This window comes from Punica granatum, chromosome 7, assembly GCF_007655135.1.
Source record: "Punica granatum isolate Tunisia-2019 chromosome 7, ASM765513v2, whole genome shotgun sequence".
Classification (NCBI taxonomy): Eukaryota; Viridiplantae; Streptophyta; class Magnoliopsida; order Myrtales; family Lythraceae; genus Punica; species Punica granatum.
Genome location: NC_045133.1, coordinates 21,338,476 through 21,399,231, shown reverse-complemented (window position 1 = coordinate 21,399,231; position 60,756 = coordinate 21,338,476). Strand labels below are relative to the sequence as shown.

General features: G+C 36.3%; 8 protein-coding genes and 2 long non-coding RNA genes across 22 annotated transcripts; 5 read left to right on the top strand and 5 right to left on the bottom strand.

Moving 5' to 3' along the window:
* Nucleotides 1–367: 367 nt before the first annotated feature.
* Nucleotides 368–1,748, top strand: LOC116212807. Of its 4 annotated transcripts, XM_031547516.1 has the most exons (5): nucleotides 371–677; nucleotides 776–861; nucleotides 979–1,014; nucleotides 1,338–1,466; nucleotides 1,593–1,748. In XM_031547516.1, the coding sequence occupies exons 1-5, from the start codon at nucleotides 602–604 to the stop codon at nucleotides 1,671–1,673; spliced, it is 408 nt and encodes a 135-aa protein (XP_031403376.1). In that variant the 5' UTR covers nucleotides 371–601; the 3' UTR covers nucleotides 1,674–1,748. The 4 variants fall into 4 exon arrangements, 1 of the variants encoding a protein (XP_031403376.1); XR_004157931.1 differs by lacking the exon at nucleotides 776–861 and having other exon boundaries at nucleotides 375–677; nucleotides 1,338–1,602; XR_004157932.1 differs by lacking the exon at nucleotides 776–861 and having other exon boundaries at nucleotides 368–572; nucleotides 979–1,602.
* Nucleotides 1,343–3,485, bottom strand: LOC116212808. The gene is made up of 2 exons (XR_004157933.1): nucleotides 2,070–3,485; nucleotides 1,343–1,841 (listed from the first exon to the last, which is right to left on the bottom strand). It is a non-coding gene; the product is annotated as an uncharacterized LOC116212808 (long non-coding RNA).
* Nucleotides 3,486–13,900: 10,415 nt separating this feature from the next.
* Nucleotides 13,901–15,297, top strand: LOC116212903. 4 transcript variants are annotated; one of them, XM_031547645.1, is made up of 5 exons: nucleotides 13,901–14,226; nucleotides 14,325–14,410; nucleotides 14,528–14,563; nucleotides 14,887–15,015; nucleotides 15,142–15,297. In XM_031547645.1, the coding sequence occupies exons 1-5, from the start codon at nucleotides 14,151–14,153 to the stop codon at nucleotides 15,220–15,222; spliced, it is 408 nt and encodes a 135-aa protein (XP_031403505.1). In that variant the 5' UTR covers nucleotides 13,901–14,150; the 3' UTR covers nucleotides 15,223–15,297. The 4 variants fall into 4 exon arrangements, 1 of the variants encoding a protein (XP_031403505.1); XR_004157960.1 differs by lacking the exon at nucleotides 14,325–14,410 and having other exon boundaries at nucleotides 13,902–14,226; nucleotides 14,887–15,151; XR_004157961.1 differs by lacking the exon at nucleotides 14,325–14,410 and having other exon boundaries at nucleotides 13,901–14,121; nucleotides 14,528–15,151.
* Nucleotides 14,892–15,872, bottom strand: LOC116212904. The gene is made up of 2 exons (XR_004157962.1): nucleotides 15,619–15,872; nucleotides 14,892–15,390 (listed from the first exon to the last, which is right to left on the bottom strand). It is a non-coding gene; the product is annotated as an uncharacterized LOC116212904 (long non-coding RNA).
* An 11,496-nt stretch (nucleotides 15,873–27,368) lies between these two features.
* LOC116212799 lies at nucleotides 27,369–28,765 on the top strand. Of its 4 annotated transcripts, XM_031547503.1 has the most exons (5): nucleotides 27,369–27,694; nucleotides 27,793–27,878; nucleotides 27,996–28,031; nucleotides 28,355–28,483; nucleotides 28,610–28,765. In XM_031547503.1, exons 1-5 carry the CDS (start codon nucleotides 27,619–27,621, stop codon nucleotides 28,688–28,690), a joined length of 408 nt encoding a protein of 135 aa, XP_031403363.1. In that variant the 5' UTR covers nucleotides 27,369–27,618; the 3' UTR covers nucleotides 28,691–28,765. The 4 variants fall into 4 exon arrangements, 1 of the variants encoding a protein (XP_031403363.1); XR_004157927.1 differs by lacking the exon at nucleotides 27,793–27,878 and having other exon boundaries at nucleotides 27,370–27,694; nucleotides 28,355–28,619; XR_004157928.1 differs by lacking the exon at nucleotides 27,793–27,878 and having other exon boundaries at nucleotides 27,369–27,589; nucleotides 27,996–28,619.
* Nucleotides 28,360–31,545, bottom strand: LOC116212798. The gene is made up of 2 exons (XM_031547502.1): nucleotides 29,087–31,545; nucleotides 28,360–28,858 (listed from the first exon to the last, which is right to left on the bottom strand). The coding sequence occupies exon 1, from the start codon at nucleotides 31,378–31,380 to the stop codon at nucleotides 30,829–30,831; it is 552 nt and encodes a 183-aa protein (XP_031403362.1). The 5' UTR covers nucleotides 31,381–31,545; the 3' UTR covers nucleotides 28,360–28,858; nucleotides 29,087–30,828.
* A 9,370-nt stretch (nucleotides 31,546–40,915) lies between these two features.
* LOC116212755 lies at nucleotides 40,916–42,305 on the top strand. 4 transcript variants are annotated; one of them, XM_031547435.1, is made up of 5 exons: nucleotides 40,916–41,234; nucleotides 41,333–41,418; nucleotides 41,536–41,571; nucleotides 41,895–42,023; nucleotides 42,150–42,305. In XM_031547435.1, the coding sequence occupies exons 1-5, from the start codon at nucleotides 41,159–41,161 to the stop codon at nucleotides 42,228–42,230; spliced, it is 408 nt and encodes a 135-aa protein (XP_031403295.1). In that variant the 5' UTR covers nucleotides 40,916–41,158; the 3' UTR covers nucleotides 42,231–42,305. The 4 variants fall into 4 exon arrangements, 1 of the variants encoding a protein (XP_031403295.1); XR_004157912.1 differs by lacking the exon at nucleotides 41,333–41,418 and having other exon boundaries at nucleotides 41,895–42,159; XR_004157913.1 differs by lacking the exon at nucleotides 41,333–41,418 and having other exon boundaries at nucleotides 40,916–41,129; nucleotides 41,536–42,159.
* On the bottom strand, nucleotides 41,900–45,151 carry LOC116212754. Its single transcript, XM_031547434.1, has 2 exons — nucleotides 42,627–45,151; nucleotides 41,900–42,398 (listed from the first exon to the last, which is right to left on the bottom strand). The coding sequence occupies exon 1, from the start codon at nucleotides 44,978–44,980 to the stop codon at nucleotides 44,429–44,431; it is 552 nt and encodes a 183-aa protein (XP_031403294.1). The 5' UTR covers nucleotides 44,981–45,151; the 3' UTR covers nucleotides 41,900–42,398; nucleotides 42,627–44,428.
* A 3,521-nt stretch (nucleotides 45,152–48,672) lies between these two features.
* On the top strand, nucleotides 48,673–50,607 carry LOC116215470. Its single transcript, XM_031551189.1, has 3 exons — nucleotides 48,673–48,872; nucleotides 49,720–50,256; nucleotides 50,341–50,607. Exons 2-3 carry the CDS (start codon nucleotides 49,723–49,725, stop codon nucleotides 50,398–50,400), a joined length of 594 nt encoding a protein of 197 aa, XP_031407049.1. The 5' UTR covers nucleotides 48,673–48,872; nucleotides 49,720–49,722; the 3' UTR covers nucleotides 50,401–50,607.
* A 6,743-nt stretch (nucleotides 50,608–57,350) lies between these two features.
* Nucleotides 57,351–59,092, bottom strand: LOC116212812 (B-box zinc finger protein 21-like). Its single transcript, XM_031547521.1, has 3 exons — nucleotides 58,649–59,092; nucleotides 58,009–58,485; nucleotides 57,351–57,894 (listed from the first exon to the last, which is right to left on the bottom strand). Exons 1-3 carry the CDS (start codon nucleotides 58,832–58,834, stop codon nucleotides 57,595–57,597), a joined length of 963 nt encoding a protein of 320 aa, XP_031403381.1. The 5' UTR covers nucleotides 58,835–59,092; the 3' UTR covers nucleotides 57,351–57,594.
* Between the last annotated feature and the right edge of the window lie 1,664 nt (nucleotides 59,093–60,756).

Below are 60,756 nucleotides of genomic sequence, written 5' to 3'. Positions count from 1 at the left end.
CCAATATTACGAGCTCCCCAAGTGCAAGGAACAGATTCCGATTGAAAGTTTTATATAACCAAATGTAAACTTTTACTCTTTTTTTTTTCCCTAAATATATGATCACAAATAATAAGTAACTACTATCAAGTATTTTCTCGTCAATAACAAGCTATATATATTAATGCTGGATTATTAGCCCTAAAGTAAACTAGTAAAAATATTGCAGGACTGGTAGTGTCACATGTAATTATAAGTTTCAAGTCAACTGTTATATATCACTAAACTAAAGGTAACTAAAACTTTGCTTATGGTGAATTTTCTCATTCGTCAAATTCAAATATGAGATTTTATATTTAAAAAATTCATACTTTAATTTCTTTACAGTAAATACATGATTGCTTTCTGTTTAAAAAAGGCATAGGGGCGGCCTCTACTCTGTCCCGTGCATCCCATCCCATCCCATCCCATCCCATCCCCCTCCAATCCAACCAGCCGCCCGCTTCCCGTCATCCGACTCCCTGCTAGTAAGTGTCAGGAGTGAGGCACCGACGAATCAATCAACAAAATCCCCATAGCAATTGTTACTACAGGTTGAAATATTGATCGCCGATTAATTTGCATGAGCTCTTCGTTTGGCCGCGGAAAGGCATCAAATGGGTTTGGGGGTTCTGCTGACCTTTTTGTTCCAATAAATTGTATGCCTTCATTTCCTAGAGTTGATTTGGAAGCCCGAGTGTTCGATAAAATGCCTGAAAGAATATTATCTTATTTCCAATTTATTTATATGTTGAAGCCGGACGGCACTTATTTATAGAGCTTGGACTTCATCTAATCCATACCTCATATTCTCGTACACAGTTCAGCAGTAAAATAGCAAAGGTTGTTATGACATTATGGTTTGATTGCCTATCACTACTCCTTGTCTCCTACTGATTGGAAGATCCAATTTTGGTGAACTCATAAAATTAAGAAATTCACTTCAACTATTCTTTTCAGGTTATGGACATGGTCGACATCGTAGGAGATGAATGCGTACCTTCCTTTACTTTCCCTTTTCCCTTCTCTGCCTCTTATTTATTTTCTTTGTTCCTCTTACCTGTTGAGCACGTATCGATTGGATGGATATAATAAAAAACGGGATGTCCTCGAGCTTAATTCAAGGCGGTTGCTATGCAATATCAATTCTCTAGAAGCTTCACTTAAAAGGGGTACCGGTGGTATTGACCTTTGTCATGTTTCTTGATCTTCCGTAAAAGTTGTATAGCAGTGTTGCAAGGAAGCATTCCGGTAACTTGTTGTGATTTTTATGAACTGATTGACTGCTGTTTTATAATTCGGTGCTCTTTATGTCTAAGTTTTCTTTTGCATGGGGACATGAAATCGGAGAGGCTTTTGCTTGGTCAGATCAAAATGGCTCACGTGAAGAAGTTCTATGGTCTTTCCAGTTCTCAAAAGGCTTCCTGGAAAACCGCATGTTGGATAAGGTTTGCATATAGATCTCATTCCACTTCTGTTCTGACTTATCAGTACCTCATTCTCTATCTTTAATTGACCATGTCTTTCCGAGAAGACGACGTACTAATCGCTCGATTGATATTGATTTATTCCAGATTAAAGTTACATTGACAAAATCAGTTAATATACATCCATCAGTGGGAGTTCGTATAGACAGTAAAAAATATTGCAGTTGACATGGTGATTACAATCTCCTTATTCCCTTGTACGATCTAACTAGTAAAGTTGAGAAGGAGATTATGCTTACATGCCGATAAACAGAGTTTGCGTTCACGGGATTCTTTCAGCAATATTCCAGCCGAAATGATGAGATCTGCAGGAATACAGAGCATTCCGAATGCACCCTGAAATGAGAGATCCTCATCAAGGAGCCAAAATGAATCAACAGAAGTGCGCAAAAATATATACACACACAAAGATATATATGTGTGTGTGTGCGTGTGCTTGTAAACAAACCGACTCTGTGCCTACATCCAACTCTTTAGTGAAGATACTTGCTGAAAACATCAAGATACCATAAAAGAAGCTAGGAAGAAGCAAAAAAGAATAGAATGCAAAGCGGAATTACGGACTCCCTTATATGAAGTACGGTTTGCTGGCCATTTGAAACTTTGAACTCTTTATTCAATGAGAACTTGTCTTCCATAAGATAAGCATGGCGAGAGTCGTCCACAAACGAATCCCGAACGACCTGCAAAAAGGGGAGATCGAGAGGGAATCTCGATTTCCCTCTCCGATGCTTAAATGAGAATTAAATTATAATTTGAGGGATAAATTATAATTTGAGGGAGAAATGAATGAGGGATTCGAAAATACCTGCATTTACTTGCATTATCTTCATTTCAGGGTATCATAATTTGTCGAAGAAATATTGATGAGATAATATTATATTATAAACATATTTAAAAGATAACATTGATTCCCATCCCTATCATATACCCCGAAACTCAGAATTTTGGCCAATTTCTTTTTAGGAAGAAAAAAGTGCAAGCTAATTGAGTCGCATTGATCCGATATAGCAAGAAGGACACATGTTCTCAAAGAGTTATATGTATTGCGATCTCGTGATTAAATTGATCCAATCATCATCGAGTTCAAAATTCAGTTCACTTGCACATCCAAATAATGTATACGGAAAGGGATCCCGTGCAGTGTGTGTGCATTTAATCTCCGAACCAGTCAAATGTATGCAGTCTCGATGAGTCCATGTAATTAATGCATCATTACTTAGCTCGTGATAATAAGATATTTGCTTGGTCTTTCCTCTCTCGGCGAATGCAGGCCAAAAAATCGAAATTTAGATCATAAGGACTTCTCTTTGAAATGAGGGTTTTTGAATCGGAAGGTCTTTGTATCTCTCCCACATAGGAGACGAGATCTAGGCACTACATGAAGCACTAGGCTTTGGTTTTGTCTTTAGATGCCTCAGGAAAAAGCAAACTTATACATATTCTTTTGATATCACGACACATAACTCCTTTTATTTCTTTTGGATATGCTTTTGGCCTAGGAGAAATGTGGAAAATTTAAATTAAGCCACTCAACCATCGATCATTCGACGACCATGCCTAGCTACTTATGCCCGTTATAAATGCTTTTCTTTCCACTTTCTGAATGATGCCCCATTACTTAATCATTGCCTTAATCATCTCTAAAGAAATATGCTGTCTGCATTTTTGCTTCGAGAGAAAATAAAAGCAAACTTTAAATGATACGACCTTGTAAATCCAATAAAAAAAAAACATAAACTTTCTCTTAACTAACATGCAAATAATGACTGGAGATTAAACGTGCTCATGGTGCTTGGGGATCCCTGACCTACCTAAGGTGGGGGATGCATGGCAAGAAAATCTTATCTTTACTCGATTCATGAATTTGTTATATCGATATCACACGAGAACCAGGACAATTGATTCAATCATCGAACATGGAATTATATGCCATTAGCAAGTCAGATCAACTCGACAAAAATAAGGCAACTATTTAAAAGAGCAAAAATATCAATGAATCCTATCCTATCCTATCCTAACTAAGGTAGCATCCTAACAAATTTCAAGCGGCAAAGTAAATCGAAAGAAGCAAATCTTAACCAGCATCAGTACCTAATATAAAAGAAAATCAAGCAGTAAAATCATCAAAAGCAAAAAAAATTCAAGCAGCCCAAAAACTACCTAATCTTTTTACTTTTTTTTTTGTTTTTTTTTTTACTTTTTTAGGATAAATTTCACTTATGGCAGACTAAAAAATATATATAACATAAAAAGAAAAGAAGGATCGAAAACTTTCCTGGAATTAAGCAAATCTCTATGTGTCCGTCTATGCATGCGCAGGTCGAATGCTCGGGTTCCGTCCCAATGGTTTCGGAGTAGTACCACCGACATTATTCTTGAGCCCGACTTGCTTTCTGGTGTACCCATCCGATGCAATCCTTTTATCTCTGCACTCGAGTGAACAGAATGCACGACCGCGACACATGTAGACGTCCTTTTCTGACTCGAACTCCTTCTTGCACGACGCACAGCTCTTGACCAAATCCCCAGACCCAATTGCCCGAATATCATCCCCTGCCTCTTTCTGCGGGAATCGAATGAATGATATGACTTTTTGCATGAGGGTCTTAGACTTTGGGCGGGCAGTAGCACTGCTGGTAGTGCCTCGAGAGGGCTTGACAGCACCGGCCCCGGGATTCACTGTGATCTTCTCCTCCAACTCCTTAGCCTTAAGATGCCGATTCTTGCCTGAGGACTTCGTGCCCATCGAGGCCGGTTTGTCTTGGTTGGGAAGCCTCTTCCTCAACCAAGCTGCAAGAGCACCTTCAGGCGGCATTGCAACGACGCCAATCTCTCCGCAGCAAGTCTGCCAATCCATGTCGTGGAGGCTTAAACTTTGCTTGAATGAGGTTGATCGATGAATGGTTTGGAAGAAAGAAACAGAGGGAAGACCTTTGCTTTGGTTTATATATAAGTATATATATCTAGAGATATAGATCTGATATGCATTACCGATATCATCATCGATATCCTGCAAATATCTAGAGCTCGAGTATCTCGAGATGTCGATGATTTTATATACAGATATTATTAATAATTAATAATACTGATTATTTAAATTCAAATGCTTTGACCTTAAATTTCAAATTTATGAAAATTTAAAACTAGATTGTTAATTATCTTTTGTAACTAATTAGATTTAGATAATATATTCCCGAAAGCTAGTGGTCAGACATGTTAATCATTCACCCAAACCTAAACAAATATAGACCAAAATTATTGGTTTCTATCATATTTTTAACAATATGTATATATATATATACACCCCAAAGCACAATATACTTAAATCACATGATATATTAACCCGAAAGGATTCAAGGGAGAAAATCCAGATCTATCTGTCATAGATATAGATACTCTTTTTATATGAATATATGTTATAGATACTCATTATCATTGTTCAAATTAAGCCTCAGCATAAGAATATCATTATCCAAATTAACGGTTTCGGTTGCTTTATGAACAATATACTTTCCGAAAATCACATGTTTTTAATTTTATGTTATTATGCTTTTGCCTGCCAAAATACGATTTCTGGGAGGAGATACATGTATATCAATATACGTAGATCTGAATGTTCTTTTTTTTTTTTTTGCGATCATTAGGTGTGATTGGGAAAGTTTTTAATTAGTATTGGTTAATAAAAATTTAATAAAATATTTATTACTTTTATTTATCTATCTATCAATCTACCTCTAATATATTATAGTAAAATTTTAAAAAATAATAAATCTTACTATAATTAGATAGATATAGATCTCGTGATATAGATCTGATTTCTTTTCGGTGAACATATTACATACAATATTACTATGACGAATTTTTTAAATGTTTTTTCATCTTAAATTTTAAAAAAATTTCGAATATATGAAATTTAAAAACTAGATAGTTAATTATTTTTTATTACTAAGTAAATTAAGATATTATATTACTGAAAGCTTGTGGTTAGATATGCTGATCACTTGTCCAAATCTAGAGGACTACTAATTGATATTATATTACTGAGCTCGTGGTTAGATGGATACATGGACAGTTTTATTTAGAGGACGACTAATTGATTTATTACTGATGTTATATATATCTATTACACCAAGCGCAAATTTTTCCCGATACTCTTTTTTGATGAATGTGTATTATTGATACTCTTTTTTGATTCGGAGGAGAAAACCCAGATCTATCTGTCTACATATGATCGATATTACCGATACTCTTTTTTGATGAATGTGTATTATTGATTCTCGTTATCATTATATCCAAATTAAGACTCACTAAGAACACATTTCTGGGAGATATAATGTATAAAAATTAAGATTCAACCTTAAAAAAATCATTATCCAAGTTAACTGTTTTGGACTTTCTGAACAATATATTCTCCGAAATCACCAACCTCCAGTGTTATGTTATTATGCTTTTACTTACCAAAATGCGGTTCTGGGAGGAATCAATATATTTAGGTGTGAAAGTTCCTTTCCTTTTTTTTTTCCTGGATCAATATGTGTGAAAGTTTTTTTTTTAATTACGAGTGATTACGGTGTTAATAATTAAATGAAACATTTATCACTCGTATTTATCTATTTATCATTCTATCTATCTATATCCATATCGATCTCCCTCTACTATATTAATAAATCGAGCGATTATGAGACAACATTCTAGAGTCATGCTCACTACTATGCTAGTGAGCAATAATATAATTTTGCATCGTATTGTACGGGAAGGATGTCTATATGGAATGGATATACCACGATGTTCGTGTATCACATCAATGGTTATTTCACACATAATTATATGTGATTATAAACCAGATTTTCTCCTCAATCAAATATATATATATATATATATATATATAACATATCCATAGATTTAATTAAATGCTTTTGTCCATAATTTTCAAATTCAAAAAATTAGAAACTAAATTGTTATCTTTAATAATGAAATAGAATTAGATATATATTCAGTGGAGTCGGCCGGATGGCCTCAGAATGATCGATTGTTTAATGAAATTTTCTCGACTATTCCTATTTGTATAAATTTTTAATTAAAAAGATTCTTTTAAATTTTCAATAGAAATCTTATATTGGCAAAGTGTGTGTGATTGACCCAGAGATAACGAATTAGCATTTGTTCTTTTTACCAGGATAACATAGAGAAAGGTCCTCCCAAGGGAAATCGACAAGACCAACAAAAAGGTTAGACATCAATGTTTGAATATTCAGTCGACATATATATATATATATATATATATATATATGCTTTGTGGACCCAAATTTAGTCTCATTAGGGCCCGAATGCATGCACGCTGATCGCATGGCTTGGGAGTATCCATCATCCTGGAGGACGCATAACGGACACGCGTGAGAATGAGTCGCCACTACCTGCTTATAACCCTGAGGTCGAGGGCTGGTGAGTTGCTCGGCTCTAGGAGTAATGTGTACACCCAGTTTGCTATGGCATAAGGTCCGCAGAACCGAGAATTCCAAGTTCGGGGGTTCAGTTACGTGTGAGCCTATATCCCTTACGCCCTATCGGTACTCTAATTTCTCTATGGTTTGCCATTATTAATTTATTTACCGCGTTGATTAGGTTTTGCTCAACTCGCCCGGTTTGAAATCGTAAATTCGTGGAAATGATTGATTCAATTTAAGGGACCGAAAGAGGAGCGGATCCTCGCGTTAGGGGATCAGTCCACCGTCCTCGCATCTCTAACCAGGCCATGATGGTCGATTCACCATGTGAACCAGGCTTGTGACTCGTGTGGTCTCGCTACGGACCCATGAACCGACTGGACCGGTTCCGACTCTCGGACCTCAAGATTGTCGATTGGGATCATTACATGAGTGAATGTACAAATAAATACCTCACAATGTGTTCTCAAATAATAATTACAAATTACAACAAATGGATTCCAGTTGGCTCACATTCAGTCAATATTCTACTCGTACTCACTGTGAGATTTGAAAGACCGAAACTTAAATTAATGTTACGCGGGCTCGTGAGAGTCGTGGGTCAGGTCCATTTGAACCAACAGATCCCAGGAGGATCAAATGGTCTTCTAGATAGTTGTAGGACCGGTCGAGCTCTGAGGAGATTCTCTAATCCCATTTCACGTATCTTGACCCGAGTCATCCTCCTCTTGGATACTACCAGGGTTAAAACGGTGACTCGAGACTAGATCTCATGTTGCACTCGGGTCGCGCGCACTCAATGTGTTTGGAGCGTTGGGCCCCGTGTCGATGGTTTGTGGCGTTGGATCCCGTGTGAACCGTATCCTATGGGTTTGGGCTCGAACCGTCACAAAACAGACAAAAACAAATAAAATCAGATAAAAACATTCAGAAAGAAACAAAAATAGATAAATAGACAAGTGGTGTGAATTAATTGCCATGTTTGCATGATTATCAGATTATGATTCGAGGTTGCTTGGCAAACATGTTTCTATCCTAAACAGATAAAAACAGAAAGCCCTGGAATGGCATGTAACATTCGACATTGCTGAAAGAAAGGGCTTAACAAACATAATGTATGTCGTCAAACTCTAAGTGTGTGGGTTTCTTTTAAATTCTTCTGTTTTCTAACACTGACAAATTAGCAATAATGACAAAAGAGTGTTTTGTCAGAATCTAAGCTTAGGGTTTTGCCCCGTCCGTTTTCTTGTGTTTATTGTGTCGAGTGTGTGATTAATCCGATTTTATGTTTTTTGACAGATAAACCATATCTAAGCACAAACTTAGGAAAGTGAGGACGCGAAACACCACAAGAGTGTCAAGGTCTCTACTCATGCCCTATGAAGGGCCGGACAACCTTTCACGGGTCGTCCCTGCTTAAAAGTTTTGGACATTCTGAACGATATACTTTTCGAAAATCACTAGCTTCTAGTGTTATGTTATTATGCTTTCGCTTATGAAAATGCGGTTCTGGGATGAATCAATATATTTAGGTGTGAAAGTTTCTTACCTTTTTTTTTTGGGTCGATAGCCGTGAAAGGTTTTTTTTATTAATTACGAGCGGTTGCGATGTTAATAATTAAATAAAAAATTTATCACTTGTATTTATCTATCTATCATTCTATCTATCTATATTCATATCGATCTCCCCTGCTATATTAATAAATCGAGTGATTACGAGACAACATTCTAAAGTCATACTCACTACTTTGATAGTATGCAAAAATATAATTTTGCATCGTATTTTACAGGAAGAAGTCTGTATGGAATGGATATACCACGATGTTCGTGTATCACATTAATTGTTATTTAACACATAAGTATAGGTGATCATACACTAGATTTTCTCCTCAATCAAATATATATATATATAACATATCCATAGATTTAATTAAATGCTTTTGTCCATAATTTTCAAATTCAAAAAAGTAGAAACTAAATTGTTATCTTTAATAATTAAATAGAATTAGATATATATTCAGTGGAGTCGGCCGGATGGCCTCAAAATGATCGATTGTTTAATGAAATTTTCTCGACTATTCCTATTTGTATAAATTTTTAATTAAAAAGATTCTTTTAAATTTTCAATAGAAATATTATATTGGTAAAGTGTGTGTGATTAATCCAGAGATAACGAATTAGCATTTGTTCTTTTTACCAGGATAACATAGATAAAGGTCCTCTCAAGGGAAATCCACAAGACTAACAAAAAGGTTAAACATCAATGTTTGAATATTCAATCGACATATATACATGTTGTGCGGACTCGAATGCATGCGCGCTGATCGCATGGCTTGGGAGTGTCCACCTTCCCGAATGACGCATAACGGACAGGTGTGAGAATGAGTCGCCACTACCTGTCTATAACCCTGAGGTCGAGGGCTGGTGAGTTACTCGGGTCTAGGGGTAATGTGTACACCTAGTTTTCTATGGCATAAGGTCTGCGGAACCGAGGGTTCCAAGTTCGGGGGTTCAATTATGTGCGAGCCTATATCCCGCATGCCCTACCGGTACTCTAGTTTATCTAAGGTTTGCCATTATTAATTTATGTACTTGTTGTAAGGACCCGAATGTGGATTCTCGTCGGGACCCGCATGCACACTTTTGGATCGCGCAGCTTGAGAGTGTTCACCTTCCCGGGGATGCGTGACGGATACGCGTGAGAAGGAGTCGCCAGTTATCATTTTACGACCCGAAGGTCGAGGGCCGATAAGTTACCCGTGTCTAAGGGTATGAAACGCATAGTTTTGCTAAGGCATTAGTCTGTGCGAAATCGGAAAGTCCGAGTTTGGGGGTTCACGTTACGTGCGGGCATATATCTGGCACGCCCTTTCGGTACTCTAGTTTGCTAGACTTGCATGTTTTAATCATTTACCGCTTGAATTAAGCTGCACTCGGCTTACCTGTTTTGACACAGAAAATTCGGTGAACCAAATGATATCGGTTGAAAAGCCGAGAGAGAAGCAGACCTGTATGTCAAGGAATCAGTTCACAATCTTGCGTTACAGTTCATCAAACAGTGATGGTTGAATTCCTGCGTGAACTGGAACCGGATATCTTGGGTTTACTCTTGTCTAGGCAAGTATTAGACCGATTCGATTAATTCGACACTCGGACCATTTGCTCACCGATTGAGATTCTTACAGAATGAATGTACAAAATAAATCCTTACAATGCTCTCAAAATTCAGAAAATTACAAATAAAAAATAGTCGAATCCCAATCAGTTTGCTTTCGGTTATTATTCCGCTCAGACTCGCCGTGAGTTCAGGGAAACACCGAAAAACTGAAATTTAACTGAACTCTCAGTGAATAGGGCGTTGGACCCTGTAATCGATGGTTTGGACCCTAAGTGCGATGCGTCCTATGGGTCGGGCTCAACTCGCATGGACAAACAATAGTAGAAAAATAACAAACAACATGCAAATTGCAGACAATATGTTTATTATTACCAAGTGTTCATGGATTAATAGATAATTAACACGGGGGTATTTTTTCAAGCAAATGCCATATGCTAAGCAAACAATGGTGCAAAACATTTTGCATTTGACTTTGCTTTGAGAACTTGACAAATAGAGTCAAATCTCGTGTGTGTGGATTGCTTTTAGATTTATTTTGTATTGTAATACTGAATTTTCACTGAATTAGTCAAACTCGTGTTTTGACTATAGATTTGGAACCTAGAGTTTTGCCTAACCATTATCTAGTGTTTGGTTAGGTCGAGTAAAAGGTTAATCAGTGTTTTGCATATTTTGCGACCGAGATAACCGTTCTAGTTACCCGAGTCTATGATAGGATAACAGAAACTTATAAGTGGATAAGAAAAGGCTTTGCAGATGAACCTGCACCTGAACAAGTAGCCTATTCTTATCCTGATACCGTAGTATTTTTGCCAAGCTAACCCTAAGGGTGTCGCTGAATTGTGAAAAGACGATTATGCCATTTATTTGAAAATTGCTTTTAGAAAAAGGAAACATCGCAGTGCAAGCCACCTCGGCCTATAGCCAGTGTCGACCAATTCCCTGGATCATCCAGGGATGTGCAAGAACCCCGAAAAAGCCAAAGAACCAATTGATCTAACCGGAAGTGATTTAGAAAGATCTTCTGTATCTTGACCTGAGTTACTTGAAATCAGGTAAAAACTCAAGTTGAGACACACAAGTCCTTTCTAGACGTCCATGCTACATCGGACTACGCATTTCGAGTTTTGAAATGGACAAGTTTTGAAAAGGGCATTAACGTTATTTAACAACTCATCCACGCGAGTTATCAGTTAATTACCAATTCATGTAAGAGTTGTCAGTGTGAAGTGGGTTTAATCATGTGAGCGTCTTGATTAACCCGTTTGTGAATTACAACTTAAAATTAAATGCCGAATGCAGCAAATGGGCGAGTTACAAACAATCAGACAAATCATGGATTGATCCACTGAATGGAGTTTGAATACCCTAAAAACTTATTTTAATGAAAACAATTCATGGCACGGCGATCAAGACGAGTCTAGGAAGTTCGAGGATAATTTGGTCAAAATGACCAAAATACCCTCGGAACCCAAATGGCCCCGAAAGAGTCACCGATACATGAATTCATGCATTTTTACTTTAAAAACAATGTTTTAAAGTTGTTAGCATGCAGGATTTGCAACGATATTGAAATTTGCAATTTACACAAAATCCGAGAAATGGATTTCATCGAGGTAAAGAGACTGTTTTTTACCCGAATAAGGTCAAAGAACTCTCGACTCTTTCCTCTTAAGAATAGCCGTGAGTTCCATTGAACCGTTTTGGGTTTCAAGCGTTCTCTTTAACCCAATTTCGACTATTTCTCGCATGCTGAAATGTTAAACGCGATAAATAACACGTATTTAACAAAAGCCGATATTGCCAAGAGTTTGGAAAACGCATTCAAGCATACAAACATGCACAAACACGTTATTTATAGAATCAATAAAACAATACCGGCTCCATGGCTACGGGAAAACATAAATATTCGGGAAACAACTCAAATCGAGGCAAGGAAACCAGTCTTGACCCGAAAAGGTCAAGAGTACCCTCGGTTACCTCTTCAAGAGGTTAATCCGAGAGGTGCCTTGTCTTTTCCGGGTCGATATGGTTTTCTCGACTTAGATTTAAACATTTCCTGACATGCCAGCACGTAATACGATGACAAACATGCATGATATAACAATGAAATTGCATAAAAATTAAAACTTGAAAGTGAAAACATGCAAATGAAAATCTTTTGAAACTATTTTTGGTTATAATATTCCATTTAACAATCGAAAATATCATAATTTTTTTTTATACTAGGTAATCTCCAAATGAAGGTAATATGAATTTTCTAAATCAAATTTTCTTGATTTTTTATTTTTCAGATTAAATTTAATAAAAATATTTTTTTAAAGTAATCTCATCATAAAATTCGATATCTTGATTTCTTTAATTTTTTGAATGTAAATAATAGAATGGACTCGAAATGAATGAGAAGATTTAATAATCTTGAATTTCAAAAATAAAAATTAATATTTCATACATAAATAATAACATCAAAGTAAGTATATATTAGTATATATTCATACATAATAAAAAATATATTAACATATGGATACATGGACAACTTTTATTGTGTATATATATATATATAGTAAGAAAAAGTATGTATGAATTATATGTTATTATAGAAATCTATTTTGAAAAATAGATTAGATAATATTTTATAGATAAATATAAATTATATTTTCTTTACATAAAACAAATCAGATTTGTTTACTGAAAAGGAAAGACATATCAAATCATATTTTATTTAGATTATATATGATAGTTATAAATATTAATTATCATATACATAAACATGGTCCTATTCAACTCTAAAGAATACGTCTACAACTAGAGGAAGCTCTCAAAACGTATGTCTATCCCTAAATGCAAGTGAGTTCGTTAGATTATTTTTGTCTATCTTTTTGCTTTTTTTTTCCTCATATTGTTTTCCAAAATTGGTGATGTGAGTTATATTTCTAGATGTAAGAAAGTCGATTAGATTTTTTCATTTTTTCATTTTTTTTGTCCATCTTTTTGCTTCTTCTTTTTTTCCTCATATTGTTTTTCAAAATTGGTAATGTGAGTTTTGTCTCTCGAATGGTACAGCTACCACTATACGTAAGCTCTCCGAAAGTAAATATCGTTTACTACTAAACTTGAAGTTATATGTTTATTTTATTCTTTCTATTTCACTTTTGATTCTCGAAGGAATTTTTTTGCTATTTTTATCTTCTTTTTTTTTAAAGATTGGTGATGTGGGTTTCGTCTATCGAAATGTATTGCTACCTCTATACGTAAGCTCTCATAAGGTAAGATTATCTCCTACTAAACTTGAATTTATTTGTTTATTTTATTCTTTTGGTTTTACTTTTGATTATGGAAAGAATTTTTCTTTCTCGCCATCTGTTGCAGCAGATGGAAAATTTACCCCTACCAATACCATCACTCCTAGTGTGAAATTGAGTAAACTAATAATTTGCCTCTCATGAGATCGATGTTACATCCAGTATGATCTTAAGAAAATTTTTACATCAATTTTGATCCTGACTTATTAAATATACATCATATTGCTCATTCCGTCTATCTACCGTTAAAAACTTGACAGAACCCTCTAATGGAATGGGCAATATGATATACATTTAATAGGTCAAGGTCAAAATTAGTGTAAAAAACGAAAAAGATGTTTTCGTCCACTATTGGACAGTAGGCAGATGGAATGGGTCAGTTAATGTACATTTAATCTATCAATATTCAATTTGATGTAAAAAATTTCTTGAGATCTGATTTGATGTAACATTAATCTTTCGAGAGGCAAATTATTAGTATACTCGTGTGAGGAAATTTAATTAAAAAATGCACGTGAGTTGCACATGACACGTGAAAAAATCAAAAGAAAATTTGAATTTATCTAAGGAAAAAGCATAGGGGCGGCCTCTACTCTGTCCCGTGCATCCCATCCCATCCCATCCCATCCCATCCCCCTCCAATCCAACCAGCCGCCCGCTTCCCGTCATCCGACTCCCTGCTAGTAAGTGTCAGGAGTGAGGCACCGACGAATCAATCAACAAAATCCCCATAGCAATTGTTACTACAGGTTGAAATATTGATCGCCGATTAATTTGCATGAGCTCTTCGTTTGGCCGCGGAAAGGCATCAAATGGGTTTGGGGGTTCTGCTGACCTTTTTGTTCCAATAAATTGTATGCCTTCATTTCCTAGAGTTGATTTGGAAGCCCGAGTGTTCGATAAAATGCCTGAAAGAATATTATCTTATTTCCAATTTATTTATATGTTGAAGCCGGACGGCACTTATTTATAGAGCTTGGACTTCATCTAATCCATACCTCATATTCTCGTACACAGTTCAGCAGTAAAATAGCAAAGGTTGTTATGACATTATGGTTTGATTGCCTATCACTACTCCTTGTCTCCTACTGATTGGAAGATCCAATTTTGGTGAACTCATAAAATTAAGAAATTCACTTCAACTATTCTTTTCAGGTTATGGACATGGTCGACATCGTAGGAGATGAATGCGTACCTTCCTTTACTTTCCCTTTTCCCTTCTCTGCCTCTTATTTATTTTCTTTGTTCCTCTTACCTGTTGAGCACGTATCGATTGGATGGATATAATAAAAAACGGGATGTCCTCGAGCTTAATTCAAGGCGGTTGCTATGCAATATCAATTCTCTAGAAGCTTCACTTAAAAGGGGTACCGGTGGTATTGACCTTTGTCATGTTTCTTGATCTTCCGTAAAAGTTGTATAGCAGTGTTGCAAGGAAGCATTCCGGTAACTTGTTGTGATTTTTATGAACTGATTGACTGCTGTTTTATAATTCGGTGCTCTTTATGTCTAAGTTTTCTTTTGCATGGGGACATGAAATCGGAGAGGCTTTTGCTTGGTCAGATCAAAATGGCTCACGTGAAGAAGTTCTATGGTCTTTCCAGTTCTCAAAAGGCTTCCTGGAAAACCGCATGTTGGATAAGGTTTGCATATAGATCTCATTCCACTTCTGTTCTGACTTATCAGTACCTCATTCTCTATCTTTAATTGACCATGTCTTTCCGAGAAGACGACGTACTAATCGCTCGATTGATATTGATTTATTCCAGATTAAAGTTACATTGACAAAATCAGTTAATATACATCCATCAGTGGGAGTTCGTATAGACAGTAAAAAATATTGCAGTTGACATGGTGATTACAATCTCCTTATTCCCTTGTACGATCTAACTAGTAAAGTTGAGAAGGAGATTATGCTTACATGCCGATAAACAGAGTTTGCGTTCACGGGATTCTTTCAGCAATATTCCAGCCGAAATGATGAGATCTGCAGGAATACAGAGCATTCCGAATGCACCCTGAAATGAGAGATCCTCATCAAGGAGCCAAAATGAATCAACAGAAGTGCGCAAAAATATATACACACACAAAGATATATATGTGTGTGTGTGCGTGTGCTTGTAAACAAACCGACTCTGTGCCTACATCCAACTCTTTAGTGAAGATACTTGCTGAAAACATCAAGATACCATAAAAGAAGCTAGGAAGAAGCAAAAAAGAATAGAATGCAAAGCGGAATTACGGACTCCCTTATATGAAGTACGGTTTGCTGGCCATTTGAAACTTTGAACTCTTTATTCAATGAGAACTTGTCTTCCATAAGATAAGCATGGCGAGAGTCGTCCACAAACGAATCCCGAACGACCTGCAAAAAGGGGAGATCGAGAGGGAATCTCGATTTCCCTCTCCGATGCTTAAATGAGAATTAAATTATAATTTGAGGGATAAATTATAATTTGAGGGAGAAATGAATGAGGGATTCGAAAATACCTGCATTTACTTGCATTATCTTCATTTCGGTATCATAATTTGTCGAAGAAATATTGATGAGATAATATTATATTATAAACATATTTAAAAGATAACATTGATTCCCATCCCTATCATATACCCCGAAACTCAGAATTTTGGCCAATTTCTTTTTAGGAAGAAAAAAGTGCAAGCTAATTGAGTCGCATTGATCCGATATAGCAAGAAGGACACATGTTCTCAAAGAGTTATATGTATTGCGATCTCGTGATTAAATTGATCCAATCATCATCGAGTTCAAAATTCAGTTCACTTGCACATCCAAATAATGTATACGGAAAGGGATCCCGTGCAGTGTGTGTGCATTTAATCTCCGAACCAGTCAAATGTATGCAGTCTCGATGAGTCCATGTAATTAATGCATCATTACTTAGCTCGTGATAATAAGATATTTGCTTGGTCTTTCCTCTCTCGGCGAATGCAGGCCAAAAAATCGAAATTTAGATCATAAGGACTTCTCTTTGAAATGAGGGTTTTTGAATCGGAAGGTCTTTGTATCTCTCCCACATAGGAGACGAGATCTAGGCACTACATGAAGCACTAGGCTTTGGTTTTGTCTTTAGATGCCTCAGGAAAAAGCAAACTTATACATATTCTTTTGATATCACGACACATAACTCCTTTTATTTCTTTTGGATATGCTTTTGGCCTAGGAGAAATGTGGAAAATTTAAATTAAGCCACTCAACCATCGATCATTCGACGACCATGCCTAGCTACTTATGCCCGTTATAAATGCTTTTCTTTCCACTTTCTGAATGATGCCCCATTACTTAATCATTGCCTTAATCATCTCTAAAGAAATATGCTGTCTGCATTTTTGCTTCGAGAGAAAATAAAAGCAAACTTTAAATGATACGACCTTGTAAATCCAATAAAAAAAAACATAAACTTTCTCTTAACTAACATGCAAATAATGACTGGAGATTAAACATAGTGCTTGGGGATCCCTGACCTACCTAAGGTGGGGGATGCATGGCAAGAAAATCTTATCTTTACTCGATTCATGAATTTGTTATATCGATATCACACGAGAACCAGGACAATTGATTCAATCATCGAACATGGAATTATATGCCATTAGCAAGTCAGATCAACTCGACAAAAATAAGGCAACCATCTAAAAGAGCAAAAATATCAATGAAAAGAAGCAAATCTTAACCAGCATCAGTACCTAATATAAAAGAAAATCAAGCAGTAAAATCATCAAAAGCAAAAAAAATTCAAGCAGCCCAAAAACTACCTAATCTTTTTACTTTTTTTTTTTGTTTTTTTTTTTTTACTTTTTTAGGATAAATTTTACTTATGGCAGACTAAAAAATATATATAACATAAAAAGAAAAGAAGGATCGAAAACTTTCCTGGAATTAAGCAAATCTCTATGTGTCCGTCTATGCATGCGCAGGTCGAATGCTCGGGTTCCGTCCCAATGGTTTCGGAGTAGTACCACCGACATTATTCTTGAGCCCGACTTGCTTTCTGGTGTACCCATCCGATGCAATCCTTTTATCTCTGCACTCGAGTGAACAGAATGCACGACCGCGACACATGTAGACGTCCTTTTCTGACTCGAACTCCTTCTTGCACGACGCACAGCTCTTGACCAAATCCCCAGACCCAATTGCCCGAATATCATCCCCTGCCTCTTTCTGCGGGAATCGAATGAATGATATGACTTTTTGCATGAGGGTCTTAGACTTTGGGCGGGCAGTAGCACTGCTGGTAGTGCCTCGAGAGGGCTTGACAGCACCGGCCCCGGGATTCACTGTGATCTTCTCCTCCAACTCCTTAGCCTTAAGATGCCGATTCTTGCCTGAGGACTTCGTGCCCATCGAGGCCGGTTTGTCTTGGTTGGGAAGCCTCTTCCTCAACCAAGCTGCAAGAGCACCTTCAGGCGGCATTGCAACGACGCCAATCTCTCCGCAGCAAGTCTGCCAATCCATGTCGTGGAGGCTTAAACTTTGCTTGAATGAGGTTGATCGATGAATGGTTTGGAAGAAAGAAACAGAGGGAAGACCTTTGCTTTGGTTTATATATAAGTATATATATCTAGAGATATAGATCTGATATGCATTACCGATATCATCATCGATATCCTGCAAATATCTAGAGCTCGAGTATCTCGAGATGTCGATGATTTTATATACAGATATTATTAATAATTAATAATACTGATTATTTAAATTCAAATGCTTTGACCTTAAATTTCAAATTTATGAAAATTTAAAACTAGATTGTTAATTATCTTTTGTAACTAATTAGATTTAGATAATATATTCCCGAAAGCTAGTGGTCAGACATGTTAATCATTCACCCAAACCTAAACAAATATAGACCAAAATTATTGGTTTCTATCATATTTTTAACAATATGTATATATATATATACACCCCAAAGCACAATATACTTAAATCACATGATATATTAACCCGAAAGGATTCAAGGGAGAAAATCCAGATCTATCTGTCATAGATATAGATACTCTTTTTATATGAATATATGTTATAGATACTCATTATCATTGTTCAAATTAAGCCTCAGCATAAGAATATCATTATCCAAATTAACGGTTTCGGTTGCTTTATGAACAATATACTTTCCGAAAATCACATGTTTTTAATTTTATGTTATTATGCTTTTGCCTGCCAAAATACGATTTCTGGGAGGAGATACATGTATATCAATATACGTAGATCTGAATGTTCTTTTTTTTTTTTTTTTGCGATCATTAGGTGTGATTGGGAAAGTTTTTAATTAGTATTGGTTAATAAAAATTTAATAAAATATTTATTACTTTTATTTATCTATCTATCAATCTACCTCTAATATATTATAGTAAAATTTTAAAAAATAATAAATCTTACTATAATTAGATAGATATAGATCTCGTGATATAGATCTGATTTCTTTTCGGTGAACATATTACATACAATATTACTATGACGAATTTTTTAAATGTTTTTTCATCTTAAATTTTAAAAAAATTTCGAATATATGAAATTTAAAAACTAGATAGTTAATTATTTTTTATTACTAAGTAAATTAAGATATTATATTACTGAAAGCTTGTGGTTAGATATGCTGATCACTTGTCCAAATCTAGAGGACTACTAATTGATATTATATTACTGAGCTCGTGGTTAGATGGATACATGGACAGTTTTATTTAGAGGACGACTAATTGATTTATTACTGATGTTATATATATCTATTACACCAAGCGCAAATTTTTCCCGATACTCTTTTTTGATGAATGTGTATTATTGATACTCTTTTTTGATTCGGAGGAGAAAACCCAGATCTATCTGTCTACATATGATCGATATTACCGATACTCTTTTTTGATGAATGTGTATTATTGATTCTCGTTATCATTATATCCAAATTAAGACTCACTAAGAACACATTTCTGGGAGATATAATGTATAAAAATTAAGATTCAACCTTAAAAAAATCATTATCCAAGTTAACTGTTTTGGACTTTCTGAACAATATATTCTCCGAAATCACCAACCTCCAGTGTTATGTTATTATGCTTTTACTTACCAAAATGCGGTTCTGGGAGGAATCCATATATTTAGGTGTGAAAGTTCCTTTCCTTTTTTTTTTCCTGGATCAATATGTGTGAAAGTTTTTTTTTTAATTACGAGTGATTACGGTGTTAATAATTAAATGAAACATTTATCACTCGTATTTATCTATTTATCATTCTATCTATCTATATCCATATCGATCTCCCTCTACTATATTAATAAATCGAGCGATTATGAGACAACATTCTAGAGTCATGCTCACTACTATGGTAGTGAGCAATAATATAATTTTGCATCGTATTGTACGGGAAGGATGTCTATATGGAATGGATATACCACGATGTTCGTGTATCACATCAATGGTTATTTCACACATAATTATATGTGATTATAAACCAGATTTTCTCCTCAATCAAATATATATATATATATAACATATCCATAGATTTAATTAAATGCTTTTGTCCATAATTTTCAAATTCAAAAAAGTAGAAACTAAATTGTTATCTTTAATAATGAAATAGAATTAGATATATATTCAGTGGAGTCGGCCGGATGGCCTCAGAATGATCGATTGTTTAATGAAATTTTCTCGACTATTCCTATTTGTATAAATTTTTAATTAAAAAGATTCTTTTAAATTTTCAATAGAAATCTTATATTGGCAAAGTGTGTGTGATTGACCCAGAGATAACGAATTAGCATTTGTTCTTTTTACCAGGATAACATAGAGAAAGGTCCTCCCAAGGGAAATCGACAAGACCAACAAAAAGGTTAGACATCAATGTTTGAATATTCAGTCGACATATATATATATATATATATATATATGCTTTGTGGACCCAAATTTAGTCTCATTAGGGCCCGAATGCATGCACGCTGATCGCATGGCTTGGGAGTATCCATCATCCTGGAGGACGCATAACGGACACGCGTGAGAATGAGTCGCCACTACCTGCTTATAACCCTGAGGTCGAGGGCTGGTGAGTTGCTCGGCTCTAGGAGTAATGTGTACACCCAGTTTGCTATGGCATAAGGTCTGCAGAACCGAGAATTCCAAGTTCGGGGGTTCAGTTACGTGTGAGCCTATATCCCTTACGCCCTATCGGTACTCTAATTTCTCTATGGTTTGCCATTATTAATTTATTTACCGCGTTGATTAGGTTTTGCTCAACTCGCCCGGTTTGAAATCGTAAATTCGTGGAAATGATTGATTCAATTTAAGGGACCGAAAGAGGAGCGGATCCTCGCGTTAGGGGATCAGTCCACCGTCCTCGCATCTCTAACCAGGCCATGATGGTCGATTCACCATGTGAACCAGGCTTGTGACTCGTGTGGTCTCGCTAGTCTCGGGGACCCATGAACCGACTGGACCGGTTCCGACTCTCGGACCTCAAGATTGTCGATTGGGATCATTACATGAGTGAATGTACAAATAAATACCTCACGATGTGTTCTCAAATAATAATTACAAATTACAACAAATGGATTCCAGTTGGCTCACATTCAGTCAATATTCTACTCGTACTCACTGTGAGATTTGAAAGACCGAAACTTAAATTAATGTTACGCGGGCTCGTGAGAGTCGTGGGTCAGGTCCATTTGAACCAACAGATCCCAGGAGGATCAAATGGTCTTCTAGATAGTTGTAGGACCGGTCGAGCTCTGAGGAGATTCTCTAATCCCATTTCACGTATCTTGACCCGAGTCATCCTCCTCTTGGATACTACCAGGGTTAAAACGGTGACTCGAGACTAGATCTCATGTTGCACTCGGGTCGCGCGCACTCAATGTGTTTGGAGCGTTGGGCCCCGTGTCGATGGTTTGTGGCGTTGGATCCCGTGTGAACCGTATCCTATGGGTTTGGGCTCGAACCGTCACAAAACAGACAAAAACAAATAAAATCAGATAAAAACATTCAAAAGAAACAAAAATAGATAAATAGACAAGTGGTGTGAATTAATTGCCATGTTTGCATGATTATCAGATTATGATTCGAGGTTGCTTGGCAAACATGTTTCTATCCTAAACAGATAAAAACAGAAAGCCCTGGAATGGCATGTAACATTCGACATTGCTGAAAGAAAGGGCTTAACAAACATAATGTATGTCGTCAAACTCTAAGTGTGTGGGTTTCTTTTAAATTCTTCTGTTTTCTAACACTGACAAATTAGCAATAATGACAAAAGAGTGTTTTGTCAGAATCTAAGCTTAGGGTTTTGCCCCGTCCGTTTTCTTGTGTTTATTGTGTCGAGTGTGTGATTAATCCGATTTTATGTTTTTTGACAGATAAACCATATCTAAGCACAAACTTAGGAAAGTGAGGACGCGAAACACCACAAGAGTGTCAAGGTCTCTACTCATGCCCTATGAAGGGCCGGACAACCTTTCACGGGTCGTCCCTGCTTAAAAGTTTTGGACATTCTGAACGATATACTTTTCGAAAATCACTAGCTTCTAGTGTTATGTTATTATGCTTTCGCTTATGAAAATGCGGTTCTGGGATGAATCAATATATTTAGGTGTGAAAGTTTCTTACCTTTTTTTTTTGGGTCGATAGCCGTGAAAGGTTTTTTTTATTAATTACGAGCGGTTGCGATGTTAATAATTAAATAAAAAATTTATCACTTGTATTTATCTATCTATCATTCTATCTATCTATATTCATATCGATCTCCCCTGCTATATTAATAAATCGAGTGATTACGAGACAACATTCTAAAGTCATACTCACTACTTTGATAGTATGCAAAAATATAATTTTGCATCGTATTTTACAGGAAGAAGTCTGTATGGAATGGATATACCACGATGTTCGTGTATCACATTAATTGTTATTTAACACATAAGTATAGGTGATCATACACTAGATTTTCTCCTCAATCAAATATATATATATATAACATATCCATAGATTTAATTAAATGCTTTTGTCCATAATTTTCAAATTCAAAAAAGTAGAAACTAAATTGTTATCTTTAATAATTAAATAGAATTAGATATATATTCAGTGGAGTCGGCCGGATGGCCTCAAAATGATCGATTGTTTAATGAAATTTTCTCGACTATTCCTATTTGTATAAATTTTTAATTAAAAAGATTCTTTTAAATTTTCAATAGAAATATTATATTGGTAAAGTGTGTGTGATTAATCCAGAGATAACGAATTAGCATTTGTTCTTTTTACCAGGATAACATAGATAAAGGTCCTCTCAAGGGAAATCCACAAGACTAACAAAAAGGTTAAACATCAATGTTTGAATATTCAATCGACATATATACATGTTGTGCGGACTCGAATGCATGCGCGCTGATCGCATGGCTTGGGAGTGTCCACCTTCCCGAATGACGCATAACGGACAGGTGTGAGAATGAGTCGCCACTACCTGTCTATAACCCTGAGGTCGAGGGCTGGTGAGTTACTCGGGTCTAGGGGTAATGTGTACACCTAGTTTTCTATGGCATAAGGTCTGCGGAACCGAGGGTTCCAAGTTCGGGGGTTCAATTATGTGCGAGCCTATATCCCGCATGCCCTACCGGTACTCTAGTTTATCTAAGGTTTGCCATTATTAATTTATGTACTTGTTGTAAGGACCCGAATGTGGATTCTCGTCGGGACCCGCATGCACACTTTTGGATCGCGCAGCTTGAGAGTGTTCACCTTCCCGGGGATGCGTGACGGATACGCGTGAGAAGGAGTCGCCAGTTATCATTTTACGACCCGAAGGTCGAGGGCCGATAAGTTACCGTGTCTAAGGGTATGAAACGCATAGTTTTGCTAAGGCATTAGTCTGTGCGAAATCGGAAAGTCCGAGTTTGGGGGTTCACGTTACGTGCGGGCATATATCTGGCACGCCCTTTCGGTACTCTAGTTTGCTAGACTTGCATGTTTTAATCATTTACCGCTTGAATTAAGCTGCACTCGGCTTACCTGTTTTGACACAGAAAATTCGGTGAACCAAATGATATCGGTTGAAAAGCCGAGAGAGAAGCAGACCTGTATGTCAAGGAATCAGTTCACAATCTTGCGTTACAGTTCATCAAACAGTGATGGTTGAATTCCTGCGTGAACTGGAACCGGATATCTTGGGTTTACTCTTGTCTAGGCAAGTATTAGACCGATTCGATTAATTCGACACTCGGACCATTTGCTCACCGATTGAGATTCTTACAGAATGAATGTACAAAATAAATCCTTACAATGCTCTCAAAATTCAGAAAATTACAAATAAAAAATAGTCGAATCCCAATCAGTTTGCTTTCGGTTATTATTCCGCTCAGACTCGCCGTGAGTTCAGGGAAACACCGAAAAACTGAAATTTAACTGCGCTCTCAGTGAATAGGGCGTTGGACCCTGTAATCGATGGTTTGGACCCTAAGTGCGATGCGTCCTATGGGTCGGGCTCAACTCGCATGGACAAACAATAGTAGAAAAATAACAAACAACATGCAAATTGCAGACAATATGTTTATTATTACCAAGTGTTCATGGATTAATAGATAATTAACACGGGGGTATTTTTTCAAGCAAATGCCATATGCTAAGCAAACAATGGTGCAAAACATTTTGCATTTGACTTTGCTTTGAGAACTTGACAAATAGAGTCAAATCTCGTGTGTGTGGATTGCTTTTAGATTTATTTTGTATTGTAATACTGAATTTTCACTGAATTAGTCAAACTCGTGTTTTGACTATAGATTTGGAACCTAGAGTTTTGCCTAACCATTATCTAGTGTTTGGTTAGGTCGAGTAAAAGGTTAATCAGTGTTTTGCATATTTTGCGACCGAGATAACCGTTCTAGTTACCCGAGTCTATGATAGGATAACAGAAACTTATAAGTGGATAAGAAAAGGCTTTGCAGATGAACCTGCACCTGAACAAGTAGCCTATTCTTATCCTGATACCGTAGTATTTTTGCCAAGCTAACCCTAAGGGTGTCGCTGAATTGTGAAAAGACGATTATGCCATTTATTTGAAAATTGCTTTTAGAAAAAGGAAACATCGCAGTGCAAGCCACCTCGGCCTATAGCCAGTGTCGACCAATTCCCTGGATCATCCAGGGATGTGCAAGAACCCCGAAAAAGCCAAAGAACCAATTGATCTAACCGGAAGTGATTTAGAAAGATCTTCTGTATCTTGACCTGAGTTACTTGAAATCAGGTAAAAACTCAAGTTGAGACACACAAGTCCTTTCTAGACGTCCATGCTACATCGGACTACGCATTTCGAGTTTTGAAATGGACAAGTTTTGAAAAGGGCATTAACGTTATTTAACAACTCATCCACGCGAGTTATCAGTTAATTACCAATTCATGTAAGAGTTGTCAGTGTGAAGTGGGTTTAATCATGTGAGCGTCTTGATTAACCCGTTTGTGAATTACAACTTAAAATTAAATGCCGAATGCAGCAAATGGGCGAGTTACAAACAATCAGACAAATCATGGATTGATCCACTGAATGGAGTTTGAATACCCTAAAAACTTATTTTAATGAAAACAATTCATGGCACGGCGATCAAGACGAGTCTAGGAAGTTCGAGGATAATTTGGTCAAAATGACCAAAATACCCTCGGAACCCAAATGGCCCCGAAAGAGTCACCGATACATGAATTCATGCATTTTTACTTTAAAAACAATGTTTTAAAGTTGTTAGCATGCAGGATTTGCAACGATATTGAAATTTGCAATTTACACAAAATCCGAGAAATGGATTTCATCGAGGTAAAGAGACTGTTTTTTACCCGAATAAGGTCAAAGAACTCTCGACTCTTTCCTCTTAAGAATAGCCGTGAGTTCCATTGAACCGTTTTGGGTTTCAAGCGTTCTCTTTAACCCAATTTCGACTATTTCTCGCATGCTGAAATGTTAAACGCGATAAATAACACGTATTTAACAAAAGCCGATATTGCCAAGAGTTTGGAAAACGCATTCAAGCATACAAACATGCACAAACACGTTATTTATAGAATCAATAAAACAATACCGGCTCCATGGCTACGGGAAAACATAAATATTCGGGAAACAACTCAAATCGAGGCAAGGAAACCAGTCTTGACCCGAAAAGGTCAAGAGTACCCTCGGTTACCTCTTCAAGAGGTTAATCCGAGAGGTGCCTTGTCTTTTCCGGGTCGATATGGTTTTCTCGACTTAGATTTAAACATTTCCTGACATGCCAGCACGTAATACGATGACAAACATGCATGATATAACAATGAAATTGCATAAAAATTAAAACTTGAAAGTGAAAACATGCAAATGAAAATCTTTTGAAACTATTTTTGGTTATAATATTCCATTTAACAATCGAAAATATCATAATTTTTTTTATACTAGGTAATCTCCAAATGAAGGTAATATGAATTTTCTAAATCAAATTTTCTTGATTTTTTATTTTTCAGATTAAATTTAATAAAAATATTTTTTTAAAGTAATCTCATCATAAAATTCGATATCTTGATTTCTTTAATTTTTTGAATGTAAATAATAGAATGGACTCGAAATGAATGAGAAGATTTAATAATCTTGAATTTCAAAAATAAAAATTAATATTTCATACATAAATAATAACATCAAAGTAAGTATATATTAGTATATATTCATACATAATAAAAAATATATTAACATATGGATACATGGACAACTTTTATTGTGTATATATATATATATAGTAAGAAAAAGTATGTATGAATTATATGTTATTATAGAAATCTATTTTGAAAAATAGATTAGATAATATTTTATAGATAAATATAAATTATATTTTCTTTACATAAAACAAATCAGATTTGTTTACTGAAAAGGAAAGACATATCAAATCATATTTTATTTAGATTATATATGATAGTTATAAATATTAATTATCATATACATAAACATGGTCCTATTCAACTCTAAAGAATACGTCTACAACTAGAGGAAGCTCTCAAAACGTATGTCTATCCCTAAATGCAAGTGAGTTCGTTAGATTATTTTTGTCTATCTTTTTGCTTTTTTTTTCCTCATATTGTTTTCCAAAATTGGTGATGTGAGTTATATTTCTAGATGTAAGAAAGTCGATTAGATTTTTTCATTTTTTCATTTTTTTTGTCCATCTTTTTGCTTCTTCTTTTTTTCCTCATATTGTTTTTCAAAATTGGTAATGTGAGTTTTGTCTCTCGAATGGTACAGCTACCACTATACGTAAGCTCTCCGAAAGTAAATATCGTTTACTACTAAACTTGAAGTTATATGTTTATTTTATTCTTTCTATTTCACTTTTGATTCTCGAAGGAATTTTTTTGCTATTTTTATCTTCTTTTTTTTAAAGATTGGTGATGTGGGTTTCGTCTATCGAAATGTATTGCTACCTCTATACGTAAGCTCTCATAAGGTAAGATTATCTCCTACTAAACTTGAATTTATTTGTTTATTTTATTCTTTTGGTTTTACTTTTGATTATGGAAAGAATTTTTCTTTCTCGCCATCTGTTGCAGCAGATGGAAAATTTACCCCTACCAATACCATCACTCCTAGTGTGAAATTGAGTAAACTAATAATTTGCCTCTCATGAGATCGATGTTACATCCAGTATGATCTTAAGAAAATTTTTACATCAATTTTGATCCTGACTTATTAAATATACATCATATTGCTCATTCCGTCTATCTACCGTTAAAAACTTGACAGAACCCTCTAATGGAATGGGCAATATGATATACATTTAATAGGTCAAGGTCAAAATTAGTGTAAAAAACGAAAAAGATGTTTTCGTCCACTATTGGACAGTAGGCAGATGGAATGGGTCAGTTAATGTACATTTAATCTATCAATATTCAATTTGATGTAAAAAATTTCTTGAGATCTGATTTGATGTAACATTAATCTTTCGAGAGGCAAATTATTAGTATACTCGTGTGAGGAAATTTAATTAAAAAATGCACGTGAGTTGCACATGACACGTGAAAAAATCAAAAGAAAATTTGAATTTATCTAAGGAAAAAGCATAGGGGCGGCCTCTACTCTGTCCCGTGCATCCCATCCCATCCCATCCCATCCCATCCCCCTCCAATCCAACCAGCCGCCCGCTTCCCGTCATCCGACTCCCTGCTAGTAAGTGTCAGGAGTGAGGCACCGACGAATCAATCAACAAAATCCCCATAGCAATTGTTACTACAGGTTGAAATATTGATCGCCGATTAATTTGCATGAGCTCTTCGTTTGGCCGCGGAAAGGCATCAAATGGGTTTGGGGGTTCTGCTGACCTTTTTGTTCCAATAAATTGTATGCCTTCATTTCCTAGAGTTGATTTGGAAGCCCGAGTGTTCGATAAAATGCCTGAAAGAATATTATCTTATTTCCAATTTATTTATATGTTGAAGCCGGACGGCACTTATTTATAGAGCTTGGACTTCATCTAATCCATACCTCATATTCTCGTACACAGTTCAGCAGTAAAATAGCAAAGGTTGTTATGACATTATGGTTTGATTGCCTATCACTACTCCTTGTCTCCTACTGATTGGAAGATCCAATTTTGGTGAACTCATAAAATTAAGAAATTCACTTCAACTATTCTTTTCAGGTTATGGACATGGTCGACATCGTAGGAGATGAATGCGTACCTTCCTTTACTTTCCCTTTTCCCTTCTCTGCCTCTTATTTATTTTCTTTGTTCCTCTTACCTGTTGAGCACGTATCGATTGGATGGATATAATAAAAAACGGGATGTCCTCGAGCTTAATTCAAGGCGGTTGCTATGCAATATCAATTCTCTAGAAGCTTCACTTAAAAGGGGTACCGGTGGTATTGACCTTTGTCATGTTTCTTGATCTTCCGTAAAAGTTGTATAGCAGTGTTGCAAGGAAGCATTCCGGTAACTTGTTGTGATTTTTATGAACTGATTGACTGCTGTTTTATAATTCGGTGCTCTTTATGTCTAAGTTTTCTTTTGCATGGGGACATGAAATCGGAGAGGCTTTTGCTTGGTCAGATCAAAATGGCTCACGTGAAGAAGTTCTATGGTCTTTCCAGTTCTCAAAAGGCTTCCTGGAAAACCGCATGTTGGATAAGGTTTGCATATAGATCTCATTCCACTTCTGTTCTGACTTATCAGTACCTCATTCTCTATCTTTAATTGACCATGTCTTTCCGAGAAGACGACGTACTAATCGCTCGATTGATATTGATTTATTCCAGATTAAAGTTACATTGACAAAATCAGTTAATATACATCCATCAGTGGGAGTTCGTATAGACAGTAAAAAATATTGCAGTTGACATGGTGATTACAATCTCCTTATTCCCTTGTACGATCTAACTAGTAAAGTTGAGAAGGAGATTATGCTTACATGCCGATAAACAGAGTTTGCGTTCACGGGATTCTTTCAGCAATATTCCAGCCGAAATGATGAGATCTGCAGGAATACAGAGCATTCCGAATGCACCCTGAAATGAGAGATCCTCATCAAGGAGCCAAAATGAATCAACAGAAGTGCGCAAAAATATATACACACACAAAGATATATATGTGTGTGTGTGCGTGTGCTTGTAAACAAACCGACTCTGTGCCTACATCCAACTCTTTAGTGAAGATACTTGCTGAAAACATCAAGATACCATAAAAGAAGCTAGGAAGAAGCAAAAAAGAATAGAATGCAAAGCGGAATTACGGACTCCCTTATATGAAGTACGGTTTGCTGGCCATTTGAAACTTTGAACTCTTTATTCAATGAGAACTTGTCTTCCATAAGATAAGCATGGCGAGAGTCGTCCACAAACGAATCCCGAACGACCTGCAAAAAGGGGAGATCGAGAGGGAATCTCGATTTCCCTCTCCGATGCTTAAATGAGAATTAAATTATAATTTGAGGGATAAATTATAATTTGAGGGAGAAATGAATGAGGGATTCGAAAATACCTGCATTTACTTGCATTATCTTCATTTCAGGGTATCATAATTTGTCGAAGAAATATTGATGAGATAATATTATATTATAAACATATTTAAAAGATAACATTGATTCCCATCCCTATCATATACCCCGAAACTCAGAATTTTGGCCAATTTCTTTTTAGGAAGAAAAAAGTGCAAGCTAATTGAGTCGCATTGATCCGATATAGCAAGAAGGACACATGTTCTCAAAGAGTTATATGTATTGCGATCTCGTGATTAAATTGATCCAATCATCATCGAGTTCAAAATTCAGTTCACTTGCACATCCAAATAATGTATACGGAAAGGGATCCCGTGCAGTGTGTGTGCATTTAATCTCCGAACCAGTCAAATGTATGCAGTCTCGATGAGTCCATGTAATTAATGCATCATTACTTAGCTCGTGATAATAAGATATTTGCTTGGTCTTTCCTCTCTCGGCGAATGCAGGCCAAAAAATCGAAATTTAGATCATAAGGACTTCTCTTTGAAATGAGGGTTTTTGAATCGGAAGGTCTTTGTATCTCTCCCACATAGGAGACGAGATCTAGGCACTACATGAAGCACTAGGCTTTGGTTTTGTCTTTAGATGCCTCAGGAAAAAGCAAACTTATACATATTCTTTTGATATCACGACACATAACTCCTTTTATTTCTTTTGGATATGCTTTTGGCCTAGGAGAAATGTGGAAAATTTAAATTAAGCCACTCAACCATCGATCATTCGACGACCATGCCTAGCTACTTATGCCCGTTATAAATGCTTTTCTTTCCACTTTCTGAATGATGCCCCATTACTTAATCATTGCCTTAATCATCTCTAAAGAAATATGCTGTCTGCATTTTTGCTTCGAGAGAAAATAAAAGCAAACTTTAAATGATACGACCTTGTAAATCCAATAAAAAAAAACATAAACTTTCTCTTAACTAACATGCAAATAATGACTGGAGATTAAACGTGCTCATGGTGCTTGGGGATCCCTGACCTACCTAAGGTGGGGGATGCATGGCAAGAAAATCTTATCTTTACTCGATTCATGAATTTGTTATATCGATATCACACGAGAACCAGGACAATTGATTCAATCATCGAACATGGAATTATATGCCATTAGCAAGTCAGATCAACTCGACAAAAATAAGGCAACCATTTAAAAGAGCAAAAATATCAATGAATCCTATCCTATCCTATCCTAACTAAGGTAGCATCCTAACAAATTTCAAGCGGCAAAGTAAATCGAAAGAAGCAAATCTTAACCAGCATCAGTACCTAATATAAAAGAAAATCAAGCAGTAAAATCATCAAAAGCAAAAAAAATTCAAGCAGCCCAAAAACTACCTAATCTTTTTACTTTTTTTTTTGTTTTTTTTTTACTTTTTTAGGATAAATTTCACTTATGGCAGACTAAAAAATATATATAACATAAAAAGAAAAGAAGGATCGAAAACTTTCCTGGAATTAAGCAAATCTCTATGTGTCCGTCTATGCATGCGCAGGTCGAATGCTCGGGTTCCGTCCCAATGGTTTCGGAGTAGTACCACCGACATTATTCTTGAGCCCGACTTGCTTTCTGGTGTACCCATCCGATGCAATCCTTTTATCTCTGCACTCGAGTGAACAGAATGCACGACCGCGACACATGTAGACGTCCTTTTCTGACTCGAACTCCTTCTTGCACGACGCACAGCTCTTGACCAAATCCCCAGACCCAATTGCCCGAATATCATCCCCTGCCTCTTTCTGCGGGAATCGAATGAATGATATGACTTTTTGCATGAGGGTCTTAGACTTTGGGCGGGCAGTAGCACTGCTGGTAGTGCCTCGAGAGGGCTTGACAGCACCGGCCCCGGGATTCACTGTGATCTTCTCCTCCAACTCCTTAGCCTTAAGATGCCGATTCTTGCCTGAGGACTTCGTGCCCATCGAGGCCGGTTTGTCTTGGTTGGGAAGCCTCTTCCTCAACCAAGCTGCAAGAGCACCTTCAGGCGGCATTGCAACGACGCCAATCTCTCCGCAGCAAGTCTGCCAATCCATGTCGTGGAGGCTTAAACTTTGCTTGAATGAGGTTGATCGATGAATGGTTTGGAAGAAAGAAACAGAGGGAAGACCTTTGCTTTGGTTTATATATAAGTATATATATCTAGAGATATAGATCTGATATGCATTACCGATATCATCATCGATATCCTGCAAATATCTAGAGCTCGAGTATCTCGAGATGTCGATGATTTTATATACAGATATTATTAATAATTAATAATACTGATTATTTAAATTCAAATGCTTTGACCTTAAATTTCAAATTTATGAAAATTTAAAACTAGATTGTTAATTATCTTTTGTAACTAATTAGATTTAGATAATATATTCCCGAAAGCTAGTGGTCAGACATGTTAATCATTCACCCAAACCTAAACAAATATAGACCAAAATTATTGGTTTCTATCATATTTTTAACAATATGTATATATATATATATACACCCCAAAGCACAATATACTTAAATCACATGATATATTAACCCGAAAGGATTCAAGGGAGAAAATCCAGATCTATCTGTCATAGATATAGATACTCTTTTTATATGAATATATGTTATAGATACTCATTATCATTGTTCAAATTAAGCCTCAGCATAAGAATATCATTATCCAAATTAACGGTTTCGGTTGCTTTATGAACAATATACTTTCCGAAAATCACATGTTTTTAATTTTATGTTATTATGCTTTTGCCTGCCAAAATACGATTTCTGGGAGGAGATACATGTATATCAATATACGTAGATCTGAATGTTCTTTTTTTTTTTTTTTGCGATCATTAGGTGTGATTGGGAAAGTTTTTAATTAGTATTGGTTAATAAAAATTTAATAAAATATTTATTACTTTTATTTATCTATCTATCAATCTACCTCTAATATATTATAGTAAAATTTTAAAAAATAATAAATCTTACTATAATTAGATAGATATAGATCTCGTGATATAGATCTGATTTCTTTTCGGTGAACATATTACATACAATATTACTATGACGAATTTTTTAAATGTTTTTTCATCTTAAATTTTAAAAAAATTTCGAATATATGAAATTTAAAAACTAGATAGTTAATTATTTTTTATTACTAAGTAAATTAAGATATTATATTACTGAAAGCTTGTGGTTAGATATGCTGATCACTTGTCCAAATCTAGAGGACTACTAATTGATATTATATTACTGAGCTCGTGGTTAGATGGATACATGGACAGTTTTATTTAGAGGACGACTAATTGATTTATTACTGATGTTATATATATCAATTACACCAAGCGCAAATTTTTCCCGATACTCTTTTTTGATGAATGTGTATTATTGATACTCTTTTTTGATTCGGAGGAGAAAACCCAGATCTATCTGTCTACATATGATCGATATTACCGATACTCTTTTTTGATGAATGTGTATTATTGATTCTCGTTATCATTATATCCAAATTAAGACTCACTAAGAACACATTTCTGGGAGATATAATGTATAAAAATTAAGATTCAACCTTAAAAAAATCATTATCCAAGTTAACTGTTTTGGACTTTCTGAACAATATATTCTCCGAAATCACCAACCTCCAGTGTTATGTTATTATGCTTTTACTTACCAAAATGCGGTTCTGGGAGGAATCCATATATTTAGGTGTGAAAGTTCCTTTCCTTTTTTTTTTCCTGGATCAATATGTGTGAAAGTTTTTTTTTTAATTACGAGTGATTACGGTGTTAATAATTAAATGAAACATTTATCACTCGTATTTATCTATTTATCATTCTATCTATCTATATCCATATCGATCTCCCTCTACTATATTAATAAATCGAGCGATTATGAGACAACATTCTAGAGTCATGCTCACTACTATGGTAGTGAGCAATAATATAATTTTGCATCGTATTGTACGGGAAGGATGTCTATATGGAATGGATATACCACGATGTTCGTGTATCACATCAATGGTTATTTCACACATAATTATATGTGATTATAAACCAGATTTTCTCCTCAATCAAATATATATATATATATAACATATCCATAGATTTAATTAAATGCTTTTGTCCATAATTTTCAAATTCAAAAAAGTAGAAACTAAATTGTTATCTTTAATAATGAAATAGAATTAGATATATATTCAGTGGAGTCGGCCGGATGGCCTCAGAATGATCGATTGTTTAATGAAATTTTCTCGACTATTCCTATTTGTATAAATTTTTAATTAAAAAGATTCTTTTAAATTTTCAATAGAAATCTTATATTGGCAAAGTGTGTGTGATTGACCCAGAGATAACGAATTAGCATTTGTTCTTTTTACCAGGATAACATAGAGAAAGGTCCTCCCAAGGGAAATCGACAAGACCAACAAAAAGGTTAGACATCAATGTTTGAATATTCAGTCGACATATATATATATATATATATATATGCTTTGTGGACCCAAATTTAGTCTCATTAGGGCCCGAATGCATGCACGCTGATCGCATGGCTTGGGAGTATCCATCATCCTGGAGGACGCATAACGGACACGCGTGAGAATGAGTCGCCACTACCTGCTTATAACCCTGAGGTCGAGGGCTGGTGAGTTGCTCGGCTCTAGGAGTAATGTGTACACCCAGTTTGCTATGGCATAAGGTCTGCAGAACCGAGAATTCCAAGTTCGGGGGTTCAGTTACGTGTGAGCCTATATCCCTTACGCCCTATCGGTACTCTAATTTCTCTATGGTTTGCCATTATTAATTTATTTACCGCGTTGATTAGGTTTTGCTCAACTCGCCCGGTTTGAAATCGTAAATTCGTGGAAATGATTGATTCAATTTAAGGGACCGAAAGAGGAGCGGATCCTCGCGTTAGGGGATCAGTCCACCGTCCTCGCATCTCTAACCAGGCCATGATGGTCGATTCACCATGTGAACCAGGCTTGTGACTCGTGTGGTCTCGCTAGTCTCGGGGACCCATGAACCGACTGGACCGGTTCCGACTCTCGGACCTCAAGATTGTCGATTGGGATCATTACATGAGTGAATGTACAAATAAATACCTCACGATGTGTTCTCAAATAATAATTACAAATTACAACAAATGGATTCCAGTTGGCTCACATTCAGTCAATATTCTACTCGTACTCACTGTGAGATTTGAAAGACCGAAACTTAAATTAATGTTACGCGGGCTCGTGAGAGTCGTGGGTCAGGTCCATTTGAACCAACAGATCCCAGGAGGATCAAATGGTCTTCTAGATAGTTGTAGGACCGGTCGAGCTCTGAGGAGATTCTCTAATCCCATTTCACGTATCTTGACCCGAGTCATCCTCCTCTTGGATACTACCAGGGTTAAAACGGTGACTCGAGACTAGATCTCATGTTGCACTCGGGTCGCGCGCACTCAATGTGTTTGGAGCGTTGGGCCCCGTGTCGATGGTTTGTGGCGTTGGATCCCGTGTGAACCGTATCCTATGGGTTTGGGCTCGAACCGTCACAAAACAGACAAAAACAAATAAAATCAGATAAAAACATTCAAAAAGAAACAAAAATAGATAAATAGACAAGTGGTGTGAATTAATTGCCATGTTTGCATGATTATCAGATTATGATTCGAGGTTGCTTGGCAAACATGTTTCTATCCTAAACAGATAAAAACAGAAAGCCCTGGAATGGCATGTAACATTCGACATTGCTGAAAGAAAGGGCTTAACAAACATAATGTATGTCGTCAAACTCTAAGTGTGTGGGTTTCTTTTAAATTCTTCTGTTTTCTAACACTGACAAATTAGCAATAATGACAAAAGAGTGTTTTGTCAGAATCTAAGCTTAGGGTTTTGCCCCGTCCGTTTTCTTGTGTTTATTGTGTCGAGTGTGTGATTAATCCGATTTTATGTTTTTTGACAGATAAACCATATCTAAGCACAAACTTAGGAAAGTGAGGACGCGAAACACCACAAGAGTGTCAAGGTCTCTACTCATGCCCTATGAAGGGCCGGACAACCTTTCACGGGTCGTCCCTGCTTAAAAGTTTTGGACATTCTGAACGATATACTTTTCGAAAATCACTAGCTTCTAGTGTTATGTTATTATGCTTTCGCTTATGAAAATGCGGTTCTGGGATGAATCAATATATTTAGGTGTGAAAGTTTCTTACCTTTTTTTTTTGGGTCGATATCCGTGAAAGGTTTTTTTTATTAATTACGAGCGGTTGCGATGTTAATAATTAAATAAAAAATTTATCACTTGTATTTATCTATCTATCATTCTATCTATCTATATTCATATCGATCTCCCCTGCTATATTAATAAATCGAGTGATTACGAGACAACATTCTAAAGTCATACTCACTACTTTGATAGTATGCAAAAATATAATTTTGCATCGTATTTTACAGGAAGAAGTCTGTATGGAATGGATATACCACGATGTTCGTGTATCACATTAATTGTTATTTAACACATAAGTATAGGTGATCATACACTAGATTTTCTCCTCAATCAAATATATATATATATAACATATCCATAGATTTAATTAAATGCTTTTGTCCATAATTTTCAAATTCAAAAAAGTAGAAACTAAATTGTTATCTTTAATAATTAAATAGAATTAGATATATATTCAGTGGAGTCGGCCGGATGGCCTCAAAATGATCGATTGTTTAATGAAATTTTCTCGACTATTCCTATTTGTATAAATTTTTAATTAAAAAGATTCTTTTAAATTTTCAATAGAAATATTATATTGGTAAAGTGTGTGTGATTAATCCAGAGATAACGAATTAGCATTTGTTCTTTTTACCAGGATAACATATATAAAGGTCCTCTCAAGGGAAATCCACAAGACTAACAAAAAGGTTAAACATCAATGTTTGAATATTCAATCGACATATATACATGTTGTGCGGACTCGAATGCATGCGCGCTGATCGCATGGCTTGGGAGTGTCCACCTTCCCGAATGACGCATAACGGACATGTGTGAGAATGAGTCGCCACTACCTGTCTATAACCCTGAGGTCGAGGGCTGGTGAGTTACTCGGGTCTAGGGGTAATGTGTACACCTAGTTTTCTATGGCATAAGGTCTGCGGAACCGAGGGTTCCAAGTTCGGGGGTTCAATTATGTGCGAGCCTATATCCCGCATGCCCTACCGGTACTCTAGTTTATCTAAGGTTTGCCATTATTAATTTATGTACTTGTTGTAAGGACCCGAATGTGGATTCTCGTCGGGACCCGCATGCACACTTTTGGATCGCGCAGCTTGAGAGTGTTCACCTTCCCGGGGATGCGTGACGGATACGCGTGAGAAGGAGTCGCCAGTTATCATTTTACGACCCGAAGGTCGAGGGCCGATAAGTTACCTGTGTCTAAGGGTATGAAACGCATAGTTTTGCTAAGGCATTAGTCTGTGCGAAATCGGAAAGTCCGAGTTTGGGGGTTCACGTTACGTGCGGGCATATATCTGGCACGCCCTTTCGGTACTCTAGTTTGCTAGACTTGCATGTTTTAATCATTTACCGCTTGAATTAAGCTGCACTCGGCTTACCTGTTTTGACACAGAAAATTCGGTGAACCAAATGATATCGGTTGAAAAGCCGAGAGATAAGCAGACCTGTATGTCAAGGAATCAGTTCACAATCTTGCGTTACAGTTCATCAAACAGTGATGGTTGAATTCCTGCGTGAACTGGAACCGGATATCTTGGGTTTACTCTTGTCTAGGCAAGTATTAGACCGATTCGATTAATTCGACACTCGGACCATTTGCTCACCGATTGAGATTCTTACAGAATGAATGTACAAAATAAATCCTTACAATGCTCTCAAAATTCAGAAAATTACAAATAAAAAATAGTCGAATCCCAATCAGTTTGCTTTCGGTTATTATTCCGCTCAGACTCGCCGTGAGTTCAGGGAAACACCGAAAAACTGAAATTTAACTGCGCTCTCAGTGAATAGGGCGTTGGACCCTGTAATCGATGGTTTGGACCCTAAGTGCGATGCGTCCTATGGGTCGGGCTCAACTCGCATGGACAAACAATAGTAGAAAAATAACAAACAACATGCAAATTGCAGACAATATGTTTATTATTACCAAGTGTTCATGGATTAATAGATAATTAACACGGGGGTATTTTTTCAAGCAAATGCCATATGCTAAGCAAACAATGGTGCAAAACATTTTGCATTTGACTTTGCTTTGAGAACTTGACAAATAGAGTCAAATCTCGTGTGTGTGGATTGCTTTTAGATTTATTTTGTATTGTAATACTGAATTTTCACTGAATTAGTCAAACTCGTGTTTTGACTATAGATTTGGAACCTAGAGTTTTGCCTAACCATTATCTAGTGTTTGGTTAGGTCGAGTAAAAGGTTAATCAGTGTTTTGCATATTTTGCGACCGAGATAACCGTTCTAGTTACCCGAGTCTATGATAGGATAACAGAAACTTATAAGTGGATAAGAAAAGGCTTTGCAGATGAACCTGCACCTGAACAAGTAGCCTATTCTTATCCTGATACCGTAGTATTTTTGCCAAGCTAACCCTAAGGGTGTCGCTGAATTGTGAAAAGACGATTATGCCATTTATTTGAAAATTGCTTTTAGAAAAAGGAAACATCGCAGTGCAAGCCACCTCGGCCTATAGCCAGTGTCGACCAATTCCCTGGATCATCCAGGGATGTGCAAGAACCCCGAAAAAGCCAAAGAACCAATTGATCTAACCGGAAGTGATTTAGAAAGATCTTCTGTATCTTGACCTGAGTTACTTGAAATCAGGTAAAAACTCAAGTTGAGACACACAAGTCCTTTCTAGACGTCCATGCTACATCGGACTACGCATTTCGAGTTTTGAAATGGACAAGTTTTGAAAAGGGCATTAACGTTATTTAACAACTCATCCACGCGAGTTATCAGTTAATTACCAATTCATGTAAGAGTTGTCAGTGTGAAGTGGGTTTAATCATGTGAGCGTCTTGATTAACCCGTTTGTGAATTACAACTTAAAATTAAATGCCGAATGCAGCAAATGGGCGAGTTACAAACAATCAGACAAATCATGGATTGATCCACTGAATGGAGTTTGAATACCCTAAAAACTTATTTTAATGAAAACAATTCATGGCACGGCGATCAAGACGAGTCTAGGAAGTTCGAGGATAATTTGGTCAAAATGACCAAAATACCCTCGGAACCCAAATGGCCCCGAAAGAGTCACCGATACATGAATTCATGCATTTTTACTTTAAAAACAATGTTTTAAAGTTGTTAGCATGCAGGATTTGCAACGATATTGAAATTTGCAATTTACACAAAATCCGAGAAATGGATTTCATCGAGGTAAAGAGACTGTTTTTTACCCGAATAAGGTCAAAGAACTCTCGACTCTTTCCTCTTAAGAATAGCCGTGAGTTCCATTGAACCGTTTTGGGTTTCAAGCGTTCTCTTTAACCCAATTTCGACTATTTCTCGCATGCTGAAATGTTAAACGCGATAAATAACACGTATTTAACAAAAGCCGATATTGCCAAGAGTTTGGAAAACGCATTCAAGCATACAAACATGCACAAACACGTTATTTATAGAATCAATAAAACAATACCGGCTCCATGGCTACGGGAAAACATAAATATTCGGGAAACAACTCAAATCGAGGCAAGGAAACCAGTCTTGACCCGAAAAGGTCAAGAGTACCCTCGGTTACCTCTTCAAGAGGTTAATCCGAGAGGTGCCTTGTCTTTTCCGGGTCGATATGGTTTTCTCGACTTAGATTTAAACATTTCCTGACATGCCAGCACGTAATACGATGACAAACATGCATGATATAACAATGAAATTGCATAAAAATTAAAACTTGAAAGTGAAAACATGCAAATGAAAATCTTTTGAAACTATTTTTGGTTATAATATTCCATTTAACAATCGAAAATATCATAATTTTTTTTTATTCTAGGTAATCTCCAAATGAAGGTAATATGAATTTTCTAAATCAAATTTTCTTGATTTTTTATTTTTCAGATTAAATTTAATAAAAATATTTTTTTAAAGTAATCTCATCATAAAATTCGATATCTTGATTTCTTTAATTTTTTGAATGTAAATAATAGAATGGACTCGAAATGAATGAGAAGATTTAATAATCTTGAATTTCAAAAATAAAAATTAATATTTCATACATAAATAATAACATCAAAGTAAGTATATATTAGTATATATTCATACATAATAAAAAATATATTAACATATGGATACATGGACAACTTTTATTGTGTATATATATATATATAGTAAGAAAAAGTATGTATGAATTATATGTTATTATAGAAATCTATTTTGAAAAATAGATTAGATAATATTTTATAGATAAATATAAATTATATTTTCTTTACATAAAACAAATCAGATTTGTTTACTGAAAAGGAAAGACATATCAAATCATATTTTATTTAGATTATATATGATAGTTATAAATATTAATTATCATATACATAAACATGGTCCTATTCAACTCTAAAGAATACGTCTACAACTAGAGGAAGCTCTCAAAACGTATGTCTATCCCTAAATGCAAGTGAGTTCGTTAGATTATTTTTGTCTATCTTTTTGCTTTTTTTTTCCTCATATTGTTTTCCAAAATTGGTGATGTGAGTTATATTTCTAGATGTAAGAAAGTCGATTAGATTTTTTCATTTTTTCATTTTTTTTGTCCATCTTTTTGCTTCTTCTTTTTTTCCTCATATTGTTTTTCAAAATTGGTAATGTGAGTTTTGTCTCTCGAATGGTACAGCTACCACTATACGTAAGCTCTCCGAAAGTAAATATCGTTTACTACTAAACTTGAAGTTATATGTTTATTTTATTCTTTCTATTTCACTTTTGACTCTCGAAGGAATTTTTTTGCTATTTTTATCTTCTTTTTTTTTAAAGATTGGTGATGTCGGTTTCGTCTATCGAAATGTATTGCTACCTCTATACGTAAGCTCTCATAAGGTAAGATTATCTCCTACTAAACTTGAATTTATTTGTTTATTTTATTCTTTTGGTTTTACTTTTGATTATGGAAAGAATTTTTCTTTCTCGCCATCTGTTGCAGCAGATGGAAAATTTACCCCTACCAATACCATCACTCCTAGTGTGAAATTGAGTAAACTAATAATTTGCCTCTCATGAGATCGATGTTACATCCAGTATGATCTTAAGAAAATTTTTACATCAATTTTGATCCTGACTTATTAAATATACATCATATTGCTCATTCCGTCTATCTACCGTTAAAAACTTGACAGAACCCTCTAATGGAATGGGCAATATGATATACATTTAATAGGTCAAGGTCAAAATTAGTGTAAAAAACGAAAAAGATGTTTTCGTCCACTATTGGACAGTAGGCAGGTGGAATGGGTCAGTTAATGTACATTTAATCTATCAATATTCAATTTGATGTAAAAAATTTCTTGAGATCTGATTTGATGTAACATTAATCTTTCGAGAGGCAAATTATTAGTATACTCGTGTGAGGAAATTTAATAAAAAAATGCACGTGAGTTGCACATGACACGTGAAAAAATCAAAAGAAAATTTGAATTTATCTAAGGAAAAAGCATAGGGGCGGCCTCTACTCTGTCCCGTGCATCCCATCCCATCCCATCCCATCCCATCCCCCTCCAATCCAACCAGCCGCCCGCTTCCCGTCATCCGACTCCCTGCTAGTAAGTGTCAGGAGTGAGGCACCGACGAATCAATCAACAAAATCCCCATAGCAATTGTTACTACAGGTTGAAATATTGATCGCCGATTAATTTGCATGAGCTCTTCGTTTGGCCGCGGAAAGGCATCAAATGGGTTTGGGGGTTCTGCTGACCTTTTTGTTCCAATAAATTGTATGCCTTCATTTCCTAGAGTTGATTTGGAAGCCCGAGTGTTCGATAAAATGCCTGAAAGAATATTATCTTATTTCCAATTTATTTATATGTTGAAGCCGGACGGCACTTATTTATAGAGCTTGGACTTCATCTAATCCATACCTCATATTCTCGTACACAGTTCAGCAGTAAAATAGCAAAGGTTGTTATGACATTATGGTTTGATTGCCTATCACTACTCCTTGTCTCCTACTGATTGGAAGATCCAATTTTGGTGAACTCATAAAATTAAGAAATTCACTTCAACTATTCTTTTCAGGTTATGGACATGGTCGACATCGTAGGAGATGAATGCGTACCTTCCTTTACTTTCCCTTTTCCCTTCTCTGCCTCTTATTTATTTTCTTTGTTCCTCTTACCTGTTGAGCACGTATCGATTGGATGGATATAATAAAAAACGGGATGTCCTCGAGCTTAATTCAAGGCGGTTGCTATGCAATATCAATTCTCTAGAAGCTTCACTTAAAAGGGGTACCGGTGGTATTGACCTTTGTCATGTTTCTTGATCTTCCGTAAAAGTTGTATAGCAGTGTTGCAAGGAAGCATTCCGGTAACTTGTTGTGATTTTTATGAACTGATTGACTGCTGTTTTATAATTCGGTGCTCTTTATGTCTAAGTTTTCTTTTGCATGGGGACATGAAATCGGAGAGGCTTTTGCTTGGTCAGATCAAAATGGCTCACGTGAAGAAGTTCTATGGTCTTTCCAGTTCTCAAAAGGCTTCCTGGAAAACCGCATGTTGGATAAGGTTTGCATATAGATCTCATTCCACTTCTGTTCTGACTTATCAGTACCTCATTCTCTATCTTTAATTGACCATGTCTTTCCGAGAAGACGACGTACTAATCGCTCGATTGATATTGATTTATTCCAGATTAAAGTTACATTGACAAAATCAGTTAATATACATCCATCAGTGGGAGTTCGTATAGACAGTAAAAAATATTGCAGTTGACATGGTGATTACAATCTCCTTATTCCCTTGTACGATCTAACTAGTAAAGTTGAGAAGGAGATTATGCTTACATGCCGATAAACAGAGTTTGCGTTCACGGGATTCTTTCAGCAATATTCCAGCCGAAATGATGAGATCTGCAGGAATACAGAGCATTCCGAATGCACCCTGAAATGAGAGATCCTCATCAAGGAGCCAAAATGAATCAACAGAAGTGCGCAAAAATATATACACACACAAAGATATATATGTGTGTGTGTGCGTGTGCTTGTAAACAAACCGACTCTGTGCCTACATCCAACTCTTTAGTGAAGATACTTGCTGAAAACATCAAGATACCATAAAAGAAGCTAGGAAGAAGCAAAAAAGAATAGAATGCAAAGCGGAATTACGGACTCCCTTATATGAAGTACGGTTTGCTGGCCATTTGAAACTTTGAACTCTTTATTCAATGAGAACTTGTCTTCCATAAGATAAGCATGGCGAGAGTCGTCCACAAACGAATCCCGAACGACCTGCAAAAAGGGGAGATCGAGAGGGAATCTCGATTTCCCTCTCCGATACTTAAATGAGAATTAAATTATAATTTGAGGGATAAATTATAATTTGAGGGAGAAATGAATGAGGGATTCGAAAATACCTGCATTTTCTTGCATTATCTTCATTTCCCGGTATCATAATATGTCGAAGAAATATTGATCAGATAATATTATATTATAAGCATATTTAAAAGATAACATTGATTCCCATCCCTATCATATACCCCAAAACTCAGAATTTTGGCCAATTTCTTTTTAGGATGAAAAAAGTGTAAGCTAATTGAGTCGCATTGATCCGATATAGCAAGAAGGACACATGTTCTCAAAGAGTTATATGTATTGTGATCTCGTGATTAAATTGATCCAATCATCATCGAGTTCAAAATTCAGTTCACTTGCACATCCAAATAATGTATACGGAAAGGGATCCCGTGCAGTGTGTGTGCATTTAATCTCCGAACCAGTCAAATGTATGCAGTCTCGATGAGTCCATGTAATTAATGCATCATTACTTAGCTCGTGATAATAAGATATTTGCTTTGTCTTTCCTCTCTCGGCGAATGCAGGCAAAAAAATCAAAATTTAGATCATAAGGACTTCTCTTTGAAATGAGGGTTTTTGAATCGGAAGGTCTTTGTATCTCTCCCACATAGGAGACGAGATCTAGGCACTACATGAAGCACTAGGCTTTGGTTTTGTCTTTAGATGCCTCAGGAAAAAGCAAACTTATACATATTCTTTTGATATCACGACACATAACTCCTTTTATTTCTTTTGGATATGCTTTTGGCCTAGGAGAAATATGGAAATTTTAAATTAAGCCACTCAACCATCGATCATCCGACGAACATGCCTAGCTACTTATGCCCGTTATAAATGCTTTTCTTTCCACTTTCTGAATGATGCCCCATTACTTAATCATTGCCTTAATCATCTCTAAAGAAATATGTTGTCTGCATTTTTGCTTCGAGAGAAAATAAAAGCAAACTTTAAATGATACGACCTTGTAAATCCAATAAAAAAAACATAAACTTTCTCTTAACTAACATGCAAATAATGACTGGAGATTAAACATAGTGCTTGGGGATCCCTGACCTACCTAGGGGGGGGGATGCATGGCAAGAAAATCTTATCTTTACTCGATTCATGAATTTGTTATATCGATATCACACGAGAACCAGGACAATTGATTCAATCATCGAACATGGAATTATATGCCATTAGCAAGTCAGATCAACTCGACAAAAATAAGGCAACCATTTAAAAGAGCAAAAATATCAATGAATCCTATCCTATCCTATCCTAACTAAGGTAGCATCCTAACAAATTTCAAGCGGCAAAGTAAATCGAAAGAAGCAAATCTCAACCAGCATCAATACCTAATATAACGTTCACCCATCGCAGTAGATATTAGACTCGTTGACCTAATAAAACAACTATAAAAGAAAATCAAGCAGTAAAATCATCAAAAGCAAACAAATTTCAAGAAGCCCTAAAACTACCTAATCTTTTTACTCTTTTTTTTTTTTTTTTTTTATTTTTTTTTACTTTTTTTTGGATAAATTTCACTTATGGCAGACTAATATATATATATATAACATAAAAAGAAAATAAGGATCGAAAACTTTCCTGGAATTAAGCAGATCTCTACGTGTCCGTCTATGCATGCGCAGGTCGAATGCTCGGATTCTTTCCCAATGGCTTGGGAGTAGTACCACCGACATTATTCTTGAGGCCGACTTGCTTTCTGGTGTACCCATCCGATGCAATCCTTTTATCTCTGCACTCGAGTGAACAGAATGCGCTCGCGCGATACATGTAGACGTCCTTTTCCGACTCGAACTCCTTCTTGCACGACGCACAGCTCTTGACCAAATCCCCAAACCCGATTGCCCGACTATCATCCCCTGCCTCTTTCTGCGGGAATCCAATGAAAAATATGCTTTGTTTCATGTGGTTCTTGGACTTTGGGCAGGCAGTAGCACTGCTGGTAGTGCCTCGAGAGGGCCTGACAGCACCGGCCCCGGGATTCACAGTGATCTTCTCCTCCAACTCCTTAGCCTTTAGATGCTGATTATTGCCTGAGGACTTCGTGCCAATCGTGGCCGGTTTGTCTTGGTTGGGAAACCTCTTCCTGAACCAAGCTGCAAGAGCATCTTCAGGCGACATAGCAACGACGCCAATCTCTCCGCAGCCAGTCGTCCCGTCCATGTCTTGGAGGCTTAAACTTTGCTTGAATGAGTATGATTCGATGAATGGTTTGGAAGAAAGAAACAGAGCAAAGACCTTTGCTTTGGTTTATATATAAGGATATATATCTAGAGATATAGATCTGATATGTATCATCATCGATATCCTGCGAATATCTAGAGCTCGAGTATCTCGGGATGTCGATGATTTTATATACAGATATTATTAATAATTAATAATACTAATTATTTAAATTTAAATGCTTTCAGCTTAAATTTATAATTTATAAAATTTAAAAACTAGATCGTTAATTATCTTTTGTAACTAATTAGATTTAGATAATATATTACTGAAAGCTTGTGCTCAGATATGTTAATCACTCACCCAAACCTGAACAAATATAGACCATAATTATCGGTTTCTATCATCTTTTTAACAATATATATATATATATATATAACCCGAAAGCACTATATATATATATATATCCCCCAAAGTACAGTATACTTAAATCTCATGATATATTTACCCAAAAAGATTCAAGGGAGAAAATCCATATCTATCTATCATAGATATAGATACTCTTTTTATATGAATATATATTCAAATTAAGCCTCAGCTTAAGAATATCATTATCCGAATTAATAGTTTCAATTACTTCCTGAACAATATACTCTCCGAAAATCACATGTTTTTAATTGTATGTTATCATGCTTTTGCTTACCAAAATACTATTTCTTGGAGGAGATACATGTATATCAATATATGTAGGTCTGAAAGTTCTTTTTCTTTTTTCTTTTTGTTTCGATCAATAGGTGTGATTGTGAAAGTTTTTAATTAATTAGTAGTGGTGTAATAATAATCTAATAAAACATTTATTACTTGTATTTATCTATCTATCAATCTGCCTCTAATATAATATAATAAAATTTAAAGAAAATAATAGATCTTAATATAATTATATAGATATATGTCTCGTGATATAGATCTGATATTGTTTTCGGTGAACAGATCACATACAATATTAGTATTACTAATTTTCTAAATGTTTTTTCATCTTAAATCTTAAACAGATTTCGAATCTATGAAATTTAAAAACTAGATTGTTAATTATTTTTTTATTACTAAGTAAATTAAGATATTATATTACTGAAAGCTAGTGGTTAGTCTCTTCTTCACTTACTCCATTCTTCTCTCGCTTTTCCACTTTTTATTCTTTTTCCTCGATCTCCCTTATTTTGGCCGCCCATCCCATTTTCCGCAAACTGAATTTATTTTTTTAATCCCGAGCGGAACGCGGGACGATCCTCTAGTTGCTATATGTTCTCGAAAACCGTACCCCATGAGCGAGAAGACGCATGAATTGCCAATATAAAGCAATATTATCGATCAATCCAATCATATGTTATTAATAGTACGTACTTACCTTTTTATAATGACCGGACTTGGATAGGGCTATTCCAGCTTTATGGTTCAAGTCATGGGAGATATATAAAAAACAACATCACATGCGATGAAAAAACATGAGGATCTTTTGGTTAGTCCGAAATCGGCTGCTATGGATGGAAGCAAATTAGTGCGATTTACGGACTTGAATTAAAAAAATTTCAAGAATCCACGTGGATTAGTTCAGATGATTCAACATCACTTCCCTTAACACAAGATCCCATGTTCGAGTATTATGGATAGAAAAAATCCATTATTAAAAGAGTCGTTTTACATGTTAATGAACTCGACTCTGCTTATAGCCTGCCTGGAGGTTCTGCTTATAGCCTTTCGATGGCTTTTCCCTGGGCAACTAACATACCCTCTCTACACCATGGCAAGATCGGGCATGGGATTGCAGAGGATTGTCACTGTGTTTTTTTACAGTGGGACTCATGCTTGCCTTCAAGCTATACTCCTCTACTTGCTACGGAGCCTTCTTCTTAGCTATCATGATGGTTTATTTGGTCTCCGAGTCGAAACTTTCAGTCCCAAATGATGCATGAAATATTCAATTTTTATGCATCTTAGATCTGACCCACGCTGTGATCGATAAGACTAAAGTAGTTTACTTGAAGGACTTCCGTGACATTCTGCGCGGAGAGTTGTACCCGAAGGAACAACATGTTGTTATGCTGCTTCTCATCCCATCACTGCTCATTGCCTTTTTGACAATGGTAATTATATTTACATACATTTACACTATTTTGCCCAATTTATTTCTTAAGAAAGAAGTCATATTGTGTCTATACTGAACAATAATTAATTCTCTCTGCTCTTTGGAGGTGAATATTCCCGCGAAGAAGCTCTGGATGCATTTGCTTTTCACCCTAGGGGTGCTCAGGGGACAAAGGCCGAAGGTTGATCAACACCTTTTGCTATCGAGAATTGACCGATTGTGTTGTGCTGAAAGTTCAAAGTTACGACTATAACTAGGAAGTGACGTTCTGTAAGCTTTGTGAATATGACTGCAGTGACTCTGATGCTTGTGGTTGAAACTTGGAGGTAGCTTTTCGTCTTAGTATTCCCTAGCTTTTGACTATGGCTTGGAAGTAAAGTAATCTGTAGCCCTTGAGACTTCTATCTTAGTAATTCGAGCTTGCAGCTATGTCTAAATCTATGAATTATGCTGCATCTTTTTTATTGTTGTTCTCTTCCTCGATTATCTTGCATAAGGCCTAATTAGATCCAAATGATTTTATACTCAGCGTTCCCGTTCATAAGCATACAGGTATCATGCAACTTCCCTACTTTCACCTGTCTCAGATCGATTTAGCCTGAAAACCTTTTACTTCTGGCCAAATCCCTATGGGTTTTCGCACTAGACTAATTCCTCTATCGCCCACGTATAGTACGACATGAGTTTCGAGGATTCCTGCTCTCAAGCAGCTCACACCGGCCTACAGGCTACAACTTCACCTCTATGCAATTACCCGAAAAACTCCAGGCACATATAGCAAATTAATTGCCTGCCATGAGCCATAACGAGCTCTGGGGATTCCTGCCTCAGTTCATGGCACTAATGCCGGAGCTATTGGTACTATCCTTGGAGCATAAGTTTCCCGGTATGATCCAGTCGCAGTATGCCCTGAGGACTGCAGGACCCCACAGAGCGGAGCAGCCCCGTTTGAAAGGCCATGGGAGTGAGGCCCCAGATAGCAAATGTTAGCTTGGTCGTTAACTAACCGTACCAGTTCCTGGAGATATTTTGTCAGGGCGGGTATCGGAAGTCTTTGTTGGAGTATAAGAGACTTATATAAAGTTATGGGATAGATGAAATTATTCTTTGTAAGCCATTCGGAATAAGAAAGAATCGAGAATAAAAGCACGTCGACATTAATCGAATCGCATGCCCTTTAGTTATATCAACAGTAGGGATCTCAAGAATCACGGTCGTAATGTACCTTTGTAATATGACCTCTGCTTACACACTATTTTGCTGGTGGATCATGGTACCAAAAATTGCTCATGCTATATGTATGTTCTACTGAAATCGTACCCCGTGAAAAGAAACCTGTCATACAAGAAATATAGCTCGCAAAACTACTTAACGTTTTACTCAGAAAATCGCTCATGCAATCTATGTTCTGCAGAAATCGGCTCGATTAGCTCGCGAGCCTAATTAACTAACATGTTTACTCAGAATTACAAATATGCCCACACAGTCCATTAACAAAAGTCCACCACGCGGGGCCCATGGGCCGATGGGCAATAAGCAGAGCCCAAGACCACTTCGATTTTCAGGGTATCTATCAACACTGTAGGGTCCGCCTCCCGGAAGTTCATCGCTGAAAAATTCAAAACCCTCAAGAAGGGTTTCCCCTCCAAACTTTCTTCGTCGGGATCGCCGGGGACATCGCCGGCAACCCCAACCGTCGTCGGGAAATCAGGAACCTCCCCTAGCTGCGCCAACCTTCCTCTGACTTACGTAAGCTTTACCCTCGTCCATGGAATCTCCATTATGGTACAATCATGGCGTGATCGGGGAACTGGCAGATTGCTTGACAGAATAATTCTGGCGCTGAGGATAAGAGTGGCACTGGCAGAGTAACGTCGCCGGTTCACGGAGTGATTGGGGAATTTTTACATTGCTTTGAGTTGTTTCTATCCGTCAGATTGCTGACAGAATATGTTCTGATGTTCTGTTTGATCTTCCTGTTCAGTTCGTATTTTTGCTTTTGGTAGTTTCTTTTCACGAGTTCTTAATTAGTCGGGCTTGAAATTGATAAATTGAGCAGGAGCTCTCTGTTTTTCGAGCTCCCTCGAGTTTGAGGTTGAGCTGGAGCACCTCCTGGGCCTGGAAAAAGGAACGGGATTCCGGGGGAGAAGTATGGGAACCTACCTAGTGGAGGTTTCGTTACTTTGAGCCTTACAGAGTACAACAAGTTCAAGCCGGTTTTGAGTCTGGCGGTCCTGAATCAGTCGATCCTGCGATACGATCAGTTTGTGTTACATCTCTCTGGAACTTGTCCGACATAGATAGTGGACTGGTGTGTTAATCCTGTCTGGTTATGGCGTCCGTTGCAATTTGGGTTGTTCTTGTTGGAGTTGATTTATATAGTACTATTACTTCTGATGTGCTGATCCTGTTTGGATTCGGTTGTCATGAAATTTTGGAGTTTCAAGTTTGATGAGCTCGAAGTCGAGCTGTCATGCTCGAACCTCTCATTCTGGAGAACTTTATAGAAGTACTTCACCTAGATAGGCTGTTTTCATCTCTTTATACTTCAGAATCTAATATTTCCTACACTTTTTTTTTCACATTCTGGCTGTAGAATATGAAAGGTGGTGCGAAAATCCTGGCCTTACTCATAACGGTTTCGCTCGCTGAGCTGACTAGTGTGATACCCCGTCCCATTTTCCTTTGCAAGTGTTGCGGCTTGGAGCGGCAGAATTTCAGTCTTGCCTGTGTGGGGGCACTTGTCATAGCCCTGCGGTGGCTCTTCCCTGGACCACTTACCTACCCGCTGTATGCCATCGGCCAATTGAACCATATATGGAAGATCATTGCCACTTTCTTCTTTGGTGCAGCCATCATCCTAATATCCGTGTGGAGCCCTTCTAAGTGTTCCGGGGCTTTCTTCCTAGCGATGATATCGGTATTGCTGACCTCCGAGGCCAAGCTCTCAAGCCTGAACGGTGTAAACATTCCATATATTTGCATCATTCAGCTGCGGTATGTTCTGATCAATCATGCTCGAGTGAACTTGAATGACTTTTATGGTATCCAGCTCGGAGAGTCTGAGATGAAGGAAGAGCATGCAATCCTCTTGCTTCTTGTCCCATCATTGATCATTACCTTGCTGATATGGGTAATTTCATATACATCCATACAGTTCTTTCCCAATTTAAAGAGATATACTGTCACTTATATTGACAAATGATTAATTTTTCAGGCTTTTGGCGGCAAACACACTCGCGAGGAAGCAGTGGAGGCATTTGCTTTGCTATCTTAGGGGTCGTGATGGAGGGACAAGGTTGAATATCGACCAGTGAGTCGGACAAATTATGTGATTTAGCTGTAAGAACTACCAGTTCATCCTTGAATTTATGATGTTATTGTATCCACGTCTGAAGTGATTAGATATGATAAACTTATTCTCTACTGTTTGTTTCCTTGTTGAATTTACGAAACTTAAGACTTTTAGGCTAGACTGCTATTACATCGGGATCTTTCTCCATCACATGATCTAATTCTATCATGATTGAGTCAATCGACCGGATGAATGTTCATTGGTGAAAGTAGTGTTGATTAAAAATGTTCTAGAGAAAAATCACAACTATGGTTCCAAAAATGACCTTTGGATATCGTCCCTAAGCACTTGCGAGTAATTTCATTCCGAGTATCAGAAGAAAATTGTGATTGAAAGAATCCCATTACTCTTTACACAATGATTATATTGAATGTCGAGTCTATTACTTAGGTTACAAAGGTGTCAAAAATCTCCTGAGCTTTTTTGAGATAATACACGGGAAAACGAAATTGGAAATTAAAAATGGCATTAGATATAAGAAAGAAAATTTGCTATATCTAAGGCAAATTTTTTAAGAAAAATATGAGAATTTAAGTGCTTATGAGATAGGCACAACAGTAAGATGGAGTTGTGCGAATGAATATTTGAATATTTACTTGATAGAATTGTCCAGAGTATGAAAAGAATGTCATTTTTTAAAAAACTTTTTGGATAACATCTGAAAAGTAAATAAAAAAGTCCTTATAATATCTAGATTGGGAAATAGCTTGGGAACAAATAAAATATATACAGAGTTTGAGTTTTCATATTTTTTATCTGATTTTTTTTTTGAAATCTTTTATCTGAAATAATTATGCCTGTTGTTTATGTCCCTTGCAAGGAAATGAAGGCACCTGTCCTCCTTTCCTCCTTCTTCTTCTTCTTCTTCTTTTTTTTTTCCATTTATAGTCTTTTCTTTCCCCATTTTCATCATTTTTTTTATAAACTTTAAATATTTTTCATTTTTATCCCCCTTTTTTTTTTCTTCTCACATCTTCCAAGAGATTTCAAACCTATCCTATCTAAGCCCTTCTTTATTTTTTCTCTTTTTCTTCATTATTAAATTTTTCTTACAAACTTTGAATTTTTTTCATCTGTCTTTTATTTTGAATTCTTCACGCATCCTTCAAAAAATTGTCAAACTTAACATATCTTATCTACATATACATTAACAAAACATATCACGTCCTAAAAAAGTATAGTAGAATCATTTTGATACTCATATGCATATTTATTTTTCTCAAAATGATAGTATGCATAACTTTTGTTTATATGAATTAATAGATAATGAAAAATGTATTTGGTGCTATTAAAGTGCTATAATATTTATCAATCATGATGCCTTTGACTCTTAACTAATCGTGCAATTCTTTCTTCATTTTCCCCCCTTTTCTAAGCAAAATTTGTTATATTTAAACGCTTCTTCCTATATATATATATATATATATATATATTTTTTAACAGCATTATATATAATAAGTTTATTTTTAACTAATCAATCCTTAAAAAGAATAATAATATTATGAAATCAATTAGTTTCATTAAATTTAACGATGAACTCAAGCATCTATATATTTTGGACTAATATTGTCGAAGTAAATTTTGGTTTAGCATGTTACGTTTGGTATTTTATACAATAGCATAGTTGTTTGGAAAAAAACATTATAGTATAGTATTGTAATTCAAGAAATATATGAATATATAAACAATCTATTTAATACAAAATGTTTGCTGACTAGAATAAAGATGATAAAGACTGTAGTATATTAACAGTATTAAATAGGTACATAGTTCATGTATTCCCTCTTCCCTCTTACTAGCTTATTTTCTCTATTTATTTTAAATCCTTCTACTTATCAGTGTATAGAGCATAACTAAGAAATTAAATTTGTTTAAATAGATTTCCACACCAATTCTTTAAAAAACAAATTAGCAACATTTTTAATATTCCAATTTTACTAATATAAATATATAAAAATATTTAATATTTCATGTATTATCCAATCATTGAAATTTTATTCAATAAATAAAAGAATCATTTTAGGGAGATCTAATATTTCGTGTTTAACACAATATAATGGTGTTTAACAAAAGAATTGTAATATAATAATACTAAAAATAATAATAAAAATATATAATACCTCTGCATTGTGATCGGGTCGCTGCACAAAGCGCGGCTCCGGCTTTGCCCCTAGTTAATGAACTAAAACTCTTGTACATGAAGTCCTCATAATTTTTCGTTTCTCATTTATTTATTTATTTATTTTTGCATAAAACTCTTGTCCATTTAAAACCTACACCAAGTCACATGTCAAGCCCATGTTTTTCCTTTTTATTATTTCATTTTAATTTTTGTTTTTCCTTGCGTGTCTACATACATTTATTCTTTATTATATACTGAAAATTCACCCGTACATTAGCACGCACTAACTCGTGCGTAACGTACTCCAACTATAATGATTTATTTCCAATATGTACATGGATGAATTAATTTGAGAGGGCAAAAAATAATAATAAGAGTAAGAAATATACAAATTAATAATTGGATATATAATTTAAAATAAAAACGGGAACAAGGTTGAACATGGAAGTAAAGAGAGAGGGAGAATAATATTAAGTGGGCAGTATCGCCCTTCAACTCCTCTCTTTTATTTGAAGTCGTAAACCCGATTGCATTCATGAAATCTCATTCTCATGAATTTCCAAAATTATCCAGATGGGACACCACGGCAAGAGAAACCAATACCACTGGAGCACGAGCTACATATCACTTGCTTTGAAAAGTGAGTGTGGGTGCCTTACCTTTTGATGTGGCGTCGATATGGCATGAGTAGAGCCCGAAGTGGCATCATAGTGAGTACCTCCCATTAGACTTGCCCTAAAACTTCATTTTCACGACTTTCTAGAGTAATTCGTACGTGATACATACCATGACAAGAGAAGTGGGATGTCTTACTAGCCATCTCATCATCAGACTCTATTTCCACTATGTACACCACCAGACCACCGGTGCATCCGTTGCGCGCTGTCCTGGCTCTTGCACCTCCGTCAAAGGTCTGATGGAAGTTATTGTGAGTGTACGTGACGTTGACCGATGGCTTGTGCTGTGACAGTTCACAGTGATAAGGATCAGACAGCAACATTCGTTTTGCTCTATATATGGGTAGGCCTTCCTCATAAATATTGTCTGATTAAGGTTGCCTTCTCTCCCAAATTAGTAGCCTCTGTTATTTGGAAAATGATCCTTCGCTACGGTATATCGTCCGCGATACTTATACGCAATCGGATCAACTCTTCTGTAATGCCCCCGCCATAAAAACTCGGTCAAGCAAGATTTCTTTAAAGGAATCGAATAAGCTTGCCCTTCCCCAGACATGGAACTCTTGTCTTGAGCCTACGGGGCTTTCGGAGACGAAAGTAAGAATGAATCCCGAAGGTAGCTCACTGTATAAGTCGTGTTTCATCACTAGCTACAGATATAAAAGCATCTGCGTACTGTTAGATCTATATAAACACTCTTATGCTATTTATGTTGAGCATCCGTATCGAAAATATCTTCTGGCTTCGGGTGAAAAGGAGGAGGCTGCTTTCCCGGAACAGGGAATGCTACCTAATTTATTAGTTAGGTTGGAATATTGAGTCGATCTGTTTCAGTTCACCTCTCACCTCTGATCTATATCTATGCCAAAGCAAGTGGAATTAGGATCTCGTGTCCGACCTCGACATGCAGCTATCCGTGTATGCATCCATGTGCTGACACAATACAAATTTGATTTTCGGGCAGTATGAACTAATCAGATCAAGCTAGGGGCATAGAAATGGACCCATGATTTGAATTAGGGAGCAGACTCCTGAGAGGGCATATAGAATCATATTTTTTTAAAATTAGGGGGTGTATATTGGTGTATATTAGGAATTTCACAAAAACAAATTGAATAATACTTTATATGGTTCATGAATTTTGCATCGTTTCAACTTTCTTTTGCGGGCGAGATCACGTCATAAATTCTTCTGATAGTATCTTATATTTTCTTATTATACTAATCTTACGTTTGGTTTATAAATAACATTTTAAAATTAGATTTTAATTTTAAAAAAGAGTTGTATAAATGGTCATGTACGGGACTCACCTTTTGATTTTGTATGGATTATTTAACTTTGTTGTGAAAAAAAATTATATAAATGAGATGCACCCCTTAACTTTGTATGAGTTATTTTGTTTTATTATTGGTAGAATTAAGTTAAAGTTTAATTTTAAAATCACACTAACAAACCAAACGAAACATAAAACTCTTGTTTGAGTTGACATATATCAGCTAGTGGTTTTGACTTTTATATATATATATATATATATATTATTTGGCCTATGTGTATATATATATATATATGTATACATACTTATAATTTAATAATATATTTTCTTAAATATAAAATTTTTATTTTATGTCGCCATCAATTTTTTATTAAAACTCTTGTTTGAATTGACACATGTCACTCAGTGATTTTTGCTTTTCTATATTTTTATATTATTTGGCTTATGTGTGTGTATATATACACTTATAATTTAATAATTGATTTTCTTAAATATAAAATTTTTAATTTATGTCATCACCAATTTTGGTGAAACCCAAGGTCACTCTAGTCTATTGATAATCCTCATTTGAGATGGTATGATCATAAGATGTTTTAAATAAATTTCGAAGATCACTTAAAATTAATGGAGTTTTTAGTGACGAGTTTTTATTATGTTATTTTGTACTTATAGGTTTGTTGTATTATTATAATATGATGCATATCTTCAAATGCTATATGCAGTTTGATATAGTTTTTTGCTTTTTATAACTAAATAAAAGAATCATCATCATTTTATAACAAAAATAAAGAATCCCCATTGTATTTGAGTATATTTTTGCATGATATCATATGTCAAAAATGTATCGAGGTCAAATGAAATATATTATAGTAAGGACAAATTATAATAGTAATACTTTTAAAAAAATGAGATATTTAATGCAAAGAAATTAAGTAGAGTTATCGCTAATAAATATAATAGCAATTTTATGTGTAATACAAATAAATGGTATAGTTATATCTACAAAACATGAATTAATTTTTAAATTTTTATAAAATTAATTATATCTCTATGTTTAATATCATAAACTTTTTCATTTTTATATTTTCTTACCATATTATCGAATTAAGTTTCTCATTTTTCCCTCCAAGTCAACGTGTTTACTAAACTAAGACAATTTCGAATTTCGAATTTCGAATGTTATATCAATTTTAAAATAAGTCACGCGATATCATTTATTAATATTTTATACTTTCTAATATAACTAATATAAAATATTATTCACTAAGATCCTTTTTGGAGACTCACAGTATCTCGCGAGCCCTTTCTTAGTAATACTATACAATGGGACGTGAACTGTCTCTTAAAAGGGATTATGGGAAAATAAATATATATGTACATATTTATATGTGGATCGGAGTGTCCTTATACCTTTGGGGCTACCAGATCGCATTGACTCCGTACTCCAGTGTTTGAGCGTCCCAAAGGTACAAGGGACTACCAGTACTGTTTGTTAAAGGGACGATTGATGAGCTCCATACACCATCAAATCAATATTCCTAAGTTATAAAAAGTTGATTTGATAGTACATAAAATGAACTGTCAATAGAAAATTATCATGTGTAGGGCTTCTTTTACCTCGGCTCATCGGATCAGCACCGTGTCCCTATCTTAGTTCAAATCTGACAGTTCCTGAGATACAATGGATCTTCAAGGGAAACAAAGGGATAGTTTTCTAAGAGGAAATGATGGGTTCAAGAAATTACAATGCAATTGCTCATGATGCTACATATATGTTCATATTATCCAATAAAAATTCAATATCCATATCGTTTCTTGGCATTCTTGCAGAGCCCCCGTTTGGATTCAGAGTTCGTTGATTTTAACTTTAACTTTAACTTTAACTCAACATACTACACAATAAAAATACACATTTCCCAATTCAAAAATTTTAACTTTAACTTTAACTCAACACACTACACAACAAAAACACACGTTTCCCAAGTCAAATTTATAATAACATCTCATTTGTCCTTTTCCACAATCAAAATTAAAATCAAAATCAAAGTAACTTTAACCCTGAATCTAAACGGCCCCTAAGTATTCTTCGAGGGAGTTCTTCACACTTTCATCTTGCCTAAGTTGCCTTCAATAATGAATCCTCTAAATTGCATATGGTCTTGTCCACGGTTTGGATGAATGAATAGATGGTATAGATCGATGCGAACAAATATCGTTCTACCGCTGTTTTTGCTTAAAAAGTCGTATTCATTTCAAAAGCTTTAGAGATGTCATACATCGATAAAATGATTGGGTCCCTGATTGACCTAAACCGAACCCTCACCAGTAAGTATCGGAAATGCCTTGTCCTCGGCTTCTCCAATGTCCATTGCTGTCATCTCACTCAGGGTGAGTCTCGAGGTCCCCTCAAGGCAGACGGCTATATTTTGTAATGCACACATGGAACGGACCTTGGGGATCACCACCATCACATCTGAACGTAAACCATCTCATGTGCTGGACGGTGAAACATATCCACAACCACATTCGGAAATCTGGTGATTTCCAACTTGTACCCGTCAACTCTCCGGACATTGAGGCGATCACAACCCCGCATTTGTTTTTGGTGTCTTGTCCTCTTAACTTTCCCAGAAAAGTTGCTTTGAAATTGAAGCAAACAAACCATCAATACCCGTTTTCTAGCGAAAGATGGAGGAAAATTTTATGGTCCTAGGACCTGATCGTCAACGTTACTCGGATCGTTCAATGAGGGAGGGGAGCCTCTAGACGGTACAAAACCCCCCAACCGGAGAAAGCAAAGGCAAAGATCGACGGGCAAATGGAAGTCCCATCGAAAGATGATGTATTTACAGAACGTTCTTAATTTTGCAGTACACAGCATTTAGGAAGGAGACAAAATTATGAGACCTGATCCTCAGAGATAGAGAAGCAACAAAAAGGGCAAAGAACGAGGTGGAAGGTGAAGGACTAAGAAAGAAGGCCATATGTCAGCACACGACATCAGCTTTGTCTGTCTGTTGTTGACAGAGATTGTTCCTGAAAATCTAGTAAAAATGCTGCCTTGATCTCTTCCACCCTGAGGAAAGAGGCCTAATCTGGGGGACTGCAAAACTGTCATCGCTCCACCTGTAATTGCTGTTGTTACTGTTGTGTTTCATGGCGACTGCTGCATCCTTGAATCCATTGATCTGTGCAGCGAACTGATCAATGGTCGGGGCGGCATGGGGGAGGGGGTTTGGAGCTTGAGGAACCCAAATTCCCAGACTTTCAGATGACATGGAGGAGCTGGTTGTCTTGTCATCACCGTCCACCAGTGGCAACAACCCATCACGATCGTCGCCGCTCTGCAATCGGTTCGATCGAATGTTACAGACCCGATTGTCGAATACCAGAAAGATTTGATTTTTCGAACGAGTTTGGATAGAAGAAGACAAATGGAATGATGGGTCAATGCAAACCTTACAGAAACCAAAGGAAGCAGAGCAGGAATCAAGAAAGTCCTCGAAGTGCCACCCGGGAAGCATCTCGATCAGGTACTCCGATATGCTGCTCGTGGAGCCGTTCCCCTGACTGGCCGCCACCGATCCCGGGTTGTTGCTGTTCCCTACCTTCGGGATAGCTGCTGGAGAAGTCACGGAAGCGGCTGTCCTAGCAGATTTTGTTGGCGGTGGCAGCTGCTGGGAAGAAGAGGCCGAGGCAGGCGGCTTCTTGACGGATAATGCCTCTGCCGGGAACTCGGGGACTGTGTCGAAGCCAAGGGAAGCGGGCGGGCCAGCTGCCGCGGAGTAGAGCGTGGAAGTGGCGGAGAGCTTGACGCCGGTGAGGAGGAATCGGTTGTGCTTCTGGGTGTGCTCGTTGGCCGTGTGGATCGGGACGTCGCAATCCCAGCAGAGGATTGCTCTGTCCTGCTGACAGAACAAGAACGCTCTCTTCTCCTGCTCATTAAAACAAACAAGATCACTAATCGGTATTTCATACGGGAAAAAAATCTCCATTCTCCGCGGATTTGTTGAACGGAAAACCGAGTACCGGAGGCGTATTCTGTAGCCATGACCCAGATGAAGAGAAGAACAGAGTCAGATAGATGGTGATGATGACCTGACAGATATCGCAGAGAGGGAAATCTTTAGCCGAAGGGGAGAGGAGGGAGAACCGCTGGTGCTGGGAAGCGAGCTTGTTGGCGTGGTGGACGCGGTGGTCGCAGCCGCGGCAGATGGCCGCCTCATCCGCCGTACAGAACAGCGCCGCTTCGTCCTTGCCACACACATCGCACTGTATCTTCATGATCCGTCCTCGAGTAGTATCGACTGATGGCCTTGTGATATGGCTGACTGATAGCCGTCCGATGGCGACGATGCTCTGCTTCTGGGCAGCGGTGGAAGGTGGTGGTTATGGCGATTCTTACAGAGAGAGAGAGCGAGAGAGGGAGAGTATGGAAGGTAAGCTGGGGATGGGAAGGGAAGGGAGGAGAAGAGGGAAAATGGTTGAAAGAATATTGGGTTGGTTGAAATGTGAAAAAGGGTGAAACATATGAGCATGTGATTTGAATTATTAAATAGAAAAGGGGTATGGTTTCAAGAAATGGAAAGCATGGGCAGAATTTTATTTTATTTTTATTTATATATATACACACACACTAATTCATCCAACTTGCTAATTAGTTGAATTATTATTATTATTATTATTCTTCTGTTTGTTTCCCTGATGTCCCCCGAGTAAAGCGGGGTTCCCCGCAAGAGAGAGGATTTGGCTCAATCACATCGTCTCTGGTTTGCAAGGAAAAGATCGTGAGAATTATTCTCACCAGTGGACTTCTTTGAGATCGAAAGAAAAGGAGTAGTCTCCTGTAAACACAATTACTTACCATTCGAGTAATATCATCGGATACAATAGCATGGTAAAGGCAGCAATCGGTCCGTATAAAAGAGCTTTCCTGAGAAAGAATTGCCATGTTACTCTAATCTCGAAAGGGGTTGCCAGTCTGATCGCGTCTATAAGCTTTTCAAATCACAGAGTTCGGGAAAACGATGTGAACATGTAGAGGTGGGGATGAGGTCCTGATTCTTGGACTAGTATCGCCTCTGTTGTTTTTATTTTATTGGATATTGTCGAATCCGTAACAGTGAACTGACTGAATTTTATTGTCCTCGAGGATACCATGACTCGTGTAAAAGTATAAAAATCATCACTTTCAAATATCAAGAAAAGGGATATCGTCACGGATTACGTCCATTTATTTGGATATTCGTCTAACATGAAAAGAAAAATAAAGCTTTTCGATGTCCGAGAATTCCACTTAACATACTTAATAACATGCATCACATTTGCTAGACAAGCATGTTTTTGTCCCGAGCTTCGGAGTTGTTTACAACGTGCAAGGAAACCCAGTCACAAATAGTCGATTTCATATTTCTCATCCTTTTTCTTTTCTCATTTATATTTTGTTTCTTTATATATCTAACGTAAAAAAGAAAAAATGGAAATGTTGATGAAATTAAAACAATAGATCCCACTATGCAGAATCTTTTACTGTTTTAGTTGCATAATTGGCTGATAAATAAATAATTAATTAATGGAATAGTGAATTTGATTCCTGTCTTTCTTTTTGCCCTCATGTAGGCAAAATAATTGTAATTTGGTGACGATATTTATATTAAATAATTTCATCACATCTGTTAAGGTATTACGTCCACGCACAGTGCCTGGGGGACCATGTTGATCTTGTTCCATCATTGGCCCATTCCAATCTAGAACTCTCCAAAATATTTTGCTTCGCTCCAGATCCTCGCTTCGAAATAATAATTGCACTCGATCCCGTCAACATTTTCGTTCAAGGAGGACATATTATATGGCTCGGTTACCTATGTGTACGCTTATGCATGTTTAAATCGTACCACGATAGATCTGTACATGTAAATATCGACAGTATTGCTCAAGAAAATTATCTTCAGCTGAATTAGTTGCAACATCCTTCGAGTCATAAATGTGTTTAATTATATGATGTATATATAAATTAAGCAAATAAATGTTTATTTTGCAACCGATTACTAATTTCTCGGTGAAAAGAAATCAATGAAATTATGAAGAAGGACCGAAGTATCTTGAACATAATTATGAGATCGATTTCCTAATTAATTTATCCTCAGAACTTGGTGGCTTTCTAATTTTTAGTATAGTTTGTTAAGCTCATGCATTTATTATACATG

Bases quoted from the DNA above. Each gene is read 5' to 3' on its own strand.
- LOC116212807 (XM_031547516.1), top strand. From the start codon at position 602: ATGAGCTCTTCGTTTGGCCGCGGAAAGGCATCAAATGGGTTTGGGGGT. The intron at 678-775 runs GTATGCCTTCAT...TATATGTTGAAG, and splicing joins CCTTTTTGTTCCAATAAATT to CCGGACGGCACTTATTTATA. The intron at 1,467-1,592 runs GTTTGCATATAG...GATTTATTCCAG, and splicing joins AAAACCGCATGTTGGATAAG to ATTAAAGTTACATTGACAAA.
- LOC116212903 (XM_031547645.1), top strand. From the start codon at position 14,151: ATGAGCTCTTCGTTTGGCCGCGGAAAGGCATCAAATGGGTTTGGGGGT. The intron at 14,411-14,527 runs GTTGTTATGACA...TATTCTTTTCAG, and splicing joins TCAGCAGTAAAATAGCAAAG to GTTATGGACATGGTCGACAT. The intron at 14,564-14,886 runs GTACCTTCCTTT...TTTATGTCTAAG, and splicing joins ACATCGTAGGAGATGAATGC to TTTTCTTTTGCATGGGGACA.
- LOC116212799 (XM_031547503.1), top strand. From the start codon at position 27,619: ATGAGCTCTTCGTTTGGCCGCGGAAAGGCATCAAATGGGTTTGGGGGT. The intron at 27,879-27,995 runs GTTGTTATGACA...TATTCTTTTCAG, and splicing joins TCAGCAGTAAAATAGCAAAG to GTTATGGACATGGTCGACAT. The intron at 28,032-28,354 runs GTACCTTCCTTT...TTTATGTCTAAG, and splicing joins ACATCGTAGGAGATGAATGC to TTTTCTTTTGCATGGGGACA.
- LOC116212798 (XM_031547502.1), bottom strand. From the start codon at position 31,380: ATGGATTGGCAGACTTGCTGCGGAGAGATTGGCGTCGTTGCAATGCCG.
- LOC116212755 (XM_031547435.1), top strand. From the start codon at position 41,159: ATGAGCTCTTCGTTTGGCCGCGGAAAGGCATCAAATGGGTTTGGGGGT. The intron at 41,572-41,894 runs GTACCTTCCTTT...TTTATGTCTAAG, and splicing joins ACATCGTAGGAGATGAATGC to TTTTCTTTTGCATGGGGACA. The intron at 42,024-42,149 runs GTTTGCATATAG...GATTTATTCCAG, and splicing joins AAAACCGCATGTTGGATAAG to ATTAAAGTTACATTGACAAA.
- LOC116212754 (XM_031547434.1), bottom strand. From the start codon at position 44,980: ATGGACGGGACGACTGGCTGCGGAGAGATTGGCGTCGTTGCTATGTCG.
- LOC116215470 (XM_031551189.1), top strand. From the start codon at position 49,723: ATGAAAGGTGGTGCGAAAATCCTGGCCTTACTCATAACGGTTTCGCTC. The intron at 50,257-50,340 runs GTAATTTCATAT...TTAATTTTTCAG, and splicing joins TCATTACCTTGCTGATATGG to GCTTTTGGCGGCAAACACAC.
- LOC116212812 (XM_031547521.1), bottom strand. From the start codon at position 58,834: ATGAAGATACAGTGCGATGTGTGTGGCAAGGACGAAGCGGCGCTGTTC. The intron at 58,486-58,648 runs GTCATCATCACC...TTTAATGAGCAG, and splicing joins CTCTCTGCGATATCTGTCAG to GAGAAGAGAGCGTTCTTGTT. The intron at 57,895-58,008 runs GTTTGCATTGAC...AACCGATTGCAG, and splicing joins CTTCCTTTGGTTTCTGTAAG to AGCGGCGACGATCGTGATGG.